This window comes from Rhineura floridana, chromosome 5, assembly GCF_030035675.1.
Source record: "Rhineura floridana isolate rRhiFlo1 chromosome 5, rRhiFlo1.hap2, whole genome shotgun sequence".
NCBI classification, from domain to species: Eukaryota; Metazoa; Chordata; class Lepidosauria; order Squamata; family Rhineuridae; genus Rhineura; species Rhineura floridana.
The window spans coordinates 74,419,427-74,491,515 of record NC_084484.1 but is presented as its reverse complement, the minus strand read 5'-3'; the positions used below and the strand labels follow the sequence as shown (position 1 = coordinate 74,491,515).

At 42.7% G+C, this 72,089-nt stretch overlaps 1 protein-coding gene across 3 annotated transcripts; it reads left to right on the top strand.

The window, feature by feature from the left end:
• The first annotated feature begins 19,408 nt into the window (after positions 1-19,408).
• On the top strand, positions 19,409-70,442 carry GEMIN8 (gem nuclear organelle associated protein 8). 3 transcript variants are annotated; one of them, XM_061627154.1, is made up of 4 exons: positions 19,409-19,427; positions 26,449-26,485; positions 32,249-32,687; positions 69,532-70,442. In XM_061627154.1, the coding sequence occupies exons 2-4, from the start codon at positions 26,483-26,485 to the stop codon at positions 69,786-69,788; spliced, it is 699 nt and encodes a 232-aa protein (XP_061483138.1). In that variant the 5' UTR covers positions 19,409-19,427; positions 26,449-26,482; the 3' UTR covers positions 69,789-70,442. The 3 variants fall into 3 exon arrangements, with proteins under 3 accessions (XP_061483138.1, XP_061483136.1, XP_061483137.1); XM_061627152.1 differs by lacking the exon at positions 19,409-19,427 and adding an exon at positions 19,458-19,528; XM_061627153.1 differs by lacking the exon at positions 19,409-19,427 and adding an exon at positions 19,526-19,587.
• The last annotated feature ends 1,647 nt before the right edge of the window (positions 70,443-72,089 follow it).

The window sequence follows — 72,089 nt, the reverse complement described above, 5'->3', positions numbered from 1 at the left end:
GATGATCACTTTTTGATACTGAGCTACAAACATTTCTACTGAAAAACCACAGCCCAGAGCTTTCCTGTTTCCCAAATACCAGGAAAGGCTTTCCAGGGGACAGAGTATGTTACAGTGGGAGCAGTAGGCTGGAAAGCCCAACTGATAAATAATGTTCCCCACATTTATATTTTGAGTGTAGTTTTGTGAATTAAAACACATGATATCCTCAAGAAAGAATCAGGTGTACCATGTTGGAAGAATAGTTTCAGTTCATAATCTTTTAAGCAGGTTGTTTTTGTTGCAGCCCCCTCAAAATATTTTCATATATAAATATTCAATATATTTAGGTCTGCACTTTCACAGATTTATCTATGAGTAAGTCCTATTGATCTCTATAGGACTGTACAGACATGCTGGATATCTTGAAACTGTCCCTTATATGCCCCACCCTGCCCTGCTCCCAAAGCTACTTCCCTGCCACTATTTCTTTGTCTTGCCTCAGCCACACCCTTCTGTTTTGCACACATCACCAGTCTTACCCTCTCCAGATCATGAGACCCCAAACACTTCTTTCTCTCCCGGCAGCTTACAAACTCCTGACTGAGCCATCCATCTCCCCAATAGCAGATGCACCCTCCCTCACCTTTTCCAACCAAGAAACTGGTGTCTTACTTGTATCGTATACCAGCTAACCACCTGTTCTGCTCTTTCCCATTCCAGCGGCTGAGGAGAAAAGTCCCCATCTTCATTTGCAGCTGATAATCACTTTTTACTTCCTGCCAGGACCACTGGGAATTTGTCATTTGTTTAGATGGCTCCTGGATCATTCTTCAACAAATCACCAGCCATGTCTGGCTCAAGATGAACAAATTCAACCAAGCTTAGCGCCCTCCCAGATGAGCTGCTTATTTGCACACAATTGGTTGTTTTCTGGCACTTTTCTAGTGCTGGAAAATTGCCCTGGACAGTGCAGGATAACCACCGCTAGTTGTCAATGTCATATAACCTCTTTGTGAACATATCAGGATAAATGCTCCATAAACAGGCAACATTGTATAACTTCAGTGCAGGTTTTGTGCAAATATATCAACATGACTACTCAACAAATGGCAGGCCTGAAACCTCTCTTACGCTATGCAACAGGCCATCTATTTTCAACATGAGGACTTATCTGTGATCTTATTCAACCCCCTGGACACATAATATCCTTGGGGAAAGCTTTATCTATGTGGACTCCTACTGCTCTCTGCACATGTCAGACAGGTCAGGTCCAACCATCTCCATACCAGGACTCTGCTTGAAGGCATACTCAAAGCTGAACCCTGAGTGTGGCAGCAGATCTCATGACTAGCTCAGCAAAGGGAGGAAACAAACAAAGACACTTGTCCAAATGGTTGTCTGAGCAGGGTCTAAGTATGAGCAAACTTAGGGTAGAAACACACTCACTGTTTTGCCACTTCCAGTGCATCTCCACCTGAAGACAGGGGCACCTGATGCTAGTCTAACTGCACCCCTTTTGACTGTAAAACCCAGTTGGAGCAGCTTGAGTGCATTTTTTAATTTCAGCTTCAAAGATTTTGCAGCTGATTGGCAGATCAATACATTCCTCCTCCAGGTGTGGCTAATGGAAACATTTTGCTGTAAACAACTAATGTGTTCACAGCCTCAGCCATGTTCGTTACAGAATGACTATCCTCAGAAAATGGGCTGACACTTGGTTTGGGAGTGATGAAATCAAATCATTCTTTATTCCAGTGAAAGACCAGGGGTAATGAAAAGAATATTTTCTGCTACTTTTAGAAATTTCATTTGTCTTTTTGTGGATTATTGTTACACAGATTTTTTAAAATATCAAAGCACAGGAAATGCTAAAACCTTGAACGATCATGTAAATTAGTAGAAGATGGACGCTGCTGCAATATCTAATTAATGTTTTGGGAACTTGTGTCACTTCTACTTAACTTCAAGTACTTGAGAAAGAAAATGTGCTTTCTGGTGTGTGTATGTGTAGTTTTGCTTCCTCATGTTTCTGTGTTTTGCATTTTCTTTCCCCCTCCCTGATTGAATTATACTGCCATGAGTGGCTGTATGCTATAGCCAGCATGGATTTTTCACATTCCGCAATGTTAAATTGAAAATACTCCCCATGCCATTCTGATGCTTCCCATAAGCTCATTTCAAAACAAAACCTTACAAAACTTATAGTCCTGAACTCAGAAACGCTTGCTTAACAACCCTCTAAATTTTCATGGCGATACATAAGACAGTCACAGAGAATAGAGAGTTCAAAATCTGAAAAGAGGGGAAAAAACCCAGACCCCTTTTGGACTTTTTTCTGTCATTGTTCTCATAATCTGTTGAAATTCATTAAAAATCAGCCATGTTCACAGAGTACCTGTAATCCTATTACTGACCTTGCCCATACTCTGACCTTCATCTTCTGCAGTTTAAAAGTTAAAAAAATGCCTGGCTGATTTTTAATTAAGAAATTTTGCATTGAACTGAATGATAGTGTCAGGCATGCTCAGTAAGAATCATCTGTCAGTGTTCTAAAAGCCAGACTCATAGCTGCTTGGCTAATTAGGGGGCCACACCCACACTAGACTTTGATTTTACATGAGACAGTCATGGCTTCCCCCAGAGAATCCTGGGAAGTGTAGTTTGTGAAGGGTGCTGAGAGGAGAGTCCTATTCCCCTGACAGATCTCCAGTGGCCAGAGTGGTTTAATAGTCAGCCACTCTGATTGAAGGTCTGTGAGAGGAACAGGACCTCTCCTAGCAACTCTCAGCACCCTTCACTAACTACATATCCCAGGATTCTTTGAGAGAAGCTATGACTGTCCAAAGTGAAATAAAGGCCTGCTATGGATGTGGCCAGGGACAGCTTTGGCTTAAATTTGAGTGGGAGGCTACATGTGCCTGCTCTAGAATAAAAAGTTGGAGGAAACGCTGAAAAGCAACAATACTGTTCAGTGTTTTCCTTTTGGAAAGGAAAGGGATTTCCCCTCTGCTCAGTGCCCACCCACCCAATTTCCTCCCCTCCCCCTCCCCCTCCCCCTCCCCTCCCCACCCATCCCCCAAGTCATTGTTGGACTACGACTGGGAGACCAGGGTTCAAATCCCCACATGGCCATGAACCTCACTAGGTGACCTTGCGCCAGTCACTGCCTCTCAGCCTCACAGGAAGGCAATGGTAAAATCACTTCTGAATACCATTTACCATGAAAACCCTATTCATAGGGTGGCTATAAGTCGGAATTGACTTGAAGGCAGTCCATTTCCATTTTCAAACATGATTGCACAGAAATAAATTCCATTGAACTCAAAAAGTATGCAAATGATCAAACCTGCCCTCCCTTCTCCTCCCTCCCCTCTCCCCTTCCTGCTCCCCATGGCCAGTTTGACCTATCTTAAGCATGATTGCACAGGAGTAAATACCATTGAACTCTATAAGCATGCAAATGATCAAACCTGCCCTCCCTCCCCTTTCCTTTGCCCTCCTCCAATCTGCTCCTTCCCTTTCCCCTTCCCCTTCCCTCTCTCCCTCTTCCTCCCCCATGGTCAGTTTTACCTATCCTAACCACAATTGCATAGGAGTAAATCCCATTGAATTCAATAAGAATGCAAATGATCAGACCTGCCTTTCCCCTCCTTCCCCTCTCCTCTCCCTTCCTCCTCCCCTTCCCTTTCCCCCCTCCCTCTTCCTCCTCCCCTTCCCTTTCCCCCCTCCCTCTTCCTCCTCCCCTTCCCTCTTCCTTCTTCCTCCTCCCCTGCCCAGTACATCCCTCCCCCCGGTCAGTTTTACCTATCCTAAGCATGATTGCATGGGAGTAAATCCCACTGAACTCAATAAACATGCAAATGATCAAACCTGTCCTTCTCCTCCCCTCTGCCCTTCCTCCCCTCCTTCCTCCTCCACCTCCCCTCCCCATCCCCTGTGGTCAGTTTCACTGAGTAAATCCCACTGTACTCATTAAGCATGCAAATAATCAATCCAGTCTCAGCAAACTTGCACAGGATCCCATTTCTTACCTCCCAGATTAAAAAGCAGAGAAATTCACTCATAGGCAAAAAACCTTGCAGTTGAAGAACATACCTATAGCCCACAGGTATTTCTATCAAACTTTAAAAAGCAGGGAAATTGGGCAGCTATAGTGAATGCGACAGAGGAGCAGGAGACCTGACCTCTTCTCTGAGATATTGTACTGCCCTACAAATTTGTCAAAATGCAAAGACAATTTGGGTTGGTCTTTCACAGTCCAATCCACTTGCTATGTAGCTTGGAAGAATTTGGTAACATGTGCCTCTCAGCATATGGTGAGTGGTGGCAACACCTGCAATCAGCCCAAATAATAGAAAGAAAACGTGTGCTGTGCTGATCTTGTTTTAGCAGGGAGGAAGCAACATTATTAAGACAGTTGATATAGTTCAGATGGTCACTTTAAATATGTCTGATTTACTTTGCATTTTAGTTTCCTATAGAAAATCATTTTTGTTTCTATTTCTGTGAATATGTGAAGTATAGCAACACTTTGCAAAATTTACACTAAAAAACCTGCAAAAATAATTGTGGAATAATGGCACTGACTATTCTGCAGAATAGTCTCCAGTGGACATCAGGAGTGTCTCAGTTTGCACAAGGTAAAACAGTGGGAGGTGAAATATATTTGGTGCTCTCTGTTTTTAATTGACTGTGCCCACCTTGCCTAAAATGAAGTGGTTTAAACATAGCTGGCTGAAAACATGAATCCTCTTTTTTCCAACAGCTAGAGTCATTGCTGAAGTAGCAACATATCGTAATCAGTCTGATTTTACATCAAACTGCACTTTCAGATTCAACTGTTCACGCATCCAAAATAGAAATAGAACATAGTATCCAATTTGAATTGTTCTTTTTCTAGAGCTCTAAATTTGCACAGAATTGTGCTCCCCACGAACCCCCACTGCCTTCTCCATGAGCTTCTAAACCCCCTGATCTTAGGAACATAGCAAGTTGCTTCCTTACACAAGTCAGGCCTTTGGTCAATCTCACTCAGTATTGTCGACTGGTAGCAGCTGTCCAGGAGTTTCAGACAAGGTCTTTCCCAGCCCTGCTTGGAGACCCCAGGGATTGATCCTGGGACCTTTTCAATGCAAAGCATGTGTGCTATCACTGAGCAAAAAACTTCAGCATCAGCAGTAGCTGTAGCTGCTGCTTTGCTGCTTTATTTCTCTGTCTCTCCCCCCCCCCATTCATCCCTCTTTCTCCTTTACAATTGCTGCTACCACCATATATATATAGAAAAGGAGGGTGGTCACATCTCTTTCCTCTCTTTCTCCCTCAATCCCCCCCCCCGTTTCCAGAATTTCAGGTGCCAAAGGAAAGTGACAAGGGATAGCCATCACTGTTGGAGCAGCAGCCTGTCATTGCTCTGGTGGTCATGAGCCCATGTATTTGGAGGACACATCAGAGTGGGAAGAGGAATTGCTGTTTACACCAATGCCAGATGACTCCCCTTTCTCAGAACTCCTGCATTATCATAAGCCCATCTCACTAACACCTCTCCAGCCTGAAGAGGTTGTGCTGCCATCCTCTGTGCCTAAGGACTCTGGCCCAGAAGCCCTAGTAGAGCCATGATTTCCACTGCGCTGTTAGACTCAGTAGCTGCTGAATCAAACAAGGTCCCTTTAACTGGAAGAGGCTTCTCCCAGCACAGTGAAGGCTAGTGACCCAGATTGAGCTGAAGCCCCATTTTAGTCTCACCCTGCTGCAGAAATGTTCAAGCCTGCTTGCATGGATCCCCAGCCTGAGTATCATACATTGCTATCTGGGGTACCACCTGGAATCTGAACTTTGCCTTGCTGATTTTGCCTTACTGGAACTGGAACTCTGACTTGCTTTGCTTTGACTTATTGCAAGCTGAACTTTGTGTTTGTTGACTTTATCTTGCTTGCTTTGCCAGAATCAGCTCCTGTCTAGAACCCATTTCTTGGGCTAAACCCCCATCTAGCTGAGCCACAGCCAAGGATGCAGTCTGAGGAGGGAGAAAAGGAAATAGTTCTTATTTGAGGTGAGGTTCTTGTTTGGCTTGGATTACAGTAAATTCTGCAAGTCAAGGAATTACAAAGCTCATCAGACGTGGCTTGCCTGGTGGGGCAGAGCTGCTATACTAGCTTCCTGGAGGGTTGGTCACTGTTGCTTACCAGGAGGAAGGGAGGCCAATAAGATGCAAACATACTGGCAGGAGTGTTGGATTGGTTCTGCTACTGCATTTGCACCACAGCATCATACCCATTGCCTTGCCCTCCCCCTTGTCCCTCCTGGTAAGTAACAACCTTCTGAAGCTCACCAACATCTCTGATCTTATTGGTTCCATGTGTCAAACCAGAAGAGGTGCTCTTCAGAAAATCTCAGCTTTTTAAAATATATGCATTGATCTTCAATGTAAGGAAAATTTGCAGGTATTTTATTCCCAAGACCGGTAGGTGCCAGTCATTATACCAAGAATAGGGTATCTGTGGCCCTCCTGCTGTTGTTGGACTTCAACTCCCATCATCCCTAACCATTGGCCATGCTGTCTGAGGCTGATGGAAGCTGGGGTTCAACAACATCTGGAAGGCCACAGGTTCTCCATAACTCCACAAGAGGCTGGCTACAGAACCTTTCTGAATGCAAAAAAAGTGCAGCTCTGGGGCACACTGCCCCAAACATGTATTCATACGGCATTACGAAGGACTTGAACTGCAAAGATTTGAAATTCTAGTAAAGTTTTGTTCCAGCATCTTTATTTTAGAAATTCAGACCCAAAGCTGTCTTCTCCATCTCCCACATCTTATCCGGTAACAGTTCCTGGCTCTGTGCAACATTAGAAAATCCTGTTTGCAATTTCCTCTGCATATCCGAACTTAAAAATACCAAGAGCTATCAAAGAAAGTAGCTGGCAACCCTAATTGTGGCTGGCTATTGCACTTGTTCCCCTTGTATGGAGCCAATGTCAATGTGACAAATAGTAAGTATTGCTATCAAAACCTATAATCTAAAGGAACACTCTGGCTGAAACAATATTACTGGCATTACTGCTCAGGGGAAATTGGCTCAATCAATCATTACACCATTAAGTAAAATAAAACAACAATCGACATTCAAAATAGGGAAATGAATTGAAATGTATGAACATGAATAATGCATTTATTGCAAGGTTATTCATTCTTACCACAGTAAATATGTTGTGGGTGTCTATAAAAATGTCATTTGCTTTGTCTGGGTATTTTTCTGGTGTGTCCAACAGCTGCTTATGTTTAACTGATGTATGACCGCAGCTCACAATGTCAAACATTTTGGATGTGCATATTGGCTTTGAAATAGTGCTGCAATACAGAGAGTCAGATCTTTGCTTTAGAATGATGTAGTTTTATTGGGAACTCTCACAGTATGAGAGCTAGCACTCTGGTTGAGTTGTAGTCCAAAACATCTGGAAGGTGCCAGGGTGGGGGCGCCTGCTCAAGAGGGTAAGCTGTGCGGTGGGGACAACTTGCTAGCTGAAATTTCAGATTCAAATTTCAGCTCAGCTGTGAACTCAAAGGATACCCTTGGGGAAACCATCTCCCGTCTGGTTTTGATGTCCAATATATACACAATAATATACACAGGATATACACAATGCCCATTGGAACTGGTGGGGCAGAAGGCAGGGAGACCTACAGTAAGTACAGCCAGAGCCTGTGACAAGCAAAGTCAATTCCAGTTTTGTGCCCATCCTCCTTGCTGAGTTCTGCAAGGGCAACAGTAAGGCAAAGGAAGAGAAGGAAGCGGACTGGCAGTTCCATCCCTGGACTGGGTGTAAGTAAGAAGAAGGCAAGCTGGTTGGGCCTGGCTGAGGTTAATGGGGCAGTGCCCCACTTGCCCTAATGAACCAGCCTCCACTTGTAATATATGAATAATACTGGTCTGTTGCTGGACTGTTGTAATTATATACTTAGGAACATAGGAAGCTGCTTTATAATGAGTCAGACTATGCAGCTCAGTACAAACGACAGCGACTGACAGTGGCTCTCCAGGGTTTCAGGCAGGCCCCAGCCCGACCTGGAGATGCCAGGGACTGAACCCAGAACCTTTGGAAGACTCACCTGGCTCCTCTGTGCCTAACAAATACCTTTTCTTCTTCTTCTTCTTCTTCTTCTTCTTCCAGGCCTTTTAACATCTCGAATAATATTTTATTTTAGTCTCTGCATAATAATGGCAACATGCCAGTTTAAGCTTTTATCATTGAGCTGAGTTTTGTTGGCTTGGTTGCAGGGTTTTAGGCTTGCATCTATGGTGGATTTTATGGCTGGCTTTTATTGTTGTACTATAGCTAGGTTTATGGGTTTATTGTTATTTTGTTTGTTCTATCCCACCCTTTCTCAACAAGAGCTCAAGGTGGCTAACAACATTTAAAAACACACCATTAAAAACAAAATGAAAAACATAATCTAAAATGCAATAAGGAAAGCATAAAACAATTGTTAATATGTGATATCAGTTGGGTCACGCTCAGGGATGCCAGAGAATTCCAATGGAAATGGAAAAGGAAGCAGAAATTGCTGCAGTTCGCATGTTCAGCTGTGGTCAGAAATGGAAATCAGTCAAGCTAACACGAGTAGAATTCATTCACGTTTTTTTAATTAAAAAATTATAACAACTATATGTAATCAATGTGATTAATGACAATTTTATCTAGTTTTGCCATTGTTTTACAATGAAATGTAATTATATGTGAATAATTATACAAGTAAATAGCAGACAGTTAGATGAATAATGTAGTATTTGGTGGAAACTGAACCGCAGCAGCATGGAAACTGGTGGTTGAGCTGAAGACAAGTCAGAACAGAAACTGCTGCCTTCTTATATCCCTAACACTCTTACTGTGTCCTGAAGGCCTGCAAAAATAAATAGGTTTTGAGGTGATGCCTGAATGAAGTTAGCATAGGGAACAGCTGGGTAGGGAGTTCCATAGATAGGTAGCTACTACTATGAAGGCCCTGTGCCGTATAGTGGACCTCCATACCCACTGGAGGTTTCTTTGGTTTTATTGAGTTGTTGTATGGCATGTTTTATTTTTAATTGTGTCTATTTTACTGTGCATGTTACCTAGAGAATATTTGTATTAGGCAGCTCATAAATCAGATAAAGAAAGAAAGAAAATGTGTTTTCTCCCTGGCCAGCTGAACCCTGGTAAATGTGGGTATCAGATCTGTGTACCCATTGTCAAATATCTTTATGCATTTCAATGTGAATGTGTTGAATTTTAATTGTTTTTAAAATTTAATTAAGCCATTTCTAGACTGCCTTTTAATGTTCCTATCAGTGGTTTGCATACAATAAAACGTTAAAAATAAATACACATAACACTATGAAACATGTTAATAAAGCTATTGAAAAAGCAGGTAATAAAAGCATACTTCTAATTAAGTCTCAAGGGTCTAGCAGAATAAAAATGTTTTTGCTTATCTGCAAAAAGTGACCTAGGAAGAACATAATTCTTCTGAGTATGTCTATGGGCACAGTCCTGAAATAATCCTGACTGATATCTCTGGCCTATCTCCTGGGATCCTCACCACAAGTTTTAAAGTAGGGTAAGAAGTGCTGGACAGACATAGAATAACCCAACTGAAGAGGTTTCATTCTCACCTTGTGGAGGGTAGTGGTGTCTAGTGCCCACTAGGATTGGTAGGGTGGAAGGCAGAGCCAGAGCCAATGACAGGTGGAGCCAACTTGTTCTAATGCAATCTTCCCTCCTGGTTAATTCTATGATAGCAACACTGAGATGGAGGAGGAGGAGAATCTTGACCGGCATGCCACCTTCTGGACTGGTTGTACCTAAGAAGGCAGGCAGGTGGAGGCTAGCAGAGGGTAGACTTGAAGTTGCTGGAGCTGTACCCCATTCACCCAAATGGTCCAGCCTCTACTGCTGAGCAGCTACTCAATCTTTTTAACATTTTTCTTCTGACCCTTTAGCCTTATCCTGGAAATCTTATGAGACAAACATTTTGAGTGAGTTTTTGCTACATTTGTTCCTTTTATTTCCCAGATCATCTGTTTCTCATGGCAACAAATCCAAACAGGTGGTAGTGTAAGATACAGCTCCCATTCTACTTAGTTGATGCTGTTAATGCTGACAATGCTGCCATCTATTAGCCAAAGCTGGCTACTGCTATGTCAGAACCAATGCTTGCCAGCTTGAAATTTTCTGTACTCTATATAGAACATCAATCTCTATGCCCCATTTTTCCTGATATAAAAGAAAGCCTCTATCCCAAGTTTAAAATCTTCACATTTAAAATTTATATTCAGATTCCTTGATGGAAAGCACATTATTCTCCCAGTATTTTAAAACCTTTTAAGCCATTATGGAAGCTGCATTTTATCATTTCTGTGTTTTTAAATCCATTGTGCCATGTCTGCTATTTTACTGTGGTAAATTATTGTTTGATTTTATAGCAGCTTGTGTTGCTTTTGTCTTTTTTAAAAAATTGCAATCCGCTCTGGGAGTGCATATGTGTTGAAGGTGCAGCATACAAAATTAATAAAATGAACAAATAAATAAACAGGCAGGAAGATTTCAAAAGCAAAGAAAATGTACAGAGGCATGTATGTGTTCAGACATTAACAAAGAGAGTAGAACTGAAGACGAAATTGTTAATTAATTCATGTGAGTTTGGTTTTCAGTTTTGTTTTGTTTACAGAAATGAGAACAAAGAAGAAAAGTATTATTTATCAAGCAGAAACAACAAAGCAGCATAAAAGTGTTTATTGAGAGTGTAGGTGGAAAATACAAGGTTGTATCCAATGCTAGACCTAATCAGAGTAGACTCATTTAAGTCAATTAGCATGACGGAGGGCACAACCCAAACCCAAGATTGCCCAGGATGAGTGAGTTAGGACCTGGCAGATCTTTGGCTCAGCCACTGGTTCCTGGTTCAGCGGGGCTGTGCAAGCATAACTCACTCATTCCGGCTCAGCTAGAGATACAGCAGCTTAACTTGCTCATCCCAGCTCAACCGGCTGAGCCAAGACTGGCATACTTTATTGGAGATCAGGGGACTATCAGTGGAACAGCGGGGTGCTGAGTTGGGGCATGTACAATGGGAGGATATTTGGTAGTGGTTGCACCCATTTTTCACCACTCAGTCACTGAGCACAGGTTCTGCCTGTTCTAGCTGCAGACGACTACTCATCACAACTGCCATGTCTCTTTGTTATCTCTCCAGAAGCTGCAGAGAACATAGGAAGCTACATTGTACTGAATCAGACCATTGTCCATCTAGCTCTGTATTGTTTACTCTGATTGGCAGCAGCTCTCCAGGATTTCTCCCAGTCCTACTTGGAGACAACAGAGATTGAACCTAGGACATTCTGCATGCAAGGCAGATGTTCTACCAGTGAGCTACGGTCCTTCCCCAATGCTGACCACCAGCAAGTAGCGCAATGGCTAAGGGGAAGCCTTTTTGGAGTAGCACTTAGCACAGGATGGCAGAGAGGAAAGCTATAGCCATGTGGCTGTCACAGGGGCCCTGCAGGAACACAAAACTTCCCAGGCCTATTTCTCATCTGATCAACACTGTGACTGTGGCAATCTGTCTCTCTCTCATATTCTGATGTTTAGTGGATGTTTGTTTATATGTTACCTTTTGGGAGCATAGCCCACCCAGGGTGTCTTGCAGGATTATAAACATCACAATAAGTAATCTAAAATGATCCAAACCAACAATGGCAGCAGCATTAACTGTCCTGGCTCCTGATCAAGTAAGTTTTTGAATAAGTTTCAAATAGAAGACTGGATTTTCTGCACGCACCTGTATTCTGGAAATCAATACAGGCATGCTGAATCACACTCTAGGCAAGATTCAAAACACTGGAACACAGACTTGGCTTATCTCGGAACTAGGCATGTTGGAGGCAATAGCTGTAGACATTGCCACAATGAAGCAAAACAGTATAACAGAGAGGGATGGGGACAAGCTTTTGCAGGACAATTCTAGGTCTTTCTCATTTTAGCTGCAGGGTGCTGGCTTCTACAAGGCACAGAAAGCATTTTCTGCAGCTTTCTCTTCTGTAATCACCTTGACCTTGGAGATAGCATAACCTCATGCTCATACTGAAAGCTTTTGCTTTGTTGTTGTTGCTTATCGTGGTTAATATTTTCTGCTGCTAGATCTGGGCTGGATGCCGCCTGAGACTCTTCCCAAACTGGCTCAGGCAAAAAGGGGAAACTTCTGGACCTTCCTCAGCCCTTCCCATAACAGACACAGATGTTTCCAGAAGTCCTTCCTCCCTGCCTTCTTTATGCATTCATCCCTATTACCAACCCCTCCCCAAGCCCTGTACCCCACTCTCCATCTTCTCACTCTTGCCAATGTGTTTCCTTGGGGCCCATGACATTATTAAAAAGATGAGTTAAAACAGTGGCATTAACTAAGAAAGCAACTAAATAGAGCTACATCTGGCACATAGCTCTGTACAAGAAGCTTTTAGGAAAAGGCAGTTTGAAAATGATGGGGTTTAAAATTTTAAAATCCATAGTTTAGAAAGGCCATGTGCAGCTCTAAGGGGAGAGAGTTCCACAGCCTGGGAGCCGCTACAGATAAGGCCCTGTCTCTTGTGCCCCCCAGCTGGACTGATTTCACAGGTGGGCACGCGAGCAGGGCCAAGGCAGATCTCAGGACCTGGGTGGGTACATCTGGATGTTGGAGGCTTTAAATGTTAAAATCAGCACTTTGATTTGGTCCTGGAAATGCACCTAGTAATAACCAATGATACTGGTACAGAATTGGTGACACACAATTGTGACATGGGTTACTAGGGCAAGGTCTGATGCCTCTAGATGGGTTTATCTGATGTACTATTAAACTAAGCTGCTAAGGCACTCATAGCCATAGTCACCAGTGGCACTTTGACAAACAGTGCTGAATCCAGGATGATCCCCCAGCTACAATCTTAGTCCTTAGTTTAGGGTGAATGCAACCCAGTCTAGGACCGATCATATCACTCTAACCAGATCAGTCAGCTTCCCCACCCACAGCTCCTCCATCTTGTCTGGATCAAATCTCAGCTTGTTCATCTTCATCCATTCCAGAACTGTCTCCACAAATCTGTTCAGAACTTTCATGGTCTCCCTGAGGTTTGCTGATGGAAACGAGAGAGAGAGAGAGAGAGAGAGAGAGAGAGAGAGAGAGATGGGTATCATTTGCACACTGGTAACATTGAAGCCCAAACCTCCAGATGACTTATTCCATCAGTTTCATGTGGATGTTAAACAGCAAAAGGACAGAAATCTTGAGGCACATCACAGACTAAAAGCCATGGAGTGGAATTGGAGTCTCCCAGTAGCACCTTCTGGGACTGTTCCTTCAGGAAAGTGAGGAGCCATCTTCATAATAGGCCTTTTGTGCCCAACCTAGCAAGATGGCCCAGAAGGGATATCATGGTTGATGGGATCAAACGCTGCTGATAGAACTAACAGGGTTACACTCCCCTTTTCCAGTTCCTAGTGTAAGCCATTCACTGAGGTGACTTTCCATCCCAAAACTGATTGTATGCCAATAAATCCAAACACAGGAACAGAAGAAGGTGACTTATAGTGAATCAGATCATTGGTCCATCTAGCTCTCCATTGTCTATACTGCCCAGCAGCAGCTCTGTGGAGGTGCAAGGGATTGAAACTGGGACATTCGGCATGCAATGCAGAAGCTCTGCCACTGACTTACCGCTCTTCCCCCAAGCAATGTTGCAGCCATAATGTGGCATACCATGACCCAATCACTCTAGACTGGAGTGGCAAGCCAGCAATGGTATCTGCCTCCCAGGCAGTTCAAAAACACAATCAGAAATGTAGTGACCAGGAAGCTCCTTAATACATCTGCCCTTTGCCTTTACAAGACTTATCCTGGACCTAAGGTAAGTGAAAATAATCAGGACTTCTTAGAGCTTTGGGATTCTTTGGCAAGGAAGTGGAAAGGGGCTGAATCTCCAAAACTGACATCAGAGGTTTGAAGATGGCTCTTCTATGGTGGAACTAAGCCAGCCAGCTTAAGCAGAGGATGTTGTAAAAATAAACTTTTAGAACATCAAAGGGAAACTGACAATAGCTTAATAGTGTGCCTCAAGAAGCTTAAGATTTTGTTTCATTCTTTATTGCTCCAATCCAAGATGGTTTTGAAGTTTAGATCTGGACATGCATTTGAAAGGTGTAGCCCTTTTTCTTTTGGAACCACTGCACTAGAAATTGGCGCTGGAGTAAAGGTAGACATAATTGCTTCATTTCTGTTGGCTGCCTTCCTTTAATGAAAGAAACCACAAACTGCACATTTGACAGAAGCCTACTTCGTACCAGTTTTCTGGAAACAATAAAAAGATCCCATTTTTTGCAACTAGTTTCCTGGTAAGGAGAACACAGTAGACTTGAACACAGTCAAGATTGTTTCTTTGTCAGTCTTTTCATTTTCACATGCACCACCTCTCCTTTCTTTCCTCTGTTTCTCTCCTCTGCCTGTTCCCCCCCCCCACCTTCCTCATTTTATGAGACCCTCTAGGAATATACTTCTGAATAACAAGCTGGAAAGGAACTGCTACTGTTATAAGAATACAGTTTTTTTCAACATTCTACATCAAACATGAGTCTTTGGATAGGAACACACTCACTATTCTCCCGGTTCCAGAGGATCTCCACTAGGGATGGGGGAGATATTCGATTCAGTTTGCATTGAAATCTAAAGTTATCAAATATGCACTTTCCAAAACAACACGAGAACTGAAACACAGACATCCTTCGAAATTTGCACTTATCTGAATTTTGCCATGTAGTTCTCAAACTGCATACAAACGTGTTTCACAGGAGAAATTCTCAGTAAAATGCTGGAGAATTGTCCTGACTATTTTTTTTAATTGTATATTGCTGCAGAAATGTGGAGAACTAAATTTAAGACTGGAAAAATGAAAAACAAAGAGAACCAAAATTGACAGATCTTTCCATCCCTAGTCTTCACTCTTCACTCTTCTGAAAAAGGGGTCACATGACACTAGTCAAACCTCACCACTTTGTACTGTAAAGCCTGGTGGGAGCAGATGGAGTGCATTTTATTAAATTCAACTTGAAAGAGATTTTGCAACTGATCAGCAGATCAACACATTCTTCTCCAGGTGCGGCTAATGGAAACACTTTGCTGTAGGCAACTGGTGTGTTCACAGCCTTAGTTATCCCTGAGTCTTTTTGTCCAGGAGACAATTGTTATGGATAGCTTGCTGGAAATGATCATCTCCTAAATTCAGGCGTATTAAGAGGAAATGTTTTGGAGTTATTGGTTTCCCCCGTTTTTAAATTAGTGCCATGTTTGCAGTGCTATTTTCAGCCTTTGAAAGTCAATCCTCCAGCTCTTTGATGCTTTACTGCCTTCTGTCTATTGGGCTGAGTAGGGTTGATGGGAACTGGAGAACCAATTAAAACAGGACTGCAATTATCGACTTTGTTCAATACTCTATTACAGAGAGCAGAAACACTGCCAGATTTGTAGCGATCAAAGATTTCTTTTCAGTTTGAATGCAATTCCACTTTAGTAATTGCTTGGAGACTATTTGGCTGCCTACAGATGCTGCCTGTGTTAGCTTAAATGTGTCAGCAGCAATGAAAACATCAAAAATATACAAACATTCAGCTGTAGGACAGTAAGACTCTTAACCAATGTGTATACTTGTGCAAAAGGCTAGCCTTCCTCAATTAAGTGCCCTCAGGATGCTGTTGGATTCCACTGCCCATCATTCCCAGCCAGCCTGGCCAATGGTCAGGCATGATGGGAATTGTAATCCAAAACATCAGGAAGGCACCAGGTTGGGGAAAGCTGCAGTAGACAGTCAGGTAAAAAGTACAATATTATAACATAAAATGCACCATAAACATATTTTAAAACCACAATCTATAGTAAAACAAGGGTGAGGGACCTTTTGTCTGTTGAGGGCCATATTCCCTTCAATATTAATCTGTCAAGGCCACATGTTGGTGGTGAGTGGAGCCAGACCCAAAAATCAGTAGTGTACCACAGACCTAATTAGGCCCATCAGGGATCCTAATTTGGCCCCAAAAGTCAATTTCCCCAAGCCACATCCATCTGTTCCACACCACACCTGACATCAGATTTAACATCAGGTTATTTATTTAACAGATTAATATTTAATAGATTCATATGTATTTAACAGAGTCATATTTATTTATCATATTTAACATCAAGTTTGGGCAGGTAAAGACGTGGCTGCAAAGGAACCATCAGGAACCTTGAAATGCACTCCCAATTGTTCCTTGGCAAATGGGGTTTGTATCTGGTGCCTTTCAACTTTAGTGCCAAATGGAAGCTCTGCTGGGATTGATTCCAGTCAGACATCCCCAATTGGAACTTTGGACTGTAGGCAATTCCTGCCGAAAGTGGGGTCTGGAGTCCCAGCACCAATCTGTTGATCAGTGATGACTTAAAGCCCTGCAGGAATGGGCTACACTCTGGAGTATCAGGAACTTTGCTGTGTAGCCAGTCCAAGAGGGGAGCCTTTCTGGCTTAACAGCAGAATATAAATGCTTTGAACAAATAAATAAATGGTCCAATCCTGCCTCACAGATATGCCACAGAAGGAGGAGGAAAAGGTTTACAAGACAATCCTATGAATTTACCTGGGAGTAAGCCCCACTGAACACAGAGGGATTTATTTTGAAGGAAATATTCACTCTGTTTGAGGCAGGAAAAGGAGAAGCAAGGGATAATGGTACCAAGGCTGGTTGTAGGCATATAGCTATGGGTGTTAACAGAATCCACCTTTATTCATTTCATCCCGGATTTTGCAGTTCCATACTTAATTTGCTGGAATAACTTTATTTATTATTTATTTATTTATTATACTTGTATACCGCCCCATAGCCGAAGCTCTCTGGGCGGTTTACAGTAACTAAATAATAATGTATATTATTTATAATATACATGTAATAATGTAATAATGTAAATAATATTTTTTTACAGGGGATTATTTTAAACTGAAATTACGTGGAGTGCAGGAGAAGTCATCAGGCCTGACTCTAGTTCTCAAAAGGGGGAGAAGATAGCAGAGGTTGGCTGGAGGCCTCCATTTCATTTCCAATCCTTGTCACAGCAAGTTGCAAGGCAGGGGCTGTGTGCCTTCAATGGGTATGCCATCTGATTCACACACATTGCATTTTCAGTATCTGAACTTTGTGGTAGAAACTCCATATGCAGTTTATGAATGTGTACAGTTAAATAATCTCCGTTCCAGTGGGATTTTATTCCAGGTAACAATGCCTAAGAGAAGCTTCGAACACGACACTAAGCATGAGGGTCAGGAAGCCAGGCTATTTCCTCTGGTTCAAATGAACTATCGTGGCTGGTGCACACCCCTAATTATTAGGGTGCTGTGCTAGGGTCAGGGACCTGGGTTCAAAAGCCACACTAGGTGACTTTGGGTCAGTCAGGTTATTGTGAGGAGAAAATGGGGGGGAGCCATGTATTCTTCCTTGAGCTCTTCAGAGGAAATGAGGTTGTACTCCCTCTAAAGAGGTACATGCACTGGGGGTTCTCCTGGATCCATTTTTGTCACTTGTGGCACAGGTGGTCTCAGTAGCCAAGTGTATTTTACCAGTTTCAGTTGGTAAGCCAGCTATGGCCGTTCTTGGACTGAGATAGCTTGGCCACTGTGGTCCTGGCATTGATAACTTCAGCACTGGATTACTGCAATGAGCTTTATGGGGGGCTTCCTCTGGCTTAGTCTGGAAACTGCCTCTGGTACTGGTACAGAATGCAGCTGTTAGGTTGTTCACTGGGGCATCCCATTAACATATCACACCTCTGCTGAGGGAAGAGCAATGGCTGCTAATATGCTCTTTGACACAGGTCAAGGTTTTGCTTTTAGCGATTAAAGTCTGAAACTTGGGACTAGGTTACCTAGGAGACCGCCTTACCCTAGGTGCTGCCTTCAGCTCCTTCAGGAGGGAGGAAGGGCGGGATATAAATTCAGTAAATAATATATCCCTGCCTCACAACTGTGCTCCTCAGATGGGGCACTGCTGAGAGTCCTGCGTGCCCAGAGGTCCCCTTTGTATGTACTAGAAACTGGATTTTTGATGTTGCAGCACTGGAATCAGTTACCAACTGAAATTAGACAAGCCCCTAGCAATCTGTTATTTAGGAAGCTATTGAATACATTTTTGTTCAAGAAGGCTGTGCCTTAAGTGTGGCCCAGTCAATATATGGAATAATAATTGTACAATTCTCAAAATGGTTTTATTGCCTTTAATTATAGAGTTTCTAGTCTTTTGTATTGTATCTTATTTCATTGTACACAGCTCTGGTAACTTTTGGTTCTGAAGTGGTTTATAAAAAAATGTAAATGTACTGCCTTCAAGTTGATGCCGACTTATGGCGACCCTATGAATAGGGTTTTCATAAGGCTGAGAGGCAGTGACTGGCCCATGGTCACCCGTGAGCTTCATGGCTATGTGGGGATTCGAACCCTGGTCTCCCAGGTCGTAGTCCTAATTCTTCAAATAAATATAACAATATTTATTTTTGTAATACTTCAAGCATGTCCCTCTGCCCCCAGTTCTATGCTGCCAATATCATAATGCTGTTATACAAATCTATGGTGCGGCCTCATTGGAATACTGTATACAGTTGTGGTTGCATCACCTCAGAAAGGATATTGTAGAGCTGGTAAAGATTTGGAAAAGGACAACCAAAATTATCAAGGGGATGGAGGACTCAATGAGAAAAGGCTGCCTCATTTGGGGCTTTTTAGTTTAGAGTAAGAGGGGACAGAAGTGTATACAGTTATGCATGGCATGGAGAAAGTATATACAGAAAAAAAATTCTCCTCTTATAGCACTAGAACTACACATCCATTAAAGCTGAATGTTGGAAGATTCAGGACAAACAAATGAAAGTATAGTGCATAGTTAAACAATGGTATTCGCTCCCACAAGAAGGCAGTGGTGGCCACCAACCTAGATGGCTTTAAAAGAGAATTAGACAAATTCATGGTGGATAAGACTATCAGTGACTACTAGCCAAGTTGGCTATACTCTGTCTCCACGGTCAGAGGCAGAATGTTTCTGAATACCACTTGTTGGAAACTGCAGGAGAAGAGAGTGCTCTTGCACTCATGCTCTGCTTGTAGGTTTCCCATAGGCATCCGGGGGCCGCTTAGAGATCAGGACGCTGGACTAGATGGGCCAGAGGCCTGATCCAGCTGGCTCCTCTTATATTCTAGTTGCACAAGATGTGTGCGTGGCTGTGTGTTCAGAGGGAACAAAGAGGGCGAGCTTTCTAATCTGTCTAACTGGAAAAGCGTCACTTGTGTTTGTGGTGTTCGTTCTGGTCCAACAGATGGCACCATTGCCCAACTAAAGAGGGAGCACCGGCCCTCGGCTTTTCTGCACACCGGTAAGCAGCGAGGCCCTTCCCCTTCCTTTCTCCGCCTACAGGAAGGAAGAGCCGGCGCGCCGGCGCGCTCCCTGATTTCGATTGTGCATCCCGCAGGCAAAGTATGCGTGGCGCGATCTTAGCCGGTTGTTTTTGCCTCTTAGTGTCCTGGCGTAGTAGGGTAGGGCTTCTTTGCTGCCTCTTGCTCTCTCAGCCAGCGGAAAAATATTCCAGGAGGGTGGAAAGCGGTTCCCATGGTAGATCCTTAAGCCTGCGCTGGTCTTGCTGGAGGAAGGAGTCAAATCCCGTCCTGGGTCCCAAATCCTCTTCCCTTGGAGCTACACATAAAATGGAGGGGGCTTCCAGGCCATCCCATCTCCTAGGGATCAGCTTTCCTGAGTTATGGAAGGACGTAGGCAGCCGCTTTATAGGATTGGATGATCTACCTCTAGCCTTACCTTCGCCAGCTTTTTCCAGTCAGGTGCCTTCCAGATGTTTTGGACAATGGCTGAGGCGAGTTGCAGTCCAAAACATCTGAAGGACGCCATGTCGTGGGCGGCTGGTCTGTCCTTACGGTCCCCAGTTTCAGGGATGAGGCCTTCCCAACCCAACTTGGAGAGGCCGGGGATTATGTGCGTAAAGCCTGCGCGCTGTTTCCGAGCTAGGGCCCCCTCATAAAATTTAAAAAATCGAGGAAGGATTCTTTGAGGCGTTTTTGCCTTTATTTGGGTGAGGGGGTTATCCGTTAGAGTTGGCAGCTACTTTATGAACAGAAGTGCTGTATTTTATTTATTTGTGAAAGAGCCAACTCTGAATGGTATCGATTTTGCTCTGTTCTAATTGAAGCCTTTTTTGGCTGAGAGATGCAGTTAGCGGGGAAAGATGCCCCTGATGGCTTGCCTCCTATGCAAAGGTTAATTTTTTACTGGTAAATAATGAGAAAAATCAAGTGTGATGCACTAGTTAGAGTGCCAGCCTAAGATTGTGGAGATCCAGGAGTTCAAATTTGTATTCAGCTATGAAGGTCAGTGTGGTGTAGTGGTTAAGGTGTTGGACTATGACCTTGGAGACCAGGGTTCGAATTCCCACATAGCCATGAAGCTCACTGGGTGACCTTGGGCCAGTCACTGCCTCTCAGCCTAATGAAAACCCTATTCATAGGGTCGCCATAAGTCGGAATCGACTTGGGGGCAGTACACATAAAGGTCATTGGGTGACCTTGGGCTGGTTACAGTCTCTTGGACTAACCTGCCTCACAGGATTGTTGTGGGGATAAAATGGGTAAGTGGAGAACCTTGTAAAGCATCCTGAACTCCTTGGTGGAAGGGTGAGTTAAAAATGTAAAATAAAATGACAAGTAAGTTAAAGGCCCTGTAGCAGGTTTGGGGAACCTTACACCTTCCAGATGTTGTTAAACTACAACTCCCATCATCACTAGCCATTGGCCATGCTTGGGCTGATGGGAATTCAGCAACAACTGGAGGGCTAAAGGTTCCCCACATAGGCACAGAATCTGCCAATAAAAAGTAGCATTTCTACTGTTAGCACATAAAAGCAAGAAAAGAGCTGCTTAAAGTTGCCCTACATAAAAGTCACTACCAAGGGGTGGGGGTATTCACATTTGTGCTGGCTAGGGCTGCTGGGAGTTGCAGTCCATATCATCTGGAGGGCACTAAGTTGGGGAAAACTGCTAAAGGACTGTTGCAGAGTTAGAAGTCAGTGGTCCTTTACCCTGCAGCTTTCCCAGCTGAAACCATACAAAAAGTCAACTTTCAAAATTGTGGCCACAGGGTGGCTGCTTCTCTTTAAAAAACAGGTTGGCTGCTAACTTTGTATTGGATTGCTAAGAAATGCAAGTCCTACTCAGACATGACAAAAATCAAACTGTGTTGGAAGCACAAGACAGCACATGTGCACCAACCTCGTCCACTCCACCCTCAGCCTTGTGTTGAGTGGCAAGGTCTGGAAGTAGTTTGCAATCATGCTCACTCCCCTTACATGCCTTCCCAGATCGGGAAGCCTGATTGTGGGAATGATTGTAAAGGTGTTCAAATGGAGATGCTTACAAATTCCTCTTCAGGCCTTTGTTGCTGAACATAGCAAGACAGGAGGTGGAGGTGGCCCCACACTGCTTACACAGTTTGCTTTTTATAATGCCTGAACAGAGCTGCTGTGGTTGTGTGAACACACATCATTGTTCAGCTTGATACTAATGGATTAGGGCCACGCTACATGAGACACAAGGAAGGGAGAGAACCATGATCGGACCCTCCCAGAATTTCTGTTTTCAGAAGCATCCTTTGAGGCCCCAAAATTGGACCAGAACAGCTTTAAGGAGGGAGGGGTATTTAACACTCTCGCATTGTATTTTCCTGTTCTAAATCTCCCTGACCCACCATACTGATAATATACCCTCGGGAGAAGAATACTTGCATGATACAGGTGCCTGTATGTATTCACCCTATAGCGGAAGAGTTGGAAAACCTTTACCCATTCTGCTGCCCTAATCCATTTTGTGCACCACCATGATTGTTCTTTTAACTAAAAATTGAAATATCGGGAGACCCATGATGACGGGAGACCCATGATGACTGCATCTCATGTACTTTGGGCCTTTGTGAACTGTACCCAAATGCACTCTCAGTGTTTTGTGAATGAGTTGTTTGCCAAATGCTAATAATTTTGTGATGGTGAAAAATTAAATAGGAAGGCTGTGGGGATTTCAGATAAATACAGAATTTGGACTGAGTGCAGAATTTGTCCTCCTAATATCCCGTTCTTGAGGGAGAATTTTCTAGTCCTTTTGACTAAGGAAACGGCCTTGAAAGTATGTTGATACAGCCTCAGAAGCTGGAAGGAGGTTGTGGCTGTGATTCTAAATGTGGTTGCTAGGGAGTAGGCTCCACTGAACACCTGTTGGACTGCCTTCAAGTCGATCCCGACTTATGGCGACCCTACGAATAGGCTTTTCATGGTAAGCGGTTTTCAGAGGTGGTTTACCATTGCCTTCCTCTGAGGCTGAGGGGCAGTGACTGGCCCAAGGTCACCCAGTGAGCTTCATGGCTGTGTGGGGATTTGAACCCGGTCTCCCAGGTTCTAGTCCAGCACCTTAACCACAACACCACACGGGCTCTCCCACTGAACACACTGGGGCTTAATTCTAAGTAGACATGTATAGGATTGTACTTGTGTGAGTAGGATTTCCAGTGGCAGAGTCTCGGTGGCTTGAATTACCCCTTGCCACTCCTGAAGTCTAACAGAAGCAGAATGAATTACACAATATACAGTATATCTGCACACACTTGCACAATGTGTGTGACATGTTGTATGGTTGCACAATTCAGCTTTTCTTTTTGCAAAATTTGGGTAACTTTGGTCCAGGTTTTAAGTACATAGTTTGCACAGTCATGTCATTTTGAGATCAACCGAGCAACTTTCCTAACACAAGAAATGAAATCTCTACAGGATTTAAAATTATGCAGCTGGTGGACGTAGCAGGTTCACAGCCAGCCACTCATACACACTTGGAGATTTGCATGAATGCAGTAATTGATTACATTTACCATTAGAATTAACTTGTGCAGAAATGCATGATAGGGCTGAATATTGAGGTTGAACAGTTTCTTTAGAGCTTTCCGTATTCTTGATTTAATTCTAGGCTAAATCACAAGCACTAGTATGTATTCAGTGATACAGTAATCACTTAGAATATGGACCACATTTTTCTAGTAATGCTAGTAATTATAGGAATCATGAAGGGATATCTGAAAGCTTTAGCTCCAGCTCAGAAGGGGAAAGTACTCAGTTGCCACGCAGAGGAGGTCCAGGATGTCTTCTCGATCATCCCAGAGTGCAGGACATGGAATAATGGGCTCAAGTGACAGGAAGCCAGATTTTGGGTGAACATCAGGAAAAACCTCCTAACTGTTAGAGCAATGAAACCAATTGCCTAAGGAGGTAGTGGGCTGTCCAACACTGGAGACATTCAAGAGGCACCTAGACAACCATCTGTCGGGTATGATTTAACTTGGGGTCCTGCATTGAGCAGGGGGTTGGACTTGATGGCCTTATTAGGCCTCTTCCCATTTTCCTATTCTATGATTCTAAATCATAACAGTGAATGAAAACCCACCTATCTCTGTTCTTTTTGTTTTTGAGAGGGACAAAAACATGACATTTGGGTGAGGAATCCTCCCTGGTTAGATGGAATAGAGAACAAGGACAAAACCTTCCAAAATGTCTATGTATTCTAAAGCAAAGGTTTATAATTGCCTCAGGGACTTTGTTTACTAGCAAAGTACTGCTTTTTACAGTTTATGCAGGAAGATTTCCTCCAATTTGTTCCAAATTTGCTGGTCTTTACTTAAATGAAGTGTCCCTTGTTCTCATTGTGGTGGCTGAGCATAGTGATGATCTGAGCCCTTTTCTGCCATTAATTCCCCCCCCATTACACACAGCTAGGGTTCCATGGCCCACAGTTCTACTTCTCAGAAATGTCGTGGTTTTCCCATGAAGCAACACAGAACATGTTCCTTTGCCAGGATCATGAATTCCTGAGAAGTCCCATGTTAGTATTTATGGTTTTGCAACAGTGGCATTGAGCTGGGATGGAAGAAATGTGGCCGTAAGGGAGGATTTAGTGTGCAAAACAGTGAGAATGTATGCCACTGGGTAAGTGCATTTGTTTGAAAGTGTTCTTGCACAGCAAATTTCCTTAACCGTTTGTGGGCATTCAGGCTGTAACTGCCTAAAACTGAAAGAAGCTGCCCTAATCAGCCTTCTTCTCTTTACAATCCTGTAGTACGTTTTTGTCTCGCTGAATTTGAGGATGCTATAGGAACCAGTTTGGCAGCAATTCTGTGATGTCTATATGGGTGAAGGCAGTGGCACCCCTGTGGAAGTGTCTGAACTGGAGTGAGGGCTTCTAGCTATCCCTTCATTTACATCAGGGATGGAAAATCCATGGCCTTATATATGTTGTCAGACTCCAACTCCCATCAGCCCCAGCCAGCATGGCCAATAGTCGAGGATGATGGAAGTTGTAGTCCAGGAATATCTGAAGGGCTTCAGGTCCCCCACTCTTGATTTACAAGATGAAATCAGGCAACCAGGTCTCTCCCACCCCACCCCCCAACATCGTTTTGATGCCACCATGTAGTGAAAATCCTTTTTTCACACAATGGACTCAACAACCAGCCAGATTAGATTTTTGAATCCAAAGTGTTGGCCCCCATCAAACAGCATAGTTAATTCATACAAATGTCATGCCTGCCGGTGACAGTATGTGTTGGGACAGAGGCTGGTCTGTGCCAAAGGGTTTTCTAAAATGAGTAGTTATTGTGAAAATAGCATTAAACCCTTGCAAAATGAAAAGCGGAAAATAGTTGCCCTTGTCTCAAACTGACTGCTGCCTATAACTGAGGTGATTCTGTTGGATGAACCTTTGAGGCAGGCAGGCAGGCAGACAGACTCTACTTTTTTCTAATTATAGGCAGGAAACAGGAAAGGCAGATACAAAAGACTTTGTTTCCCAAATGTGAGAAAGGGACCTTGTTATATTTCTAACAGCAACCTTGCTGGAGCCCAGATGTGATATATTAAAGAAATTCAATGAACATGTATAAACTATGAGAGACATGGACGAACTTTAAAAGATCTGGAGCATGGGAAATTGAACGTTTTGGGACAAACAAAATGGACTGGAGCTTAGCATGCTATAGATCAGCAGGCTCGGAATGCAGCAAGGCTCCGCAGTGTTCCATTCATAATCACCTCCAGCTTCGTATTCTCTTGGTCCCCCCTCCCCTCTTTTGAAAACCAGCGCAAGAATGACTGTACATTCCACCTTTGGGCTTGAGAGATTTCGGTTCTTTTCCCATGTGAGCAGTAGTCTGTCAGCAAGAGTGTATGAACCTCAGCACCTTTGGGGGAAGGGTTAGTGAGGAATGATCAACCTCAATCTCTCACTCTTTCTGCTGTACAATTGTGCTAGCTGTGCCTTTGTGCTGCCTTGTAGTAGCTTCCTCATTTGCATTTCAGATGAATGGAGGTCATCCTGATATCACCCATCTCCTTTCATTCAGATCTGCTGGGCTAAGTGATGGAAAAATTCCTGCTGCAAAAGATAATAGGGTTTTCTTCTTGTACCCCATGCAGCTTTTATACCACACCCCTCATTGTTTACAGTGCAGAAGTGTAATATTGGTGTAAACCCTATGCATTTAAACTCTTGTTTTGCCAATATTCCTGCCAATGTCTTTCTTTGGGACCCACCTACTGCTACTGCTGTCTTAACTTTTTTAGTAACGACAGTGTGCTTGATGCTGTAAGGTTTATAAATGGACATAGGCCCTGTCCTATTGTCCTAGAGGCACAGGCCACAATCCTGTTCACACCTGCGTGCAAGCCCCACTGAACATGGTGGAATTCAGTAACCAAATGATTGTGCTGCCAGACTTAAAATCACATGTACTGGACAAAGGGAAATTGTTGCCCCAGTCCAACAAACAAGGCATTGCTTCTTTCTAAATTCACATGCCATCCTCTCAGTCAATCAAAGGTCTTCCAGGAAGATCACAGTGGGTGTCAAAAGCAGTAATGCAAATTTAAAAAACCCAACCCAACTTCAGTTAAAACTTAGTGATCATGATCAGCAACCAAGATTATATTTCTTTATTATAAATAAATGGGAATAAAACTAATCCATTCCAGAAGCCTTGTAGAACAATGCCACCTGTTTGCAAAACACCTTGAAGGTTGTTTTGACATGACAGGCCTTGTTTCAGAAAGGGATTCCATGTACAAGTGCCATCCAAAAAAAGTGTTTGCTCCTTGTAGCTACCTAGCATGCTTCAGTTGGTCTAGGTCCTAGGAGGTTCATATATGAGAAGAAACTCCAGAGGTACCCTAGCACTAAACCACCTTGGGTTTTAAAGGTCAAAGCTAGCACCTTGAACTAAACCTGGAAACTTAACTGGCTACAGGCTTACTTTTGTGTTAACATTTGATATCTTCACATTTTTTATTTTCCCCTGTCTTTTAGGTTGTGTCAGTTGCTGGTACACATTCCATAGATCATGGTAAGATTATTTTTTATATTTGTTTATGGTTTTTAGCATATTTCAGTTTGGTAAACAGAGGTATTCAAATTGCATGTTCAAGTACCTAATATGCATTTTAATAATAATAACACTCACTGCTTTTTACAAAACACCTAAAAGACTTACAAAATGCTTAAATACAGAAGAGGTTACCAGACATTTAAGATCCATTTATCTACTTTATTCATTATTTAAATTATAATCCATATGTGTAGAGTCTGCCTTGCCAAAGGTCCTCTAAAATGAGAGAAAGGAAAAGATGTCAGAATACACTCTTTAAGTACCTGAAGGGCTGTCACATAGAGGAGGGTACAGATTTGTTCTCTGCTGCCCCAGAGGGTAGGACTAGGTCTAATGGTTTTAAGTTGCAGGAGCGTAGATTCAGATTGGACATTAGAAGGAACTTCTTGACAGTAAGGGCAGTTCGGCAATGGAACCGACTGCCTAGGGAGGTGGTGGGATCCCCTTCGCTGGATGTCTTCAAGCAGAGGCTGGACAGCTATCTGCGGGAGATGCTCTAGCTGTGGATTTCCTGCTGTGAGCAGGGGGTTGGACTCGATGGCCTACAAGGCCCCTTCCAACTCTACGATTCTATGATTCTAATAGCCTGGTGAGAGCTGTTCTTGGTTACCACCACTGGCTACATACAAATCACCTTGCCTTGAGTGAAAGTGTGGGGAGGGAGAAAGAGAGAGACAACAGAAAAGCCTGTCAGATATCATGATTGAGGAGGCAGGCACGAAATGAGCAGGCAAGAGCATATATCTAAGCTGCTAATCAGCCTCTGGCAAGCATGGAAGGTAGCTACTGCAAACAGAAGTTTGCTTTTTTAACCCAAGTGACATTATTTTATGTTTCAATCCTACACTCACTTACCTGATCGTAAGCCCCATTGAACTCAGTGGGACAAGTATGCAGACATTTTTGTGGTGTGTGTGTGTGTGTGTGTGATGGGCACATTTTTTAAATTGAGACATTATTCATATAATTCATATAAGATGGACAGCTAATGAGCACTTTTTAACAGACAAGCATTTTAAAGATTTGTGTCATAAGAAGTGTATCAAGCTGCTTAAAATGGTGAAACATGAAGAGGGTGTTTCTGAAGATGTAAAGGGGAAAGGATCAAGGCATGAAGGAGATGGGGTGTTAGGACCCAACAGATGCTGGTTGTGTACACCTGGCAGCATACAAATACTCACATCCCCTGAGTGGCTTACAATAAATAGTTATAACTTACATGAGAAAGGAACCAGCTGAGAACACTGGAGGCATGTAGACAGGGTACCTGTACGTAGAGGGAACAGAGGCATAGAAGAGAAAAAAACTTGAGGATGAATAAAGCCCACCCACCCCCACCCATCTCGCCAAGAAGAAGCTGATCTCGGGCAGATCTGGGAACCCCTAACTGAGGAATCTTTCTCTGTCTTCATTCTTTCAGGGCCCTTTCACAGGTTTTCCCCCTATTCAGACTTGACAAGAAGCTGCAGCCCACCCCTAATGTCCTGATCAATATTGGCATTTGCAAACACTTGTTTGTTGCATTCCCACTCCACGCCTTTTGGTGTACACCTGAAGGTATAATCTACAAAATGACCACTTCTTGCAGGGTAAATAAGGAGGCAACTGGGGATAGGAGCGGAAGCAAAATGGTGCTTTCAGCATTATAAATAGATGGGCCTATAACTATTCTTGAGTGATATTCACATCTTCAGACATGAAATTCTCAAAACAGAGGTCTGTGAAAAGTAGCACTGCAAGCATCCTTTACATTCTTGGCTGCCCTTGCTTGAAAAAATGGCTGTTCTAGTTTTCATAATATAAAGCTCAAAAAGGCCATATGTTCATACTTTAGTAGTAGTAGTAGTAGTAGTAGTAGAATAACAATAACAATAATTTTAAAAATGCATTGAATCCAATTGAGTTGCTCCACTGATGCAAGACTGATCCAGTGGATGCTAATGTGAGCCACAAGAAGATGGGGAGGTGTTTTTCACAAATTGCCCCTTTCTCCTGAAGTCCCCTGTGCCACCTAACATGCTGTTCCAAGATGTCTGGAGAGGAGCTGCAGAAAGAGGGAATCAGTGAAAAATCAACTTCAACTCACAGAAATCTCCATTGCATTACAGAGCCTTCCACCAGCAGAGGGACATAATTGGATACAATATTATGATAATACAATTGATTCAACTGGGCTTTATATACATATATTTTCCTTTTAAATGTTTCATAAAACTTGGGTTTCTCCTTAACATTCTGTGTAGCATTCCAAGGTTTCTCATGGTCACTTCCACCCCTTTGCCTCTTCCTCCTCCTCCTCTCCTCCTTCCCCTTAAAAGAGGGTTTTGGCTGAGCATCAGAATCACAATTCTGACTACTTGAAACGGTCTTTTGTGTTCCTCTCCTAAATTAACAACAGCTAGGCAAATCAGGCAGCTGTATTCTACTTTTTTTCACTGCGGTCGCCACCAAGATCCGTTTGAGAAAGATTTTGGTTAAAAAGAACAGCTGATAATATTTTGCACTTCCAACATTGCTGGGGAGGGGGGGGGAATATATGAAAATGACCACTCTCCCAACTGTTTGAACTATTGCTGATATAATCTTAAAAATTCAGTGAGTAAAGTTAACAAACTTTTCCCCCAAATAAATCTAATTACATTTTAGTGCCCTTAATTTTCAAAATGGATATGGCTTGGCTCTGCGAGGTGTTCATAGGTCCCAGGTCAGAAACTGCATGGGTAAAGCTAGCAAGTGAGGGAAAAAGTTAGGCTAGTGGGCTTTTGATGTGAGACACAGTTCACTCATATGCTTTTTGAGATGGTGTAGTTCTGAGAGATAGCTCTACCAGCATGCTCTGAATGGGATCAGCACTGGGTGTATTATTTGCAACCAGAATGTGGTATACTGAATCTGATTTATTGGGTTAGCGCCAAACTAAGACTAGACTGAAATACTCATTTCAGTCTATTCAGGGCTTATATGAGTAAAGTTGCAGTCCTAACCCCACTTACTTGAGGGTAAGCTCCACTGAATTAAATACGACCTGAGTTGACATGGTTAGGATTTCACTGTAAGTCTGTTTAGTATTCTTATCTGACGATCTTAAATTCCTTGATTTTTTTAAAAAAAGGGTTTTGTTTTGTTTTACAAATAAAATGTAGATGCAAAAGACTCGTTTAAAAGTTGCATATTAAAATAAACATATTGTTTAGAGCAATTTGTCCTTGTTCTTAAAACCTGACTTCAAAAGGCTGTTGGTGCAGTCCAGTGCCATTAAAATAATGGGAATGTTGCCATTGACTTCAGTGGGATGCAGATCGAACTCATTGTCAGGGCTCTCCCCTCCCCCACCAAAGCCTTTCAGAGATGGACTGGGAGGGGAGGGGAGGGGGAGACTTGTACTTGTATTCAAGTATGTCTAACACAAAAAAGTGTGTCTTACTAGTCCATGGGAACCAGAAAGTGAAACTAGCCATAAACAAAAGGAGACTGACATCTTAAGACTCATTGTCAAAATTGAATGGCAAGAGTAAATACAATTAGACTTTTGGAATTCATTTATTCTTAATAGTTTAGGTTGGAATACTCACACAGCAGAAGTCAGTTCTGTAGCATTTGCATTTTGCCTTCCAAATGTATATCCATAAAACATGGAAAGCTACTTCATGGCATCAAGTTTAACTTGACAGCTTTTTCACCTTGCAATAAGAGTCCAACATTTCTCACCATAGTAGTGAAACAGAAAATAATTCTGGTTTGTTGTTTTTTAGTGCATAATAAGAAGGGCTGTCAGTGCCTTGATTCATATTGCCTTTACTTGATGAAGAAGTGGGGCACACACACACCCCGATGTTACGACATGTGATCTGAGGCTTCCATGCAATACCAATCATTCAAAGGACCTATTCTCATGATCTCTTCCTTAAAGGAAGAGGGAGAGAGAAAATCCATGCATGCATGGGGGTCTTTTTCTGATTCTCTTTCTGTTTTTTTTCTGATTCACTTAGAGGCCCCAGATCATCTGCATCGTGAAGGGGATAGACAATGTAAAAACTGAGGCTGTCTTGCTAATTTTTTATCAGCTTAAATACTTGGAGAATCTCTGCGTGCTATATAGTTCTTGCTTCCCACTGTTTAGCTATATGAGAATCCTTTGCGGCTTAAGCAAATGGGTTGAGTTTGTGTAACTAGGTCCACAAGGACCCTGATGGGCAGTGTTTGCTGACTGAAAGAGATTAATGCTTTATTCAACTGTTACACATTGTGATTTGCTGATTGGAGTACTTTGTAGACTGGCAGAGGAGAAAAGAAGATTGTAGAAAAGCTGCATTAATGTTTTGCATCTGTGAAGATTTAGGGCAGATCCCTGTGCCTGACCCAACTTCCTCAGGAAGGGAGTCTGAAGAACTGAGGCAATATAGTAGTGATAAGAGACAAAGATCTAGGTCTTGTTGACAAATTAAAAATTAACAAATCACCAGGTCTAGTGGCATACACCTGAGAGTTCTTAAAGAACTCAAATGTGAAATTGCTGATGGAATTTGCTACCACAATATGTAGTGAATGCCACCAATTTGGATAGCATTAAAAATGGATTAGACAAATTCATGAAGGATAAGGTTGTTCGTGGCTATTTGTCATGACGGCTGTGTTCTGCCTCCAGGATTGAATACCAGTTGCTTGGGAACATAAGTGGGGAGAGTGCTTTTGCGCTCATGATCTACTTGATCCCATAAACATCTGATTGGCCACCTTGAAAACAGGATGCTGGACTACATAGACCTTTTATCTGATCCAGCGGGGCTTTTCCTTTTTCTGGTGGCATCTTTCACTGTTTTCTTGCAGCTCATTCTATCTCAGGCTCATGGTGGCTGCTTTAATTGTAGGTGATCTGAGCCTAGCAACTTGTGGCAAGTTCCTGTTACTTTTATTGTATTGTATTGTGAATTTGTGTTAAAGTTATTTTTGTAATATTAAATTTCTTTGTCTACCTCCCTGAAATCCATTTTGGATGAAACACCAATTTTTAAATAAATAAATAAATAAGAGGTAGATTAGTCTGCTTTCCTTCCTTTGGGTTGCATGTTATTCTAAATGTAATGTGGCTTTTGGATGTCTTGGGTTTCCAGGTGTACAGGAGAAACTGGCAGAGCCCCTTGTTTTTGACTGGCCTGTTGCAGAGCTTGGAAAAGTTACTTTTTTGAACTACAACTCCCATCAGCCCCAGCTAGCATGGCCACTGGACTGGGCTGATGGGAGTTGTAGTTCAAAAAAGTAACTTGCTCTGGCCTATTGTCACAAAGAGAGCCAGTGTGGCGTAGTGGTTAGAGTGTTGGACTAGGATCTGGGAGACCAGGGTTCGAATCCCCACACAGCCATGACGCTCACTGGGTGACCTTGGGCCAGTCATTGCCTCTCAGCCTCAGAGGAAGGCAATGGTAAGCCCCCTCTGAATACCGCTTACCATGAAAAGCCTATTCGTAGGGTCGCCATAAGTCGGGATCGACTTGAAGGCAATCCATTTCCATTTTTTCCATTGGCACAAAGATGTATAATTTTCTGAATTAGTGGCAGAAATGAACTGCATAGTTTAATTTGGGGGGAGGATGGGGGCGTTCTGTATGGCTAAACTTCTATGGCAGATCATTTCCTTGTACATAAGATCAGATATCCTTTTTTTTCCCTTTGAGGAGTAAGTTCTTATAAATATTGATTTGGTATCTCTGCCCATGTTTTTAGGGGGATTCAGTGCCTCAAGAGAAAGGGCCATGGTATTCACAAAAAGTCTATGCAAGATACTGGAAACATTACAACCAAGCCATGGAGTGGATGTACAGGCACCAAAATGCCTACAGGAAAGCCATGGAGTCCTTGTACAACCTACCATTTTGTCCTTCTGAAAATCATTCCAGCAGACGCTACCCTGACTGGGATGAAGGTGATCCCTTGAGGGCTGGATCCTATCAGGCCTTCACCCAAGGCAGTAAAGCCTGGCTCCCTCCCGAGCCTCAACATAGCCCTCATAATACCAGTAGAAGAGAGGAAGTGGAGAGGGATTCTGAAATGGAGACAGAATCTGAAGATGAAAGGGACATAGAGTATGACCTGAGCAATATGGAAATTACTGAAGAGCTCCGCCAGTATTTTGAACAGACCGAGAGGCATCGGGAAGAGCTCCGTAAGTGCCGTCTGCCATATTCCCCATATCTCTTTATTGTAATATTGCTCATCTTTTTAAAAAATGATCACATTTTATTTGTTTGTTTGTTCTGTTGTCGCTTTTACGCTGTCTTTTCAGGTCAGGTCCTCACAAGCCAGATTGCAAGTATAAAATTGCAACATTTGATTAAAAATGTAACTCTCAGTAAAATATCATAGTCCCAGGCTATGGTCTGAAGGCACACAAGGCCAGCACCCTGCTGAAGCTAAGCAGGGTCAGGTCTGGTCAGTGCCTGGATAGGAGACTCCGTGGGAACCATATGTAAGCCGTCATGGGTTTCTATCATGAAAAGAAAGGCAGGGTATAAATGTTGATAAATAAATAAATTAATATCATAAAAAGTAGCACTGGAAAATAAATAATGGCAACACCAATAGCAGTTCAGCCCAGAATAATATCATGAAAACAAATAGAGCGATTCAACAGCAGATCAAACAGGACCAGGGTAACATACTTCCAAAATTCCACCTGTCGCCTGAGGAGCTCGGGGTGATACTAGCACATCACATTTTTCCAATTCCACCCTTGCAAACCAGTGAAACAGTAACTTTGAGCAATAGTAACTTACTGATCTTCATGGTTGAATGTCAATTTGAATATAGGCCTCTATAGTCCAAGTGTTGTATCGGACTTAAGTTTTATTCACAGTAGACCCATTGAAATTAATGGACCTATGTAATGTCCATTAAATTTAATTGATTTAATTGATTTCCTCTGAGTGTGAATAACATTGGATTCAATCCCAAGACTGGCCACATCCACACCATCCATTTAAAGCGCTCTTAACGCCACTTTAACAGTCATGGCTTTCCCCAAAGAATCCTGGGAACTGTACTTTGTTAATGGTGCTGAGAGTTGTTAGGAGATCCCTCACAAAGCAACAGCCCCCTATATGCACAGATATGCTCTCTCACTGACCACAATTGGGAGGGATTTAAAAAAAGCAAAAAACAAATAGGAAAAATCTCATCCTCCCACGTGGCTGCAGTGAGCCTGCAGTGCACATGGAGTGTCACCACCACCACCACCATAGGATTGCTCTGCTCTTTTTAAATGTTGAAAGGGAGGGGAAGAGAGAGAAAGAGATGGCCTGGTGAGCTTTTCTGGGGAGAAAAGCCCACCATTAAGAAATCCTATTCCTCCTTGAAGCCGTTGATCTAATGACAGTGGAATTCAGAACAGAGCTTTATTTGTGAGCCTGAGCAAGTGTTTGGGTTTATATCCGAAGATTATGGGACTTGTAACACTACTACTCCTGCTTGTTTGTTTTCTCTTTCTAAGGCATCCTGCCATCTAACCTGAGTGCTCTTTTGGCCTGTGATGCTTCTTCTTTTCCTCCTCTAAAGTGGCATTTTGAAACATTACCAAAAAACTTTACTTGGCTGAGCTTGAAAGGCATTCACTTAGAATGCTATCAATACACTTTTTAATATATATGAATAATTGTGGTACTTTTATAGTTAAACTTAGAAGAATGTTGGAGCAGTCCAGTGGAAATTCTTAGCTGCATTGTTGAAGTCTGGAGGAAGCCCTGACTTTGCCTTTAATATGAATCAGCCATTTGCTTTCTCTTCACTTAGCTTAATCTGAGTGCAAATTCCAGGTATCTTTAACCTCTGGATGCTTCTCATCTAAGGCAGTGTAGGAAGTTATTGTACTCCTGTTAAAATAATAATAATAAATTTAATTTTTGTGTCGCCTATCTGGCCGAAACCACTCTAGGCGACGTACAACATTAAAGTTCAAATACAATATAAATACATAATAAAATACAGTGCAGTCAACAATAATCATTTTAAAAGCAGCAGTACAGAACAGTTTAGGGCCATCAATAGACAGTTTTAAAACAATATAAAGAAATTAGCCCACCCCGGGGATCCCAAAGGCCTGTCCAAAGAGCCATGTTTTCAAGGCTCGGCGAAATGTATCTAGGGAAGGGGCATGGCGAAGATCGAACGGGAGGGAGTTCCAAAGAGTGGGGGCCGCCACTGAGAATGCCCTCTCTCTAGTCCCCACCAACCTAGCTGTTTTCGTTGGTGGGACGGAGAGAAGGCCCTGTGTGGCTGATCTGGGCAGGCGGCTTAGTTGGTGGTACTGGAGGTGCTCCTTCAGGTAAACTGGGCGGAGACCGTATAGGGATTTAAAGGTTAAGACCAACACCTTGAATTGGGCCCGGAAAACAACTGGAAGCCAATGTAGATGAATTAACACCGGCGTGATGTGATCACGGCGGCGGCTGTTTGTAAGCAGGCGTGCCGCCGCATTCTGCACCAGTTGTAGTTTCCGGACCGTTTTCAAGGATAACCCCACGTAGAGCGCATTGCAGTAGTCTAATTGAGAGGTGACCAGGGCATGTACCACCAGTGGGAGCTGATGAATAGGGAGGTAGGGTTGCAACCTCTGTATGAGGTGTAGTTGATACCAAGCTGCCTGGCTCACTGCCAAAATCTGAGCCTCCATGGACAGCTTGGAATCAAGAACAACCCCGAGGCTGTGGACCTGATCCCTCAGGGGTAATCTTACCCCATTAAGATTCAGGTCAGCAACACCCAACTTTCCCCTGTCACCCACAAGTAGCACCTCGGTCTTATCAGGATTGAGCTTCAGCCTGTTTCTTCCCATCCACCCGCTCACGGATTCCAGGCACTTGGACAAGGTCTCTGCAGCCAACTCCGGTGAAGATTTAAATTCCCTCCCCCCTTTTCATAACCAGAATTCTATTTTGGGAAAGAAACTTTAGGCAAATCAATAGCATCTTCTTCCCTGTGTAATTTCTTCAAATGTCTTTGGGTCAGAAGAGCTTTTAGAATTTTTATTTGGTTGGCACAGTTTACCGTGTGAAGAAAATATTACTCCCCTGTGAGTTTTATATTAAGGCGTTCAGGAAATACAGTGCCTGTTTTCTCAAATAGGGTAGCTCTTCACTCAGCTGCAATTTCAGCTGCTAGGGTGTCTATTAAAAATAAAAGCAGAGATGTAGGGGGGAAAGTGTCTTTCTAGCCCTGTTATAATGTGGAAGTGGTGCCTCCCAGGCAGCCCCTTGAGACCTGGTGGTGTGGAAGAGATACACAAACTCTGAGTTTAATTACACAGAGCTATTGATTTTGTAGAATACAGTTTTTAGGCAGAACAAGATTTCAGGATAGAATTTGATTAAGCTAAATGCTGTAATCGTATTATCTCACTTCATCTTCTGCAGAAAATCCTCATATATTGATATTGAAGGAACTGTAGAGCATTTCCAAACATACAATATTTTTCTTAGGCTGCCTTCATGTTGTAATCATGTGACGACAGCCTTCAAAAAGCTGTGGGGTCATGGCGGTGGTGGCAGGCCGGCAAGGGAGGCAAGCAAGCAGGTGAGGGAGGCCAGCCAGCGAGGGAGGGAGGGCAGCAGGTGAGGGAGGCTAGTCAAAGTGGTTGCTGGGCGGGGGACATGGGGGCAGCAGGTGAGGGGCCAGCAAGCAGGTGAGGGTAGGAGGCAGGCAGCAGGTGGGCAAGGTGAGGCGGCTGCAGAGGAATAGGTGATGGGGAGTCTCATTCCTGGGGTTAGGCATGGGGTTGGCACACAAAGCCCCTAGTTTTTTTGAAAAATTAATCCGACATCATCCCATGAATAATTCTGCCTTGTAATCTACTGTTAGAAGAATGTGGCTAGGTTATTGGCCTGCTGACCATATGGGAGAGCCAAATCCCAAACATGCATGTCAGTGACAAGGATTTCAAAAACATCAGACTAGGAGTGGGTTGCTATAGATACCCTCTTAACTCCTGTATCTGTCTATTGTATGCTCTACTTCTTTCATTCTCATATCACAGTTACTGTGAAACTGCAAGTAGATGTGGGACTAAAAAGCCATCATTTCCAGCTGCCATCTTCAGGGCAAGACCAGTCACATACAGGGTCACTTCTTGTAGGGAACACATCAGATCCTTCCCCACTAATCAGTCCAGGAGCAGGAAGGTGACAGAAGGGGTAAAAGCTCCAGGTGACTCCTTCTCTGTAGCCCTCTTTAGTTCTTATTGTGAGTTAAGTAAATACATGAAGGAGAGCAGCATAGATAAACACACTAACTTCACTCTCCTCCCCATCTCATTCTTATCAGCTGGAAGGTGCAGCAGGGAACCTCTTGTATTCATAAAGGGCACTGTGCACATGTGTGCATACGTTTTAGAACACTGTAAAAATCATTTTTAAAACATTGGGAATATTACAGAGCCTCCCTATTGCACTGCACATGGAGAGTGACAAAGATGGCAGTTGAGGGTGGGTCTAGTGTGCTTGCCCATGTTGCCCTTCCTCATATTTTTACTTAAGAATGAAGGGGTTTTGTGTGTTCCTTCCTATTGACATGACTATATGCTTTATTTTTCTTTCCATTTTTCCTTTTAAATGATTCTTTCAAACTCTCAACCTGTTTTTCTGAGGGTCACTCCACTGTCTCTTGCTTCATCACTCTTTAGCCTACAGCATGCCTAGGTTTTGATCAGCACACTGGCCTGGTTCAATTGTAATAGGAACACATTGTTTCCTCTTAGGAGAACACACTTCTGCTTTTGAACTAACATAGTTCTCCATTACATCAGAACTCAGAAACTTTGGTTTGTTCCAGGTGTGGTTAGTTAAACAGAACAATATTAAACCATGGTTTGAAACCCTTATTTGTTAACTAACCACATTTCCCATGTTTAGACATAGCAAGGAACTATGCTTAGTTCAAAAGTTGAAGTTCAAAGCTAGGGCAGGGTGAAGCCATCTGTAATCCCAGTAAGGACCAATGCTAGGATGACTCTGGTTCTTTGGGCATCCTGCTGCATATCAGCGATTGGCAGAACCCTCAAGAGGCTAAATGAAACCACTGAGGTCTTCAGGGGATGATGAGAGAGGTAGAGGAGAGGCAAGACACTGAGGTATTATAATAGAAGCTGAGAAAGAACTACAGACTCTCTGAGGAAACAATAACTAACTAAGCCACTTCCTGACTATTGTCAGAAATGGTGATTTGTATGTGGTAGTGGACCCTCTCCTGTTTCTGCTCTGAGCCAAAGACTTTACTGTTCTATTGCCAGGACCCAGGCTTTGGCCCCATGAAGGGGGAATGGGTTTCCTAAAACAGCCATTTGCCAGTACATAAACTTACCACAGTGTGTAAGTGAGTGAGGGAGTGAGAGAACAATTGTAAGAAGAGCCTGCTGAATCAGGCCAGTAGCCCATCTAGTCCAGCATCCAGATCTCACAGTGGCCACCAGATGCCTATGAGAAGCCTGAAAGCAGAGCATGCGTGCAAGAGCACTCTCCTCTCCTGCAGTTCCCATCAACTGGTATTCAGAACCATTCTGCCTCTGACCGTGGAGGCAGAGCATAGAGATCATGGGTAGTAGTCATTGATAGCCTTATTCTCCATGAATTTGTCTAATTCTCTTTTAAAGCTTTCCAGGTTGGTGCCCATCACTGCCTCCTGTGAGAGCGAATTCCATAGTTTAATTATGTACTTTGTGAAGTACTTTCATTTGTCTGATCTGAATCTTCTACCATGTGGCTTCACTGGATGTCTGTGAGCTCTAATGTTCTGAGAGATGGAGAAAAACTTTTCTCTATTCGATTTCTCCATGCTATGCATAATTTTACCCACTTTCATTATGTCGCCTCTTGCCTTTTGTCTAAACTAAAAAGCCTCAAATGCTACAACCTTTCCTCATAGGGAAGTTTCTCCATTTCCTTGATCATTTTGGTTGGCCTTTTCTGAAGGAAAGAGAGAGAGTGAGTGCTTAGTAAGATGATAAAATGCAAAAAGATTTTGGAGTCAGGTACAGAATGTGTGGTAAAATTCTCCTCGCCGTTTGGTGAGATGTTGTGGTTGATTAATGCACACTGTGGTAAGTCGTGATCACACAGTATCTGAAATGAGGGCTGCAGGTAAATGAATTGACACTCCCATTCTACCTCAGGCCATTTAGATTGTATCTCTTCTGATGTTCTTCAGTCCAGCTTGATACAGAATTGATCCATAATGTGCACTGCTCTCTGCCATTGCATTCACAAGATCCATTTCACCCTCTTTGAGCAACTTCCAGCAGAGGGAGGAGATTAACAGCAAGGATTCCTGGGAATGCTACAACAAGGACTGCATTCTGGGATGCTGCAATGAATGTTCCCTGCAGCTCTCTGTCCATTATGTGAAGCATTCACTACCACATCCAGTTCCTGTAATGTCATTCTGGGGACCCAATTGCTCCAGTAATGTGTGCAAACTGAGGGCAGTCCAGAAAGCTTTAAGGCACTCTGACAGATACTGAGGAACCTAGGCTCTGGCATCCTCACCCTGCAGTAAGGTCCAGGAGCCCAATCGGCTCCAGTCCAAATCCAAAGTTGTGGACTTTGTTTTGGGTTTTCAGAAGACATTGAGAGAAACTAATCCGTATATTCCACATTAATTCCCGGTAGAAGATGCGTGGGTGTACCTATTACTAGTGATGACTTCTGACAACTGTAGGTACCCATGGAAAGTTCTGGAAAATCCCAAGGAGTTGAGAGGTGTGATCATGACTGGATTGAATATAATCCTTTTTTAAAAAAATCTTCATACATTTTGGATCTTTAGTCAAGGGGAAAGAAAATAACAGCCACTGGCTTTAAAATATTTTTCATTCCTTCCTTCCTGCTTTCCGCTCTCACCCCAGGAACTTCTTCAGATTCTGACACACTGTGGGCTTGTGTACACTTCACTCTCAGTTCTGGCAGTGTGCACTGCCGCAACTTTAACTTTGACAGTGAAGCATTTTTTAAACTGGCATCTCCTGAAGCTCTGTGCCTAATTTAACACTCCAATAAGGATGTGTTGTGTTTTTTCTCCTGCTAAGCTCTCTCTCTCCCTCTCCCTCCCTCTCCCTTCCTTCAAACAGCTTTTCTTTTCTTTCTTTGAATTCTTCTGAAGTGCTCTACAACCCTTTGCAGTTCCCATCATGTGCCAGGCTCCTAGGTGGCCCCTAAACTAGCTGTGCGAACCGTGCTTAGTTGAGCTAGTTAAAATATGCCAAGTTATTTACATCATTGCGCTGTAGAGAGCCATATACCTCAAGGCGAAGTATGCAAAAACCACACACATCTATTTAAAAACTACAAAATGATTCCTTCCAAACAGACCTCATCCATTTGCTTGTTTTTGTTCAGTAAGGTGATAAAACTGCAATCCTGTACACGCTTACCAAGAGTAAGCCCCAATGGAATAATTCAGTGGGACCTCTGAGTAGGCATGTATAATAACATTGTTGTGTAAGAAGCTTTTCATCCAGTTTTTCCTCTAATAACCAAAATTAATTCACAGCTTAAATTATTTGTTTGCTTTATATTGGCAACGCTTTCTCATTGGTCCTTGTGGAACTGGTAATTCTTACCTGCAGGGGATGTTTTGTGGTTGCGTTTAAATGACTTCCCAGAAGCTATTTATGAAGAGCATGGGGTCATTTTTCTGGGTTATTGCACTTGTCAGATGTATCCAGCATTCTGTTGTGAAGCTATTCAAGAATGCTGATTATAAAGAACACGAGGCAGCAGAATTGCCCTTCTGGATTTGCCAAGAAGTTCTTAAAACGGAAAAGAATATAAAATACTGAAAGAAGCTTGCAGACTTCTCCAGTTATTGATCATCTCAATTTCAACACATTCCCGCTCAACTTCAGGATTTTCTTTATCCAAGAACGGTTTTTCTTAGCAAGACTAAAATGAGGAACATAATAGTAAGACTGCTTATTTATTGAACTGTTGGGAAGACTGCAGGCTCCAAAGAAAAAACTAGTGTATAAACGGCTTCTTGAATTTTTTCCTCTCTTTTTAACTTTTAAATTAAAACTTGAAAACCAAAAGGAGCTGCTATTGTCATGTCTGTTTATTAATGAAGGATTATAGGGTGATGTCAGCAGCTATTCATACTCAGAGTAGACCCTTTGAAATAAATGAGTCTACTCTATGACTAATGTTGGATATTGCCCATAGTCAAATCAGTTCTGTATCTGGTTTTCCATCATGGTTGCAAGTTTTTGAGCCTACGCACTCCTGACTGTCTCTTTTCCCAATGGAAATTTGAATTTTCTTTTAGCCAGGAAAGAACAGTATTTGAATCATTGAGGGGGGGGGATCCCCAGTCACAGCTAAGAGTCTGATATGTTTGCAAGTTTTTTTAGCTCACTTTGCCACATATGCTTGGTTTTCTTCTTCTGTCCTGATGCTGGGGGTTATCTTTTCTAAAGCTTCTTGGGATTGCTTGCTTACGATTGCAGAAGCCTGCTAATGTCTCACAGGGGTAGTCCTTTTTTTGAGGGGGGAGAGGAAACTTTCTTCTTAGCTTATGCCACAGTTTTTGTGTCCTCCTGTTTCCCCTTCTTTGGAAACAGAATAGTATCAGTCACATTCAGATATGCCAAATAGACTGTGCCATGTGACATTCTGCTTCCTCCAATGCCTTATGGAGAAGTAGGACTGAGACAGATGTACATCTTTTGAGTGATGAGAGCCCACTGTGGATATGAAACCATCCCTTTTTGGAAAGACATACAAGCTTCCAAACTGAATCAAATTGAGGAGCAACTGATAGCTCCTGCTTTTATGAAAAGCCAGTTGTGCAGAGTGCTAATCTATATACAGTAACTAGAGATTACTGATTGGTTGGATCTTGTGGGAGTCACTAAGCCACTTCCCACCTCACCAAGAAAAATTCTTCCTACGTAAAACAAAACTGGATGGATGGGCTTTGAAAACAAAAATGTGTTCAATAAACATTTAAAAGTATAAACATGCTGGGTACATGAAAAAAGCCAAACCAAAAGCCTTATATATTTATACGTTAGACCCCCATCAACAAGAAATTAATGAAATACATAACAGTTTTGAATACAGTAGGGCCCCATTCATACGACAGGTTAGGGTGCAGGAGTCTGATCGCGCCAAAAGAGGAGAAGATCAGCTGGAGCGCCGGGAGCTCCAGCCCTCGCTCCAGCTGATTGCCCTGCTGGCACCATATTAGCAGAATGCTGAAAAGCAGGGTGCCGAGAAGCAGGGCCCTACTGTACTCATAGGTCAAAAGCAGACGAATGGTTGCAGCACTATGCATTGGTCCAAATAGCTTTATCCAACAAAGGCTGGAGTTGAACTAAGGCTGTTAAGTGGCCAACCCTCTAGCCTGAAGACGAGTGCTTCTTTGCCTTTCTGTGGCCTCCCCTCCTGGCATGTTCCCAGTTTCATTGGGGCAGCTGTGGTACCGGCTCAGGGAATGACATCTGTGAAGGTTCTGGCTCAGGTTGTGTGGACTCTGAACCATCAGCCTTAGAAGGCTTCAAACCACCAGCATCAGGAGCCTGGTCCACTTCTACAGCTACTAATACAACAGCGCCAGACTCTGGCAGCTCCTCCAACTTTTCAAGGTATGACACCTGGAAATGAATTGGAAGGCAAGAAAGGAACTGCATAATATGTTCATAATGTCTGGCTCCAGTTAACACTCTTGTTGCCATATTTTACATCAGCTGAAGTTTCTGGACTGTCTTCAAAGATCTCTCCAGAGCTGTAACCCAATACATGTAGTAGTAGAAGAGGGAAGTCAGTGAGAACCAGAATTTGTCCTGCAGTAAAATAAAAAATCCTAAATGTGTTCCAGTATTTATTTTCCTGCCATAGAAACCTGTACTTGGAAATGTTCTTGGCACTGAATGCATGAGCAGGAGCAACCAAAAAAATTCAAGAGCTTTGTGGTGCAGATTTCAAGCTGGTTCAGTTTAGAGTCCTCTATGGGACAGACTGATCATGTCCTGCCTGATTTCTGCAAAGCTAAAGATAGAATTTTCAGTGAATGAAATATATCTTATTAAATACCACATTCTTTTGAGATGATAGAAAGTCAATAAGAATAAGAAAGACTTTGCAATTCTGTTGGTGACTGCTGACTGACTGAGAGCCAGTGTGGTGTAGTGGTTAGAGTGTTCAACTAGGACCTAGGAGACTAGGGTTCAAATCCCCACTCAGCCATGAAACTTGCTGGGCGACTTTGGGTCTGTCACAATCTCTGCCTAACCTGCTTCACAGGGTTGCTGTGAGGATAAAATGGAGGAGGAGGAGTACCATGTTTGCCACCTTGAGCTCCTTGGAGGAAAGGTGGCATATACATATAATAAATAAAATCATCACATTAGGCAACTCTTGTGGTATTTGCATAACTGATACTGGTGAACCTAGATTGTCAAGAACCATGTCTGCGAGTAGAAGAGAAAACAGTCAAAGGTCTGCCCAGCTGTCTCTTTGACTGAACAGAGCTTGGAGTCAGGCATCAGGGGTCAGATTCTTCTTCAGGTGACAAAGGCAAAGATGCCAGACGTGGAGGGGCACAGAGGGCCAGAAGCACTGCTATCAGATGAACCTGTGGGGCCAGTGGTCCCTTGCCTGAGGAGATGGCACTGTTGTCCTCAGACGATTCCACTGCAGAAGACCCAGAAAGACCTAAGGCTCCACCACTCCATTGCAGTAGGAGACTACTAGAGAAGGCTAGGCCTCTTTTAGTAAAGTAGCATTTTGCAGTACCGGTAGACAAATGAACTCAGGTGGGACTAATAATGTAAGGGCTCAGTTTCAGTTTGTTCCTTGCTGGAGCAACTTCAGAGCTCTCTGCTCCTCAGAGCACCACCTGAGCCCTGCCTTGCTTTGTGTCCAGCCTCAAGTGTGCCTTACCAATCCTGCCTTGTGTCCAGCGTTGACCGTTCCTCACTCTGCCCTGTGTCCAGCCTGAACTCTGCCTTCCCTTGTGTCCACCCTGAACCTGGTCCCACCTTGCTTTGTGTCCAGCCTCAACCTTGCCTCACCCTTCCCCAGAGCTTGGAAAAGTTACTTTTTTAAACTACAAGTCCCATCAGCCCCAGCCAGCCATGGCTGGGGCTGATGGGAGTTGTAGTTCAAAAAAGTAACTTTTCCAAGCTCTCCCCTTCCCTGTGTCCAGCTGAACCTAGTCCCACCTTGCCTTCTGTCCAACCAGAATCGTGCTTTGTCTTACACCCTGGTTAGGTCTTGCTGCACCACAGAGTAGGATACTCAGGAAGATTTGGCAAATCACTTTGCCTTTCTTCAATTCATTGTCTCTTCAGTATCTGTCTTGATACTTTGATACTATCTTTGATCTCTTCAGTATCTGTCTTGCTCATACCTTCTCCTTGCAATTTATGTATCTGCTTAAAATTTTTTTTAAATTTGCACACTCCTCTTTCCTGGAAAATCTATTTAACAATTATACCCAAACTGTTAAGAATCAAACCCCCTGAAAAGGGAAATCCTTTTGCTGGGGGAGTATAATTCTGATAATAGAGAAGGACATTCACCATCCTTCCCCACCCCCCTTTTTCTTTTTTATTCAAGAAATGGAATTGCACCAAATATTATGGAGGGCTCAGGCTACCAAATTAGATTTTTCTAATATAAGACACAAGGAACAAATTTCAGTGGCTGTGCTTTGTGGAGCTCAGATGAGAGTGAGAGTCATTTCTAAGACTAAGTCATTTAAAACAAGGGGACTCTGGCAAATGTCTGGGGGCAGCTACTATATCTAGGGGCTGGGGGAAGCGTCCTCATGGAGAGCCATAGGTGCTTTTCATCAGGATTCTGGACTTTCCCACCCTAAGTGCCCTTTCTAAAATGGGCCTTTTTACTAATGTACTCTACTAGTGTTTGCAGCTGCCCTTAGAGGTTTCTATCATTTTTCTTCCCTTCCAGCTTTCTTCTCCAGGGAAGCCTGTGAGAACAGCTGTTGGCGAGCGGAGCAGGTGATATTACTGCCAGGAGTACCTCGTAGGAAAGTTATTTTTTCCCTCTGAGATTTCTTGTCAGAGCCCCCTGCCCTCCCCACCCTCCCCCTCATAAACTTGAATTCATGTTTCTGTTTCCTGTGCTTGCTCTTTTCCCAGGAAAATCCGGCTTTCTCTCAAGCCCTGTATTTGACTGTGGTTTGTATTTATGAGGGGAAGACATGTCTGTACAAGCTCCCAGATTAGAAATCGGTTGCTAATTCCTTGTTTGTGGCTCCATAGCATGAGGAGTTTTAGGCCTCCTTTTATTTTATAGTCATCCATTGCCTTCATTAAAAATTTGAGTTTTTGGAAATTATATATTCTTTAAAAAGAAAAAAAAGGAGGTTGACCAGCTAACAAGCCATATCTGGCCTGTCAGGGATTTCTCCCCCATGGGGACCTGGTGGCCTAACAAATTTGGAAGAAGATTTGCTTACATTTGATCTTGTACAGTAAATAATTTTATTTATTTATTTTACTTTAGTTTTCGTTCTTTCATATAATATGCAAATATACAATATTAAAGAGGAAAAATGAAGTAAATAGAACAATGGTAAAAGCACATATATAATTATAATGCATATTTTCCTTTCTAATTCTGTACTAAATTTCTATGTAATTTGTTCAAAGAAAATGAACATGTTATACCTAATAAAATATATGAATTTACATTTTCCTGCACTTTGTTGCACCAGTACATTATAAACAACTCCACTGCTTAGTTATATCAAAGATCGCATTCTTACAGATGACAAAGAAATGATTATTAATTTATTAACTGCTGCAAAAATATCCATGTGTTATAACTGGAGAAAAACAAGAGCTCCCACCATGGAAGACTGAAAGTTATCATGTGGGACACAGTAAACATCAAATTTAGTCAAAGTGAAAGAGGGCAGACAATTTTATGAATGTTTTGTGGGATGGTGGAGAAATTTTGAAAAGTTTGTGTGTGAGGGAGATTCTACATGTTAATGTTAGATCTCTTTAATATTAGGTATCTAATACCCTTACTGTTAGGTGGTGTGGTCTCAGCTGCAGCCAGGGGGTCAGATAGTGTAGCAAAATACACTTCTGCCATAGACCACAGTCTTAACTGCTGGAAGTTGCACCCCTTAGATAGGGAGATGTTCCCTCTAACCAGTATTGGGGATATCTCTATATGTTTGTTTACCATGATGTAACTTCCTTAAAGGGTGGGGTTATTTACCTTCTTCCTCCTCCTTTGTCTGGGGATATTGAGATTTCCGCATATTGTCCATTGACCTCTAGCAGAGGGAGCAGCCAGACACTCCTTTCAGGAGCATCCTCACCAATGACTGAAAATGGACTGAGACTACAGATTATTTCTGTCTAAGCTAGAGCCTATGTTTTCTTAAACGTATGAAGGTCATGAGTAAATATTCTTTTATTCTTTTTACCTAAGAAGTTTGTCTCTGTAAGTTATTTGATTAACTAGTATGTCTGAGAGAAGGTGTGGGACTGGTTATTCTCAAAATTCTGCTGTTGCATTTATACTTTGCTAAGAAATAGGACTACATACTGTTCCTATTTCATCTAATCCATTTGCATATACCAGTGTCATTTTAGTTTTCAGAAGGCACAAGTGGGAGGCAACAGCACTGTTTGAGAGCAAGATCTGGGATTCTGATAAAGTAAAAAAGGGGGGAATCTGTTGTAAGAGGATCCAGATCAGAATATGCCAGTTTACTTTTTACTAAAAAGTTAAGTTTATTAACAAAACATATGGAACATGGAAATTCAGTCAAAAAATAAACAGAGAAAAAGTGAATCCTGACCTCTAATGCTTGCCTTAGTTGATTAAAGATACAGTCAATTCATATCTTACATAGGCACTGAAATATCCTCAACACCAGGAAGTAGGGTTGGATTAGAAATCAAAATGTCCTTTTCTCTGCCCTCCTTGCAGAAGATGCAGTATAAAATCTTCAAAGCATAGTTCCTCCAGTTTGGAACCTTAACGTAAACTTTGTTGAATATTTGTACAAACTTGCCTACAAAATGAATGCAGTGGCATGAGCTGCTGTGAAACCAGGGTCAGCCAGTGGATACAACATTCCCCCCCACTCCCGAAAGGAAGGCAGGTTGGGGATCTGGATGAAGCAGAGGCCAGATACAGACTTTCAGTTATCTGCAATTTTCTACTTGGTAGCCTGTTATATCTCTAGCTCTCTGTGACGGAGAAGCTGTCCAGTGGCTAAGTCCCACACCACTCTTAATGTTTTAACAATTGAATCATGGGCAGTGATATATGATGTCATGGAAACGTTTTACATGCTCTGTCCTTCCTATGTGAGCAAGTTCTTTAAAGGATCCTGTAAATGATTAGCTAAATCAGTTTTGAATGCAGAATTTGCCACTAGTATGTGACAATCTGCCACTTATAGTAGTAAGCCCCATATTTATTTGTTAGTTTTTTTTTATTTCACCCTCTTTCAAAGATCTTGGGGCAGCACAACCTAGTCTTTCATATTTTGTCTTTACAATAGTCCTGTAGCGTAAATTAAGCCCAAGGTCACCCAATGAACTTTTGGCTTAGTAGGGAACTGGATATGGGTCTCTTGCTTAAGGGTGCAATCCAATACATGTCTACTCAGAAATAAGCTCCATTGGGTTAAATGGGACTTTTCTCCCCGATAAATGTGTATTGGACTGCAGCCTAAGTCTAACATCTGTCCACTTGTTTTTTCAGTTATAAATGATGCTGTGAATGCCGTTGTCTTCTCCAGTGAAAATTCTTTTTTCATTGAAAGATAGAGTGAAGCACATTTGAGATAAGAATCTGTTCTTTTCCATAGGAAGTGGGCCATCACTGTGGGAATAGTTCCACCTATCGTGCGAAGGCAAGAATGTTTTTGAAGTCAAGACTAGGGACGTCATGCCCCTCCCACTCTCCAGTTCATTCTTGCCTTCGTACGAACAAGATTGGAATTTCACGTAGCATTTAGCTAAGTCTCGTATTCGTTTCTCTTTTTCTCTTCAAAACCTTTTTTCTGTTTTTTGTGTCTAGCCTACTGAGGATCCCCTCAGAGACCGCGGCTGCGGCTCTCTTCCCCCTTTCCTCAGGGCTATTTAATTCCTTTTATTCCCTTGATTGGGGTGCTCTGAGACCGCGGCTGCGGCTCTCTTTATTTTTGCAGTTTCAAGCCCCCTCCCCCCCCCCCGTAGCCAGGGGGCTCCCTCAGTGACCGCGGCTGCGGTTCTTTTTTTTTTTAGATCGCTTTTGATCGCTTGTGAGGGAAGGGGAATCCCTCTCCCTCCCCCCCCCAATCGTTGCTGCGGCTGCGGCTGATCCGATCTCTGCGGGAGCTTGCAGCTGCGGCTCCCGCTGTTACTACCTTACCGCAGATCGCCCTCGCTACGTGGCTTAAATCCCACTGCGAAGGGCTTTACAGACCACGACGGCGGCTCTCTCTGCGGCGGCTGCCGTGTGTTCCTCTACCTGCTCTTCCAGAGTTTTTTTCCAACCGCTACTGCGGCTTTCAGCGAGTCCGTGCTGGCCAGCCCTTCCCCCAGTTCGCTTGCAACGGCCGCCATTGCTCCTTCTCCCTCAGCCCCGTTTTGATCGTTTTTTCCCACCCATTTTTTTTCCGGGCGCCATTTTTTGAAATTCAAAATTCCCGCCTTTTTTTGTTGCCATCTATTTAGCTTCGGATACCTCCCCTGCAGGCTGTCTGTATGTTTGTGTATATGTGCTGCTGACAAACTTACACAAGGCTGATTTACACACATTTTTACTGTGGCTGTAATCATAGTGGCTGAATTGTATTATTAAGGCTGGAGCTCCAATCCTAGTGGGCTGGATTGTATTATCAAGGCTGGAGCTTTAATCCTAGTGGCTGGATTACATTATCAAGGCTGGAGTTTTAATCCTAGTGGCTGGATTACATTATCAAGGCTGGAGCTTTAATCCTAGTGGCTGGATTACATTATCAAGGCTGGAGCTTTAATATCAGTGGCTGACTTGTATTAAATCTGATTTACATTACATATCCTGCCCCCTATGGGGCCGTGAACAAGCCAAAAACCCAGCCCACAGCACTAATCTGAGTGTGCCAACTCTAAAACAGCCTATATTATATTAACGTGGATACCTCTGTGCATTCTGCCCCCTCTGTGGCAGTGCATTCGCCATCTGCCAGTGTATCCTACCCCCTCCGTGGTAGTACGCTGTGCCAATTCGGGTCTTTACATTCTGCCCCCTCCGTGGCAGTGTACTGCACCCAGGTTCATATAAGATGGCAGAACAGCCAGGCATGTCACCGTCAACACACATGGTGCCAGATCAGCCAGACATGCCACAATCAGCCAAGCCACAACATACTAACACGTCTAAGACCAGACATGCCAAAGCACTGGCTAAGACAAAACATCTTTCCAGCCATAGTAAACCAAAGCGTCCTCGTTATGTTTCTGTGCCAACAACCACCACAGCACAGACACACATAAGTGATATTTTCCATTCTCCTGCTACTGCCTCTGACGAGGAAGAGTTTGTTGGCTTTCCCCCTCACGGTTCACCTAACGAACCTACCTCTGGCTTACCGCCTCAGACATCTGTTCCAACAGCCCACCAGGCACATACATCTCACACATCTGGTCTGCAGCTGTCTCCTGATTTCCTCTCCCAACTCCAAGCCATGCTGGCTTATTTCACACAAATGCAGTCACTACCACAGGTTCCTGCCATACCCCCACTCAACATGGACCAACGCGCGTTCCATGCTGCTCATCCTTCCTGCTCGCCAGATCCCTTCGATGTAGCCAGAGGCAGATGTACGGACGAAGCCTCGTATGCGGAGGAGTTAACTTTCACTGACCATGTTGAAGGAGACGACTGGAGCGACTATTCAGATCATGAGGAGGATACATCGTATCGCTTGTTCAATACCTCAGATTACCAACCGCTCGCACGTAGGGTACTTCATACCCTTGGTCTCCAGACTGCGCCCTCAACTTCGTCCGCTCCAACTCTCAAAGGGGCCAAGGTCCTCAAATCCCCTGCACCTACTGAACACTACATCCCGGTGCCGGACCCAATTGCCAAATTAGCTTCCGATGAATGGGCCCACCCACTCAAAGCTCGACGCTTCAAGAACATGGCTGACAGACTTTACGCCCTAGCCCCAGACTTCGCCACCAAGTTAGATGTCCCTGGCATAGATGAACCGATCGCTCGCCTCGTTTCACGATCTATCTTGCCCAGGGAAGGGGAATCCCACCTAAAAGATACTACTGAACGTCGAATAGACTTCGCCCTCCGCAAGAACCACGAGGCCACTGCCCTAGCCATGCGTGCCTCCGCCTCAGCCTCCATCTTCTCCAGAGCATCTATGATGTGGCTGGATGACCTTCTAGAGGATGATAACCCTGATCCTGTCGCCTTCAAAAGAGCACTATTGAAATTACATAAGACAGCAGCTTTTGTGGCCGATGCCACTTTGGATGCCACCCAATTAGGGGCACGAGCCATGACGACTCAAATAGTCGCTCGTCGTACCCTCTGGCTTCGCCACTGGCAAGCTGATTCAGCGGCCAGATTGAACCTGTCCAAGGCCCCTTACTCCGGATCTCTACTCTTCGGCGAGGAAGCTCTAAAGGCAGTTCTGGTTGATCCAAAAGACGCCCATAAACCGGTTCTAGCCACAGTCAAGAACATCGACCACAGGCCCTTTAGGCGATTTCCCTCCTTTCGTTCTAACCAGCCTTTTCGAGGAACGCGGCCAGGAGGACGAGGCCGCGATTTCAGACCCTATGATTCCAATGCATTCAGGGGTTCCTGGAACCGACGCTTCCAGGGCAGAGGTCAGTACCAAGGGCGCAGGGGCAACTCATCGTCCTCATATAGGGGAGGTCCTCGCCTACACAAGTAGTATTAACGCCATCCCCATAGGTGGCAGATTACTTAATTTTGGAGATCGATGGCTGCGCCTCACTAAGGTCTCCTGGATCAGGGACCTCTTCACTTATGGCTATACCATAGAGTTCTGGGCAACCCCATCAGACAGATTCCACCCGTCTCCTTGCCCAAGGGCACCAGCCAGGCACAACATCATGCAGACAGCTATACATCACCTCTTGCACATAGCGGCAATAGAGCCAGTTCCCACAACTGAGAGATCGGAAGGGGTGTACTCCCTCCTATTTGCTGTGCCAAAACGAGATTTATCTTGGAGGGCGGTATTGGATCTCAAGTTTGTCAACCGTTTTGTAACATACCGCAAGTTTAAAATGGAATCTCTCCATTCCATTACCGAGAGTCTGCATGAAGGAGACTTCCTGGCTTCTATCGACCTTAAGGAAGCGTATCTCCATGTACCCATTTGCATAGCCCACAGAAAGTTTCTTCGGTTTGCTTTTGGCCACCAACATTTTCAATATAGAGCGATGCCTTTTGGCCTCTCCTCTGCTCCAAGAGTATTTTCCAAGGTGCTACTCATCCTGGTGGCTTACCTTCGGACCCAAGGGGTTCATATCTACCCATATTTGGATGATCTGCTCATACGGGCCAAATCTGAAGAGCTGGCTCATCATCATTTAATGATCACCCTCAATGTTTTGCGGACCTACGGCTGGCTTGTCAACTTCGACAAAAGCCATCTCCAACCATCCCAACGCCTACTACATCTTGGGGCAATGTTGGACACCCTGCAGGCAATGGTCTTCCTGGCTCCAGATCGCATCACTGCCATCACAAGCATCGCAAGGTCCCTGATGCAACAAACATCCGCAGACGTCATGCTTCTCGCCAGAGCGCTCGGGATGTTTATCTCCACAATCCACATTGTGCCCTGGGCTCGGGCTCACACTCGGCCCCTTCAGTGGACTCTGTTGCCTTTTCAAAAAGACATTGCCAGCTCCAACCATCGCAAAGTTCGTTTGAGCCCCGCTCTGCGCCTCTCCTTCCGCTGGTGGACCAAGGTTCAACACCTCTCCAAGGGCACGTCGTTCAGAGAACCCCGCAGAACCGTCGTGACCACAGACGCCAGCCTCATAGGTTGGGGAGCCCACTGCAACTCCCAGTACGTTCAAGGGGTTTGGCCCAACGCAGAGCAGTCTCGAAGCATCAACTGGCTGGAACTAAAGGCTGTCCACTTGGCTCTATGTCATTTTCAATCTCTGTTCCCTTTGCATCATGTGCTCATTCGAACAGACAACACGTGTGTAAAATCACATTTGAACAGACAGGGGGGCACCAGGTCTCGTCCTCTGCAGGACTTAGCCTCCCTCATCTTTGTCTGGGCAGAACAACATCTACAATCCCTGAAAGCAGAGCACCTCAGAGGGATTTGGAATGTGACAGCAGACTGGCTCAGCAGACAACAGGTCTTTCCAGGAGAATGGAAACTTCATCCAGCCATTTTCCATCGTCTCCAGTGTCGGTTCGGCGCCCTCTCAGTCGACCTGTTTGCTTCCAGTCACAATTGCCAGCTTCCAAGGTACTTTGCTCGATACCTGGACTCAACAGCAGAAGCAGTGGATGCTCTGACAACACCGTGGCCAGACGGTCTATTGTACGCCTTTCCTCCCATACCATTGTTAGCCAAAACCTTGAGGAAGGCGCGAACCGAAAGGGCACAGCTGGTTCTGATAGCACCATTTTGGCCACGCCGACCGTGGTTCTCAGATCTACTGGCAATGTCAATGATGGATCCTTGGACACTTCCAGTAACGCCAGACCTCCTATCCCAGGGTCCAGTACTGCACCAGGACCCTACTTGGCTCAATCTAACAGCGTGGCGTTTGAACGGAGACACTTGAGGTCAGCTGGACTGTCTGACGCTGTGATTGATATTATTTTGGCCTCGAGAAGACCATCTACCACTCGCATTTATCAACATACCTGGGTGGCTTTCTCCAAGTGGTGTCAGTCCCACCACCACGATCCATCCCAGGCCACTGTGCATCAGGTGCTCCAATTTCTCCATACTGGCTTTATGATGAGACTTCGACCCAACACTCTACGTCGACAGGCGTCTACTCTGTCATCCATTCTCTCAGTGTCCTCTCCTGGAGATCATATCTCCTCACATCCGTTCATCAAACGTTTTTTGAGGGGAGTCGCCCTACGCTCTCCGGCTGTTGTCCATCGGTTCCCCTCATGGAGTTTGCCGAAAGTTCTGCAGGCTTTGCAACGCCCTCCGTTTGAACCCATCACGACTGTGCCCCTACGTATACTGTCCTTCAAGGTCCTGTTTCTGATCGCAATCACATCTGCCAGACGCGTTTCGGAGTTGGGCGCATTGTCTTCTGCTAGACACCTCTGCGTCTTCCATAAGGACTCTGTTGTGCTGAAGACTGACCCTTCCTTTCGTCCCAAGGTTGATTCAGTTTTTCATTGCAACCAGGACATTGTTTTGCCTTCCTTTTGCCCGAATCCTACCCATCCTCTCGAGAAGGCTTGGCATTCGTTGGATGTCCGGAGGGCTCTCAAGACCTACCTGTCTAGGACCCAAGAGATTCGACGAACGGAGTCTCTGTTTGTATCCTTTCATCCAGGGTCTATGGGGCATAAAGTATCCAATCCTACCTTATCCCGTTGGTTAAGGGCATGCATTACCTTAGCATATGAGTCCCTGAAGCTGCCAGTTCCTGCTAGTATAACAGCTCATTCTACTAGGTCAGCTGCCACTTCGGCTGCTTTTGCTACTAATGCTCCTGTTGCCGATATTTGTAGGGCCGCAGTCTGGTCTTCCCCACACTCGTTTATAAGACATTATAAAATTGATCGTTATGCCTCTGCTGATGCTTCTTTTGGCAGACGAGTGTTGCAACAGGTTCTTAATGAGGATTAACATGTGGGTGGTCCCTCCCTATATGGGTTGCTTTGGTACATCCCACAGTGATGGCCCACTTCCTATGGAAAATGTACCATTGGTCTCACCTGAAAGGTGATTTTCATAGGAAGGGGCCATCACGACCCTCCCAGTTGGAGGATGACAAGCGATTTTATCAATGGGTTACATGTTATTGTTTCCATATTATATTTAAATGTAAGAGTGAAGTCAAGACTTTTAGTTCTGTTATGTTATGAAGTTATGTTAGAGTCATGTTGTTATGCATGTGACTATTATGTTATTTTCCTGGCAGGCCTGTTGGCCTTGTTCTTGTATTTTTAGATATCTCTTTTAGACTCGCTACGAATGAACTGGAGAGTGGGAGGGGCATGACGTCCCTAGTCTTGACTTCAAAAACATTCTTGCCTTCGCACGATAGGTGGAACTATTCCCACAGTGATGGCCCCTTCCTATGAAAATCACCTTTCAGGTGAGACCAATGGTACATTTCCCAAAATCAAATTTATTTTGTGTGCAAATTGCTCTGAAGAGAGCTATTACATTTGTTCCTCACTACCAAAGCTGGTCCTTCAACTTTTGCTTTAGTTCCTTACCAAGTTTAATGAACTTTCTGAACTTAGCTAATTGTTTTATAATGCTATATATAGCATGTCTCAAAATGCAATTAGAAACCAATTTTAAACTAAGATTTGACTGAGTTTTGTATTGGATTAAATACCACCAGTAATGGATATTATTATTATTATCTAATTCTCTCAAGCTTTGTTGTTTGAGATTTATTAGGAATGTGTTCCAGATTATTCGGAGCCGCCTTGCCAGAGGCATTGGGAGACTTTTACTGCATACCGAGTTTGCAGGAAAAAAGGGGAGGGGAATACAGAGAGAGAGAGAGAGAAACGGAAGAAAATACCTGTTTCTTCTATAGTCCATTCAGTTTGTAGCTGAACCAAGCGTTTAAGGGCCAGTTTACACATTGCATTTTCTACATCAGGACGGCTTCTAGCCATAACATGAAGAGTGGCTTTACTTGGAGCACTTTGATCACCTCACCTCTTCTGGATGTCCCCAGTAGAAAATGGCAAAGGCATGGGAAATGGCTACCATTTCAGACAGTGTTTTAGAAGAGGTATGTCCCATTACCATCACCACCACTGTTGTGTATTTCAACATCCTTCGGGATCAAAGTGTTCTAATTAGCAGGGGAGCTGTTCAGCAAAGAACAAGTGGGATAAAGTGTCCTTCAGTAATGGCTGCTAACCCCAAACTGAGCAGCTTTTGTCGCTGCCCTCCCCTTACCTAGCTTGTCATGAGGACCTCAGTCCAGAGCATATGAGCGGTATGGCTTCCTCTGCAAGAATAGGGCTCAGAGATGGGAAGGCCTTGTGCTGCCAGATAGCTACTGCATTTTGGGTCTTGAGCTTCTGCTCTGACATGCTATCAACTCTGCTCTTGGACGTGATTCTGGAGGGGATGGACCAATCAATTCCCACTGATGATGGTCTTGGGGGCCTTGTCTATCATTTTGTTCTTAGAGCGGCTAACCAGGTGCCTGTGAGAAGTCCACAAGCAGGGCATGAGTGAAATATCCCTCTGCATCTATTTTTTCTGGCAACAGAAAATGACATCAGGAGGCCTCATTGATTGCTTTCTGTCTTATATGCTTAAAGTTAGGCATGTGCTTAAGTAAGCACCTTGCAGAATTGAGGCCAGACTTATCCTAGGCTCACAACTGTGAAAGGGATTGCATATAGGTTATGTGCATATTATTCCAGAAGTATATTTGTGAATTATTGCCTATCATAAATATACTATATTAAGATGATTTGCAGAAGAGGTGACATTAAGCAGCTATAGTCACATCTGGAGTCTGTACACTTCCTTGATACTTACGACATCTGGACATAGCAATATCTGATGTCTTTTTAATTATCAGATACTAGTAAGCCTACCAGAAAATTATCTGAGCTGGCCATTAGATTCCCCACCCCACATAGCCTTTTATTTCCGGACAAGTGTTTCCATGACTTCTGAGAATAAATTCAGGCATTCTGTTTTTTAAATGAGCTATTTCAACATTTGTACGCTAGTGAAATGAGACTATTTTTGAAACACAATTCTATTGGAGAGTCTTCTGCATTTTAATGGAGATGCTAAACGATGTGGAGGTGATAATTAAATAAGCATGTGAGCTTCTGTGATGTCATGGAATGTCACAAGCCTTTTAACTGTTCAGGGGTAACTAGCATGGTGCCCTTAAAATGTTGCTGTACTACAATGCCTATCATCCCTGACCCATGCTGGTTGGACCTGACAACTTCTGGAGGGCACAGTGGTGGCTACCGCCATACTAAGTGAACAAAGCTATGTGTGTCAGCATAGGGTGTGGGCTTGCTCCTTCGTGCACTCCATTTTGTGTAAAGGGTAGAATCCCTCCCCCAAGCCTACACTTGATATGTAAAAGGGGCAGACATTTGTCATGTCTTATTTGGCTCTCTGCCATGGCTTATATCTAGGGGGGAAATGGAATGTTTTTGAGAGGACTTGCTGAAGTAAAAAAAAGTTTGCTTGATTCAATGACAGGCTCTAATGTGCATTGTAGGTTAATATTTATTTTATTCACTTCATATACTGTGTTTGTATGTTTGTGACATATGGTTCAGTCTTGTCAACCTGACTATATGTCTAAGCAGGACCAAGATGCGTACCTGGATGAATGGAACTGAGGGAGACTGAATTAATACTGGTGGTTGGGGAGACTTTGTGATGAAATATGGCTGGAGACCAGTAAATCAGTCAGAATGTGAAAGCGCATTAGCAGTACTTGGGGATGTACAAGTAAGACTGTCCACTTTGTTTTAAAAATGTCACATAGAATAATTTGCTCTTCATGCCACAGCTGGATAGCGCCACAGCTGGCCGGCTCATGTTGCCATTGTAAAATGTTGCTACATAATTATATTGTATAGGTTGAAACAGTTGTGCTATACTTGGTGGGAATTCTCATATTTTGTTTTTCCCAGGGAGATTTCAGCAACTCTAACCAATTCCCTTATTTGTTTGTTTTTATAAAAACATTTCAGCTGAAGTTCTTGCAGTCTGTTGAACATCATAGGGATGGTTCTTCAATCTCGAATGATCATAAAAATACATAGTGTTGCCTGCAAATACAGTGCCTTGAAAAGGTATTCAGACCCCTGACCAATGCTATGTGCAAAGCTGGTACATACCTACCCCAAAAAGACTTTAAAAAACCTGTTATTGCAGCCGTGCCAAATATTAATGTGTGGGGGTTGAATACTTATGCAAGCAACATGTTTCAGTTTTTTATGTTTCTTACAAACATTTCCCAACATAAAACCAATGTCACCTTACAGTAATTGATTTTGAGTTTCAGTGTTTCAGAATAAAATATCATACAGAACAAAATTACAGTGTACCATTTGTAATTCAGTAATATGAGACCATTGGTCAGGGGTCTAATTACTTATTGCAAGGCACTGTATTTGGGGACAGAGTTGGACCTTGGGTTTGTTCCTGGGCTTGTACATCTGTTACATGACCAACTATTGCTGGGGTATACTTGGCTGTAGATTTTTTTTTTTATGGTTTGGAGATAGCTAGTTCCATGGGGACTTGAGGCTTGCAGGGGAGGTAAACACTGTCCAGTCCATGTCAAGTCCAAGCAGAGAGCAGGCAAGACTAGGACCTTGGATAGTTCCAAAGGGGCCTTGCTGGGTGAAGGCTCTTATAAGCAAGCTATTGAAATGTCTTTTCAGGGAGCTAAACCTAACTGAAATCCTGTTAGGCTGACAATACCTGGAGTGTGGTAGGCTGCATCTCACTTGAGGGCTGCCTGCCTAGATTAAAGGGCCCTTATCGTATTTTGTAATGTGTGAGGCTGGGAAGACAGAGATGTTGCAGGGGGCTCATCCTCTGAGTCAGAGGATGGGGGCCAGGAGGCCCCCAAATACAATGGTTTTCTTCCCAAGGAAGCAGCCTGAACTTTGTCAGAGTCCTCCATTTCCCACTGCAAGGTCTCCAGGTCATGGCAGCAGATGTTTTCAGCATTCTGATTTATATGTTAACATTGCCATACTTCAACATAAAAGGGAGACTCTAATGTGAAGCTGCCAAATTGGAATGCTTTTGGAAAACAGCTACTGGAATTTGATCTCAACAAATCTTGCCAGTATCTAAATCACTAGAGAAGGCAAGGGCCAAACTAGACATGACATCTTCATGTGGCTTTTGAAAAAATACAAATAGCATCAAACTGTAGGGCAGTAACTGATAATTATCATGATCACAGCAGGCATGGAAAGAGAATTTAACATGTTTCTTTCCTTCTGAGGTCCTGAGGTAAATTCCTCCTCTGAAGGTGCTATTTGCATCGGGAGGAAATTCACCATTGACTCCAGTCTGGGATCCCCTCCTTTTAAAAAAATGAGCTTCAGAAGAGGAATTTTCTCAGGACCACAGTAGCTTAGGAACAGGTTAAATTTCCCCTCTACATTTGTTGCAGTCCTGATAATCATCAGCCTGCTGACGGGATACTATTTAGGTTGTTTTGTTTTGTTTTTTGTTTTTAAAACCCTTCACTTCACATGTAGTTTGACCCTAATTCTCCCTCTTGAGAAGTTAATGTACACTGTACATTTTTATTCCCCATGGCAGCACTACAGATGATAACAACCCTGCTGGATCAGGCCAAAGACCCATCAAGTCCAGCATCCCACAGTGGCCATCTAGATACTTGTGGGATGCCCAAAAGCAGGATCTGAGTGCAATAGCGCCTTCCCAGCAGCTAGTATTCAGAGGCATGCTGTCTCCAACAGTGGAGGTACAACATGGTCATAACATCTGCCACAATCAACATGTTGCAGGAGTGGGAGGTGCCTGAGGCTGATTGCAGGCAGGCCCAAGGCATTCTACTGCCGGTGGTGAAACAGCAAAAGAGAGAAACACACAAAGTCAAGGCATTGTACCAAAGCCTGGTCAAGCTACTGAATTACCTGGAGATGAAAATCCTCCCAAGTGCCACTCCCCTTCCCTGGCCATTAATAATACAATATTTTTTTAAAAAAACAATACATTAAATAATTAACAGTTGGTTGCCCTTTCACGACACCCGAAATCAGCTACTGAGGTAGACACTTCACTTTGCCACATCTTAGGGCCAGCCCTGGAGAGAGTGTTTTGCTTAAATACGGCTAGTTGGACAATATACAGGCAAAGGAAATCCCTGAGGCCAGGTAGCTATATAACCATGTTGAGTGAAGGATGCATTAGATTTAACCTGAAGGTTTTAATGTGTTGTGGCTTTTTGTTTTTTTAAGAAAAGCGTATGAAAGCTTCACCCAGTTTGCCAGTTAAGAATAATCTGATGGGAGGGAAGAAAAAAGTGGTAGGAAGGGATGTAGGATTTCACTGCACAAACTTTAAGAATACCCTCTCAAGGGCCCCTGGACAAAAGTGATAGACAGGACAGCCTGCTGGGTTGCCAAGAAGCATGGAAACAATTTTAATTTTTTTTCTTCCCGAGACCAACTTTATCCTGATCGGTGGAACTTATATTATCCTTTGTCTGTGTACCAATAGTTACTCAGACAACTGTTAGACAGCTGGAGGAACTATTCCTGGCAGTAACATATTTGTATTAAAAAAAGAAGTTACCAACAATCACATAGTGTGTTTAACGCTTCGGATCTTTTACTGGGGGGAAATCATAAATATATTGGGCTTTATAGTTTTGCAATTCTCCTTTGTTAAACCTAGCTTCATAAATGGAGTGTTGGTCAAGAATATTAATCTTTATGTGTGTGTTACAACTTTGAAAGGATACAAGGTTAGTTTTAAAATTGACATCTTATTTTTAAAGTGATGTCCTTCCATTACATTTACTTACAGATTATCTTCCACTGAAATCAGTTACTTTCTTGTAAATGCATTTACAATTGTACTGGCAGTTTATTAATTCAATTACACTTAAAGCTCAGACAATTATGATTATTGGCCAAATACTTTCTGGTTTAAAATCATTTTATTTCACTATATTGATCTATTATCCTAGTACAACAAGATAATGCATTCTAATAGAATGTGTGCAAAGTATGTGAGTAAAAACAATCTAAAATGTGTTGAGTTTAATCCTCCATTAAATGTAGCTACTGGCTTTGTCTGGTATCAGAGCTGTCTGCTGAGACAGATTCGGAGTCTTCGGGGGGGGGGGAGAGGGCAGAGTCAGCAGGCCTGCCTGTAATCTTATTGATGTAGACTTAATCCTTTCTAAAATCAACTGCCAATGTCTGATCCTGTGCTCTTTTCTTCTCATATTATGGAATAGTTGGAATGTGCTGTGCTGCAGATGTTACAAATTTCATAGTGGTATCTATGATTTAGTGAAGTAAATTGATTGCGTGCCTAATGTCTCTTCTAGGCCAGAGCAGACAATTCCCAATGGCTTGACATAAGACAGATAATGCTTCTGGATCTTATGGAGGCAAGTGAGAACCAATATGCCTTCTAAGCTGGAACAACCCCTTGACTGTTTTGGTTGCATGAAAGGATAGCCAAAAAGAGGTTGTTCCAGCCTTCTGTTCAAGGAAAGGCTAAATTGTTTCGATAAGAAGAAATAAGAGTATTGGCAGGGGGGCATGAACGTTTATAACATTATGCTTCCAGTGGAGAAAGCGGATAGAGAGAACTTGCCTCCACGTTTGGAGGCAGCATGCTTCTGAATATCAGTTGCTGGAAACTGCAGGAAAGGAGAGTGCTCTTGTGTATAGGTCCTGCTTGCGGGCTCCCCATAGGCATCTGGCTGGCACTGTGAGAACAGGATGCTGTTCCAGATAGACCATTGGCCTGATCTAGCAGGGCTGTTCTTATGTTAGAGACCTTCTCCCTCTTATACTAGAACTGAGGTCACCCAATGAAATGAATTGGTGGTAGATTTCGGGCAGGCAAAATAATGTACTTCACAGAATGCATACTTAATTTATGGAATTAATTATGTAATAATGCCACAAAGTGATCATTAGCTTAGATGGCTTTAAAAGGACATTGAGCAAATTCATAGGGACTCAGTGACTGAGCCATGCTGAGGGGCAATATGCCACTAAGTACCACTTGCAACAGTAGGGGAAGGCGACTGCCTTCCAGACCTGCCCCTCTGTTTCTTGGAGGCATCTGGTTGGCCACTGTGGGAAATTAGATACTGGACTATATGGAGCTTTTGTGCTGATCGAGCAGGGCACTTATGTTTAACACCAGGGCACATCTGGATAAGTGAGGTCCAGGTTTTTGTAATATTATTGATTTATTTAGTTAATTAAACCACTTTGAGATCACTCAAGACAAAACGTGGTATATAAGCACATTTACTACTACTACTACTACTACTACTACTACTGCTGCTACTACTACTACTAATAATAAAGGTTGCCAAGCAACAATGTTCTCAGCAATGGTATCCATTTGTAGTTATTCCATTTTGTACTTCCTGTTTAAATCCTGTTGCTTGGCTGCATGGATCAGGCATACATATGCACTTACTTTCTTACAAGTACCTTCTGAACAAGGTAGGACTCTGAGGTCTGCACATCCTTGTCTGTTTCCACGCAGATCAAGTAATCTCATACTTGGATTTTCACAGCTGCAATATGTTGGCAAAATGCACCAGCAGAGAGCCCTGGGGAGCTTCTTAATTGTTTATGGATCCCTCTGATTGGTTATAGAATAATGGCAAGAGATTATATCAAAATGTATATTGCAGGATAAATCTGCAAGAATAGTTAAAGCAGCCTTGTTTGAGCATAAGCCAAATGGAACAGTAAAGTTACTTAATGTCAGCATTTGCTCTTTTGCTTTAAGATGGGCAGCAGCATCTTACTGATGTTAGATGAAAAGGCGAGTTAAAGATACCACTTGTCAGTTCACTATGGTTTGATAAGAAAGGAGTTAAGTTCAAGACTGAAGTGAACGTAGCCTAACTCTGTCCCCACTAACATCAGTATTGTATAATACTGATTTGCTGCTGGGGGATTCTTGCTTTGGTATCAGTTTCAGCTATTTCAAATTACAGATCTGTTGAGAGATAATATTTTCCCATTTCAAGAAAGAGAAAGTATTTTTCAAATTGGAAATGTTACAGTAAGTTTGATCCAGAAATACCAAAATAAACATGTAAAAACCTATGCAGAAAATACTGTCCCCAGTGCACAAAAAGGTTAGTAAGTAAATTGTATTATTTGATTCTATGTATGAAGAAGAGGAAAATAAATTTCAAGCATGAATGGAAATGGAATTTTGGAGAATGTATATTTGATGATGAATGGATCTGATGGTGAGATAATATTGCAAAAAATGTGATTAATGTAACCCTTAGAGTCTTTTCTGCTGATAATCTGTCCCCCGATATAACTGTTCTTACAATATCTTAAATATTTGTTTAGAAGAAGACTAAGAACTGATTGTGTGTTTATTAACCTCTGCCAGAACTTGTATGGTAGCCTTTCCCAACCTGGTGCCTTCCATATCTTGTTGGACTGCAAACTCCCATCATGCCTGACAATTGGCCATGCAGGCTGGGGCTGATGGGAGTTGGAGTCCAACAACATATGGAAGGGCAACCAAAATGATCAAGGGGATGGGGCAATTCCCCTATGATGATACAACATTTGGGGGTTTTTAGTTGAGAGAAAAAGTGAATAATTGGATTTGACAAATTCACAAGAGAATAAGGCTAAGTTCTACCTCCATTGTCAGAGGCAATATGCCTCTGAATGTCAGCTGCTGGGATTACAAGTGGGGAGAGTGCTGTTGCGCTCAGGTCCTGCTTTTGGGTTTCCTATAGGCATCTGGTTGCCCACTGTGAGAACAGGATGCCGGACTAGATGGGCCATTGGCCTGATCCAGCAGGCTCTTATGTTCTTATAAGATCTCAGTACATGTGGCAGATTATGTTGGAGGCAGGAATTGCAGTACTTGCATGAGACTTGTAGGTTATTGAGGAACGGGGCCAAAACACAGCATGGAAACATTCCATCAAGGACCACCCATTGGTTTAAATAAGAAACAGTTATACAGCTGTGTGGACCCTTATGACTTGGTATAAGGCAGTCTCCTATGTTCTTCTCTTGAACCCCCACCAAACCTGATAGCTTAGGTGGCTCATGCATGTAATGCTTTCTGGAAACAAAATTATTTTGTAATTGTAACTGGATGGGAATGGGGCTCTTTAAACCCATGTGCTTTGCTGCAATGTGTTTCAGCCTTCAGAAAACAAATAAAAATTTCATGCTTCAGAGTTCTCCTTTGCTCTAATTCCTGTGTTGCCAGTGATCTGCTACAAGCATGGAGTAAATAATGCTCTTAGGTTGAAAACTTAAAACTAATAAATCCTGCTGTCCAATTTGCTGGTTCACTTTGTATGCATTGGCAAATCTTCCGTTTATTTGCTTTGCAATACTGGCTCACAATGATTGTATATATTTTTATTTTCAAGAATCCATAAGATTGTTTTTATGTTGCTGCATGACTAAATGGCTTTTTTCCTATCTGTTGATTAGAAAGATAGCGTATCTCAGTGACTATTTTTTTTCTTTTAAACATTTTCTACAATGAAGAAAAAATAAATGTCAGGGGAAATTCTCTACTCCAAGAGTCCTTGAACTCCTGTCAGTAGGAGTTGCAGAGTATATATACTCTTCTTAGTAAATGTGGATAAAAAGTAACATGTCTTAAAGGTTAAATGCCTCAGTCAGGGATGGAAAACCTTTTTTTGTCTGAGGGACACATTCCCTTCTGGGCAGCTTTCCAGGGACCACATGCCAGTGGTGGGCAGGGCCGATTGTAAAAGTGGACGGGGCAACTAATGTGAATTTTACCCTTTGTACAGTAGGCTAGTTTCTTCACACTCCCCCATCCCTCTCTAGCCTCCATCCAGAGAAGCAAGAGGCCTTACCAGTGTTCAAAGAAACATTCCAGCCAGGAAAAAACCCAGGAGGGTGTGAGGCAGGGCTGGGAGGGGTGTAGGTTGGGGTGAGGTGGCCTGGGGAGAGGCCTGAGGGCCAGATAGAGAGATCTGGAGGGCCGCATGTGGCCCCTGAGCTGGCATAGGTTAATTTGATGTAATTAATCCAAGGAAATGGGAAATATGCAAATTTCCATAATTTGCAGAAATTGTAAAGTTTGCAGATCTGAGCTCTTTTTAGAGTGTAGGAATATACCATTTTATTGAAATGACTTATACCCCGCTTTTTTTCCTGTGAAAGTCCTCATGTCAGCTTACAAACACAGGGAAAACACCAATAATTATAATGGTAATAATTAAAACAGTTAGTACAAAGTGAAACATTTTAAAACAAAAAGCAGTATAGAAAAAAGCTATGGCAGCCATTGACTGTTAAAGGCTAAGAACTTTACTATGATACACATTCTATGTATTTTTACCTTTTTATTGTCTAGACTGCAAACTTGGCCTAGCACAAAGCAACCTTCAGTCATCCAAAAATAATTGAACAACATTATACCTAGGACTGTTTTGTTGTTGTTGTTGTTGTTGTTATGTGCCTTCAAGTCGATTACGACTTATGGTGAGCCTGTGAATCAGTGACCTCCAAGAGCATTTGTCATGAACCACCCTGTTCAGATCTTGTAAGTTCAGATATGTGGCTTCCTTTATGGAATCAATCCATCTCTTGTTTGGCCTTCTTCTTTTTCTACTCCCTTCTGTTTTTCCCAGCATTATTGTCTTTTCTGGTGAATCATGCCTTCTCATTATGTGTCTAAGCCTCAGTTTCATTTTAGCTTCTAGTGATAGTTCTGGTTTAATTTGTTCTAACACCCAATTATTTGTCTTTTTCGCAGCCCATGGTATCCACAAAGCTCTCCTCCAACACCACATTTCAAATGAGTTGATTTTTCTCTTATTCCCTTTTTTCACTGTCCAACTTTCACATCCACACATCGAGATCGGGGATACCGTGGTCTGAATGATCCTGACTTTAGTGTTCAGTGATACATCATTGCATTTGAGGACCTTTTCTAGTTCTCTCATAGCTGCCCTCCCCAGTCCTAGCCTTCTTATTCTGCTTTGTTGGTTGGTTGGTTTATTAGATTTATATCCCATCCTTCCTCCCATTAGGAGCCCAGGGTTTATGCCAGTAGGAGAGAGGTACAGTTAATTATGGCAAACTCTAAAGGTAGGGCAAAAGTTTTATGTCTAGGGGTGTTGCCTCTTAGCGAAGAAAGGAATTCAAAAATTGAAGTTCCAGATTGTACTGCTTAAATATCTATTGTCTGTGAATGAGGTGTAATTTGTTTTGTGAGCCAGACAGATTGTCAGTGAGCTCCTACACATGCAAGATTTTTTCTTCTCCTAGCCTAAAAATACATTGCAGATGTTTTGAAGCAGGTATTGCAAGATGCTTAGGTTGGTATACAGACTGCAGGTGATTTCATTCACATGTGTTGGGAGGAGTTCAAAGAATGAAAGTGTGTATGCATCAGAATTGCACAGTGGCCACCTAAATAGAGCCTTGTGTGTGTCTACATGCTAGTAGACTTATGCAATACAGGTATGGTTGTTTAGGCAATACCTACCAGGTGTGCTGTGTCACTGGGTTACCTCTGACAATCTTCTGAATGTATCTTGGATGTGCAGAATTTATAAGATTGAACTACAAATCTATGATGAGTGTTGTCAACCTGGTGCCCATGAATCCCTTCAACATCTCCTGGAAGGGGCTCCAGACTCTGAGCTTGCATTTTAAAAAAGAAGTAAGAAAGTCCCTAGCCCACCTAGAAGAAAAAAGGTATGAAGTAAAATGTGTGCATACTGTTTCAAGTTATTTCTGTGAAAAGAGCCAGCCTGGCTGCTCCCACCTGTTAATGTTTTTAGCCAGTGAGTGAAGTGAGCTGTGATTCACAAGTGGACTGTTTCTCATTATGTTTAATGGGGCTCAGTCCCAGAGAAGTGAGTATAGGGTGGCAGACTAAGCTTGTGTTAGGGTTCTTGTGCTTTTACAGACATTAAAGGCATGAGAACCCTGACACATGGTCAGTCCATATCTCCATAATTGGGACCAGTTCATCCCCCCCATGGCAGCCATTTTGTGAATGGCACCCTCAGATCTTTCACAAAATTCATAATGTTCCCTCAGTCCATAGAGGCTGGCAACCACTGTGCTATGAATTTGCTAGATTAGAGATGGGGGACCTGTGGCCCTCCAGATGTTATTGAGCTCCAGCCTCCATCATCTCCAGCCGATGATAGGAGCTGTAGTTCAGCAACATCTAAGTGGAGTGCCATAAGGCCTGCACTAGCAGTTGGAACTTCCAGGAAGCTGAGGAACTTAACATCATCACCCTTCTCAGCATTTTCCTTTCTGCTGCTGTTGATCTTCTCTGGAGGAGAGAAGAGGGAACCCGCTGAATGTCATCTAGCCAGGTGAGAGGACCCTTCCCCTCTGAATTATATTTAAGCCAGGCTCTGCTGAAGCTCCTTGGAATGCAGCAAGACAACCACATGAAACTCTGTTGTCTTTTGATTTGCCTTCTTTTCTTTTTTTGCTTTGTACTTATATAGTTAAATCTAGATTATTTTATGTTTGTTAAATTGTGGGGTTTTGTCCTATGTGAATTTGTTATGTTTGTAAACTGACTTCTCTCTCTTTCCCCAATGATGTATATTTTGAATGTTTATTGTAAGTTACTTTGGGCACAGCTTGCAGTAGAAAGGCAGCATATCAATAAACTCAATCAATCAGCATCTGGAGTGCTACTAGTTCCCTATCCCTATGCTAGATGATCTTAGGTAAGCCACTCTCCCTCTGCATTATGGAGATAATGGATCAGAATTATCTTACAGGATTGTTATGCGGGTTGCAAGATGATGTATTTAAGACTTCTTGAGCACTCTAAAGTGCTATATAAATGCAAACTCATTCTTTGTACTTGTTTGTGGATAATAATAAGTAATCAGTCACCTGCAAGGGAAAACAAATAGCGTGTCCAGCTAATCTGTTGTGTCACTGATGTGACTCTGCTCATTTGGCACACTTGGAACAGAGCCTTTGTGCACATAGCCATCTACATGAGAGCAGATCCTGATTGGACCAATATTTCCCTCCCCCCTTGTGTGGGGGATCTGTATATATGTATGTGATAGAGATTTTTATCCCAGTCAGTGTCTGTATTAGATTTGAATTTTATTTTTATATCTGTATAATTGTTTTAATATACAAAGTTGCTTTAACTGTTTTTCATCATTGCAATTGTTTAATATATGTGTTTATTGTATTATGAAATTGCTTCAAGGTGCTGCATAGGAAGCAGTTCATAAATGAAATAAATAAAGACCCAATCCCTTAAGTGAGGCATGGCTTGGCCCCATGAGTCTTCTCACATATTCTTACAATGCATGAGGGGGTCATTTGAAACTCCCTGTAGAAATCTTCCTCAGAGGCCCTCTTGTAGCCCCTTCCATCTTTGGCAGTGAGGCAGGTGGTGACCTGAGGAGCAGAGCCGTCTCCACTGTGGTGCTCCAAGTGGAATTCTATTTACAGGGAGGTTCGCCTGACCCTGAGTTTGATGTTTGTTCAGTGCCAGGCGAAGACTTTTTTTTGTTTGCCCAGGCCTCTTAGATATTTTTGTGTTGGATTGTTTGTTGACATAGTTGTCACTAACATATTTTGGAAACAGCTCTGACTGTTTTTTATTCTGTAATTTTTATTGCATTTTTAAATCTATTGTTGGTGAGTCTGAGAGCTTCCAGGCTGAACAGGGTAGACATTTTCAAAATAAAACTATTCTCATGCAAGATAACAATCTTCCCTGTTCACTGTTGGAGACAGTAAGCAAGAATAAAGATGGGCTGTCTCCATTGTGACTTTAGGTCCACACAGCTGTTGCTTAAGAAGATCTACACATCTGGCTGTTTCCTGCAAATATACACATTTTGGCAAAACCCTATATACACCCATAAAACAGATCAGCATGCAGCCGTTAATATATACATAGGCTGAAGATATGGGCTTTAAAAATGTATATATGTACATTCTTTGAAAGTTATGTCAGAAACGTATTTCAGTTACATGGTTAGAGTGGGTTTTCCCTTTTTTTCTGAGTCTTCAAGCGTGACATCTTTTATAATTAAAGTAGTCGAATGTCATCCTTTTTTAAAGTCAGGCTTCAATTGGCTTTGTAGAATAAGAGTGATTTATGAATCCAAATTATTTACTTTTTAAACCCGCAGGTAAATTTGGGCCATAGAGATTTCCATGGGTGCACAAAACTAAATATTTAAGTGTTAACCAGAAATTAAACTCATTCAGGCAGTGAGGAATTAAATGCATCAGCTTGAATATTGGTAATTCGCGTTTCATACTTTATCACTCTGCTGCTGCTACCTTGGGTGGTGTTTAATAGGGAAAAAAACACAAGTGTGGTTGTGTGAGCATTCAGGAGTTTGTAAATTTGGCAGATGTCTTGTAAACACAACACCAACAGCTGGCTTTCACAAAACAGACTTAGCTCGTGGATGCATGGTGGGCTGAGACTTGTCCTTTCTCTTACCCTGGAAAATATCAGCAGTTTTCATTGGCAGAGGTTTGGCTAAAGTTACATTGTCCTGTTTTATCATTTCATCACCACAGCTGCAAAAGAATTTAGGCCTGTTGATCCCTCTTTATAGGGAGAGACCAAGTTTAATTTAACTTCTGTCATGTATGACGTGTCTATTCTTCAAGGCAGCATCTACACCGCTAATTTGTTCACACTTTTTTAAGCTTTTACAACAGGACATTTTATTTCCCCTATCCACTCCTTCTCCCTGTTATATCCCCTCATCCCCTGTCTGCTTTGCATGAGAGCTATTTATTTCTTAACTTCATTCTTAAAAATCTGTATATCCCATCCTTCCACTGCATTTGCAGTGTGTTGGGTGGCTTTCAACTCAGGGCAGTTTGAAAAGCAGTAATGTCCAACCCAAGTTAAATGAGCAACAAGAACAAAAATAATATAAATAGTAAAAAGCAAAGATTTGTGTCATCTGATGAACCCATCTAACATGCTGGATGGGCAGCCACAAAGATTATTCAGCCTAGCAGGTCAAATTAATGTAATAAATAAATAAATGATGATGTCTTAGCCAGGCAGCATAAAGCAGAGAGAGATGAGGCCAAAGGAACCTCCCAAAGTAGTTTGACAATTTAGATGTGACCACAGAGGAGGCTCTTTCCTGCATTCTAGCCAGCCATGCCTTGGCCACCATTGGAAATAAAGAGCTACCCCCAGCAAGCTGGCATGGAGGAAGACAGGTACTCTGGCCCCAAGCCATTTAGAGCTGTATAGGTAACCACCAATACTTTAAATTGTGACCAGTAACAAACTGGCAAGTAGTGCCGCTTTTAAAAAATAGGTATATTATATTCCCAGCTTCAAACTTGTTGAAAGAGGAACCAGAATCCTCACAAGGCTCAAGTTGTACAGTAGGGCCCCGCTTTTCGGCAGCCCGCTAATACAGCAGCTTACAATTAGAGTAAGGCCCCACTCATACGGTGCTTGTTCTGCTTTTACGGCATTTTTCGGGCATTGGGCGCCATTCTATTGAATGAGTTCTGCTTTTTGGCGGGTTTTGCTTTTAGGCGGGGATCAGGAACATAACCCGCCGTATGAGTGGGGCCCTACTATATATTAATTGTCTTTGTTTGAAAGGTACACATATGCCAATTGATGTGCATTTTCTGGAAAATTTTGAATTGAAAACTTTTTCTGGAAAATTTTCCTAAGCAAATTAGGTTGATTTGCATATGAAAGTTTTCAGTTTGCATCAGAAAATCTTTGGGAAAGTGATTTAATTTACCATGTTTATTCTATTAAAATAAATAAATAAAATACTTGTATTTAGCAAACAAAGCTAAAAACTTTGAAATTTCCAAGCTTGTCTAATGTTTATTTGCAATTGGCATCCATTCATTGCTACTAATGAACTTATGAAACAGAAAATTTTCCACAGAAAAATAAAGCACTTGAAAATTTCTTGACCCATATCATTGTGTATGTCTTTAGGTCTACATACGTTGCTTATGTGGTTTTGGCATAATTTTAAGCCTGTCTGACATAACTGAAGAGCAATTTATGAAATTGTCTTGTGTTTTGCATAGGAAAACAGCAGCAGCTTGAGGCGGAACACCAAGCCACGTACGTTGAAGCTGACCATGACCTTCACCTATCAACAGGTCGATCGGTACAGCCCCCATCTGAGAAGCCTGGCAAGAGGAGAGTGGCTGAAATGAAAAAACTCTATGGTGTGAGCGCCAGCAAAATCCAAGCTATGGAGACCTCTATGCAGCTCAGCTTTGATAGGAATTGTGATAAAAAGCAGCCCAAGTACTGGCCAATTATTCCTCTGAAACTCTGAGTTGTGTGTCCCTATCTCTTTTAGGAGACTCAGGGCTTCATGTCTCAACCAAGCAGAAAGATTCAGTGAATGAATCAAGAGTCAGCAAAACCCCATTTTTTATTTTCCTTTCCTCTTTCCAACTCAATTTGAATTTGTCTGCCAGTTTCCAGAGTCCATTCCAGCCCAACAGGAAAAACTGAATTAGCCTATTCTAGGGGATAGGGAAAATACTGTTTTTAAAATATTTTCAACTAACTTAGTTTTGGCTTGCCTTGGCCTTGCAGGAAATGAGGAGTAGCATTTGTTTTCACTTAGCTGTGTTGGGGAAAAGGTTAAAGACTATCCAAGGTGGTAAATTGGTCCAATCAAAAATAAAATCTGTTTTTAATGTCATACTAGTTTTGCCCTAGATTTTAAATGTGGCTCCTTTTTTGTCACTGTAACTGATATTCTGGAGGTAGCTGTTGGCCAAGATACAATATATTCAATAACTATAGATTAGCTGTTTGAGTTCTTTCTCAGACATTGTGCTAGTAGAGGAAAATTCTGTTCTAGACTGAAACCTGGCCTCTAATGTTTCAGCTCAGAAGAAAACGTGTATACAACTTTTTTTCCTTTTTCCTATTAATTTTCTTTGCTATGTGATTAGGCAATAAACATATATGAGATTAAGGTATTATTTTCCAGCTCATTACAAAATCACAACTCACATTCAGCTGACCAGGAAGCAAAACAATCTTAAAAAATCTTGTTTTCTGGGAGGGAGCAGAGGAGAAGTGTTCTAAAACTGATTTCTGTGCTTGGTGAGCACGACTCAAAAAGAATGAGAGAGAATTAAGCCTGTGAACCTGAGAAGATGGCAACCATGCATACAGGTGGATGGATAATTTCATTGAATAATAATTATATCCCACCTTTTTTCCATTATGAAACACAAAGGAACATACATTGTGATTCCCAAGCGGCCTCCCATCCAAGAAGACCAGATCCAGACTTAGCTTCAGCAATCTGGAGGTCTCATGTGCCTTCAGACTATGCCTTGGGATTAATCTATTTGCAGTGCATGTCACTTTTGCATCTCTTCATTCCTAAGACCATTCTGTTCCATTTCTGCACTGATACGCATTTTTTAAAGATCTGCCTGAAAATTTGCATTTAAATACATATTTTTAACATTTCTCAACTCAAAATACATATTTTAAATGTTATTTGAGCCAAGAACTGTGTTGCAAAATTTGTAGAAGTCTAAAATCTAACTGATACATGGCTGTGTTTTGATCTGCACATCACACAGCAAGGTGTCAATTCATATCTGAATTTTACAAAAATTGAATTCCTCAAGCATTTAAATTTTATTAAATAAATAAATTCCTAGCCTTGTATATGATTTAAGTTATATTTGCTGTTGGATCATGTGTGCCAAAATATGAGCACATGTGCTATAAGCATTATGGTTTTCAAACGTTCTGTTATAGAAAATTATTTCCCCAAAATGCATTATTTTAAATCCAGACCTCCACAGGCACGTATTCCAGGACTTGCTGGTGTGTAATTAACTTAAGCAGACATTTGCCTACCTGCTACTCAACACATGTTAACCATTGTGTTAGAACACACCTGGATATTAGTAAATCTTTTGTAGGCATGCTTTCTTTGACAATTTGTGTAATTTCCATGCTAAATTACCAAGTATTCTAAGAAAGAATTACATCTAGTGTCTCATCACATGTTAAAAAAAAATTAGCCCTTTTTTTTGCATACAAACGATTTGCATCTTTAACGTGTTTAAATTCTGGACTTGTACACATGGTTGACTTCCATCATGTACTTGGTGTACATGTTGACTGATCACATGGTACAATATGTGCCACAAATAATTTCTGCTTCACATTGGTGGAAATTAACACTATTTCCAGTATTTATTTAATGACACAAATGTTCTTTTGTTGTATTTATACATACAAACACTGGCTCTATATCGCCTTATCCATGTGTCTGAACCATGATAGACACTAAGATAACAAAAAGCACACATTTATCAATGCAGGTTAACCACCATATTAGAAAATGCCTGCCTTTACAAATACCTCTACCGAGGAGTAAGCACTCTTCACTGATTTCCATTGAAATTATTTTCTTAGACCCATCTTTTCCTGGTGTAATTTTTCTGTGGATCAGGACCTGCAGGAGGAATCTGAACACGAGTTGGATGTGGCCTAAGTCCCCCCACCTCAGCTACTCTGACACACACACACCGGAATGGCCTTTTTTCAGGCCTTCCACTGGCTTCTGCCAGCTCTCCTTATGCTGGGCTTGGCT

Bases quoted from the DNA above. Each gene is read 5' to 3' on its own strand.
- GEMIN8 (XM_061627154.1), top strand. The intron at 32,688-69,531 runs GTAAGTGCCGTC...TGTTTTGCATAG, and splicing joins GAGGCATCGGGAAGAGCTCC to GAAAACAGCAGCAGCTTGAG.